The sequence below is a fragment of the Vulpes lagopus genome, chromosome 7 (assembly GCF_018345385.1).
Source record: "Vulpes lagopus strain Blue_001 chromosome 7, ASM1834538v1, whole genome shotgun sequence".
NCBI classification, from domain to species: domain Eukaryota; kingdom Metazoa; phylum Chordata; class Mammalia; order Carnivora; family Canidae; genus Vulpes; species Vulpes lagopus.
The window spans coordinates 10,119,560-10,190,327 of NC_054830.1; the positions used below are offsets into that span (position 1 = coordinate 10,119,560).

The 70,768-nt window shown below is 42.2% G+C and overlaps 2 protein-coding genes across 3 annotated transcripts in view; one reads left to right on the forward strand and one right to left on the reverse strand.

Moving 5' to 3' along the window:
* Positions 1-729: 729 nt before the first annotated feature.
* ADGRE3 (adhesion G protein-coupled receptor E3) lies at positions 730-40,769 on the reverse strand. Of its 2 annotated transcripts, XM_041760771.1 has the most exons (16): positions 40,669-40,769; positions 35,011-35,061; positions 33,564-33,683; positions 29,801-29,956; positions 28,321-28,391; positions 24,238-24,424; positions 21,180-21,296; positions 15,219-15,403; positions 12,768-12,935; positions 7,987-8,184; positions 7,475-7,710; positions 6,935-7,001; positions 6,646-6,737; positions 4,787-4,955; positions 3,370-3,465; positions 730-1,619 (listed from the first exon to the last, which is right to left on the reverse strand). In XM_041760771.1, the coding sequence occupies exons 1-16, from the start codon at positions 40,691-40,693 to the stop codon at positions 1,611-1,613; spliced, it is 1,947 nt and encodes a 648-aa protein (XP_041616705.1). In that variant the 5' UTR covers positions 40,694-40,769; the 3' UTR covers positions 730-1,610. The 2 variants fall into 2 exon arrangements, with proteins under 2 accessions (XP_041616705.1, XP_041616706.1); XM_041760772.1 differs by lacking the exons at positions 730-1,619; positions 3,370-3,465 and having other exon boundaries at positions 4,820-4,955; positions 6,931-7,001.
* Positions 40,770-58,741: 17,972 nt separating this feature from the next.
* Positions 58,742-70,768, forward strand: part of ZNF333 (zinc finger protein 333) — a 22,603-nt gene continuing 10,576 nt past the window's right edge. The window contains 5 exon segments of the mRNA XM_041760774.1: positions 58,742-59,122; positions 65,859-65,903; positions 65,906-65,940; positions 67,881-67,997; positions 69,187-69,274. Coding sequence (XP_041616708.1) covers positions 59,092-59,122; positions 65,859-65,903; positions 65,906-65,940; positions 67,881-67,997; positions 69,187-69,274 — 316 coding nt within the window. The 5' untranslated portion in view covers positions 58,742-59,091.

The following is a 70,768-nucleotide window of genomic DNA, read 5'->3' on the forward strand; positions in this document are numbered from 1 at the left end:
GATCATGAGATTGAGCCTGGATAAGAAAGGAGGTAAAACTGAAGGCTTGGGAGAGGTTGATGGTCAGAAGGACTGAATGAGTTTATTTTTTTTTAAATTTATTTATTTATTTATGATAGTCACACAGAGAGAGAGAGAGAGAGAGAGAGAGAGGCAGAGACACAGGCAGAGGGAGAAGCAGGCTCCATGCACCGGGAGCCCGACGTGGGACTCGATCCGGGGTCCCCAGGATCGCGCCCTGGGCCAAAGGCAGGCGCTAAACCGCTGCACCACCCAGGGATCCCCTGAATGAGTTTAAAGAGCAAGGTCAGAATGAATGAGTGTAAAAATGTGAGGAAAGGCCTTGAAAGGGGCTTCCTTCTTCTTCTTCTTCTTCTTTTTTTTTTGTATTTTATTTTCTTTCTTTTTAAAAATAAATTTATTATTTATTGGTGTTCAATTTGCCAACATATAGAATAACACCCAGTGCTCATCCCGTCAAGTGCCCCCCTCAGTGCCCGTCACCCAATCACCCCCACCCCCCGCCCACCTCCCCTTCCACCACCCCTAGTTCGTTTCCCAGATTTAGGGGTCTTTCATGTTCTGTCTCCCTTTCTGATATTTCCCACTCATTTTTTTCTCCTTTCAAGGGGCTTCCTTCTTAACAAAACATCAAAAGAGTATTTGCAATGGCCATGATTTGGGCATCCAGGGACAAGCATTGGCTGAACACATCATAGTGAAGGGAAATCCAACGCAACATACATTTATTGAGAGCCAAATATGCAGAACAAACATTTCAGGAAATAAAGCCTAAATCTTTTCTATCCAGCTGTAATAATTTCCCTCATCTTCAGCTTTGTTCTTCACCAAACCAACCAGATTCATGGGCATGACTTTCCAAGTGGAGTCGAATGTTCTAGTTTGAATATTTTCTCTTCACCTGCTCTGGAAAAACATCCCCCCACAAAAGATGTTTAGGTTGAAGGTAGATGTAAGGATGTAAAGATGTAACAAAATAAACTACCACCACCAACAAAACAGAGATAAAAAGCAGAAGTAGATTAAAGGCAGAGAGTGTTGCTGAAGTGGTAGGTTCTTTGCCTACTCAATACCATTTGCCAAGTAGTCAAATAACAAAACAGTATTTGATGGCAAACAGGTAATTTATTCAACGGCCAGAAAACAGAGAAGGGGAGTTCATGTTCGAAAGGCACCTTCTCTCCGATTAGGTCTCATTGTCAGGGTTTTATGGGGTTAAGGTAATTACGGGACTGGTAAGCAAGCTGACCTGGGGTCAAGGTGTTTCAAGAGAAGAAGAGAAGGCTTCTAGGAATCAGAATGCCACCTCTTTTCCTTCTTAAAATGGGGCACAGTGGGATCTGTCATGTTGCTGGTAGGTGTGTTTTTTATTATTGCAGTTAGAGGGTAATAGTCTCGAGGTCATCTGGAGAGTTAACAATGGTGTCTGATTAAACAGGTCGAAAACTGGGTTATTGTGGTTAGTTCAGAGCTTGTTAGTAAGTCCCTGGTGACAGGAGCTCCATTCAGCGGGCAAGTATGACATGATCTCCTAGCATTTGGAATCCTAGGTAAGGTGTGGCCTTCTTCAGCTTATATGAGAAGACTTCTCAAAATTCCTAGATGAAGAATTAAAAAAAAATTCAGACACAGTATCCTGCTCCAGAATTTAAGTTGGTTTGTATCTATGAAGAAAAGCTAAACTCTAAGGCCCATGGAGGCAGACTGTGCTGGTCTTGTTCCTTTTGTATGTCCATTGCTCACCACAGTATCTTGACACATTGTAGAACTCAACAAATATCATTTTTTACATACAAGTTAGCGTTTGGTTTAAATTCCCAAGCCCCACAAGAAAACCAATACCTCCTATGGGAGCCCAAGAGGACAGAGATTCCTGGCCTCGTTATGAGTCATGGTATGCAAAAAGCCCAAAGCTGTCATTTCCTTTCTACTATTGATGGTTCATTCACACAACTCCCTGCCCAGTCAAACATGATTTTTTATACAAACAATATTGCCTGGTTACACAACTGGCCTTTCAATGCCAGCAAGTTTCTAGGGAACAGAGCTAGAAATTTAACCCAAGGGCAAATTTGTCCATGGAGAGTGAAAGAATTTTGGTGTTTTCTTTTTTTCTCTTTTCTTTCTTTTAGCTTTTAAATCATATCCTGTGCCTAGAAAAATACAAACCTAACATTATTTTAATTAAAGTCAATGTATTTCTTACAGGGAGCTAATATATTTATATATATTCCCCTTTCAAAGATACAATTATGGGATGTGTGGGTGGCTCAGTGGTTGAGCGTCTGCCTTTGGCTCAGGTTGTGATCCTGGGGTCCTGGGATCAAGTCCCACATCGGGGTCTCCACAGGGAGCCTGCCTCTCTCTCTGCCTGTGTCTCTGCCTCTCTTTGTCTCTCATGAGTGAGTAAATAAAATCTTAAAAAAAAAAAAAGGATACGATCATCTTATTCAACTTCCACAATGTTAAGTACTACTAATAAAAAGTTTCCTTATAAAAAAAAAAAGTTTCCTTATATACGTCATGGGAAACAAGTTACTGGAATGCCAGAAACTTTGGGAATTATTTTGGATTATCTAGGAAGTCTTTCAAAGGTCACAGTCAGTAGCCAGCACCTTTTATAAGTTTACTCTTACTGGAAATGATTAACCTAATATTTATACATCTTGTTTCTGATCACTTGCAATGTCCTAAGCCTTTTTCCCTAGTCCTGTTTTCCTTTTGGCCCCTTTTGAAAGATTTAGTGAATTTTCCTTTCTGTCCTCCAAAATAGGGATAGATTTTTTTTTTTTTTTAGTGATTCAGTATTTCCAATGCTGAGAATATCACATATTAGCTCAAGAAAAATAGAAGACAATGTGTTAGAAATTTCTCAATTTTGTTTATTTTAAAAACAACACATTCTAAGGCTCCTTGGCTAGCAGATGTGGTAGTGTACACACGGGAGTAAACAAAGGAAACTGGGAAAATTTTTATGGATTATGAATTTTGGAGCCCGTCTTGCTTAACTAGGGGCATGCCTTCTTTTTTTAAAAAATATTTTATTTATTTATTCATATGAGATGCAGAGAGAGGCAGAGACATAGGCAAAGGAAGAAACAGGCTCCCTGCAATGAGCCTGATGATGTGGGACTTGATCCCAGGAACCTAGAACATAGCTTTAGCACTATCAATGATCAGGGAAGAGTCACTGAGGAACAATATAGTGAGAATGGGAAATGCAAGCCAGGTCATCAGGAAAAGAGCTCTTTGCCATTCTCTCTGGGCAAGCAAGCTCATACTAAGATGAGGAGAGGGGGTTTGGGTGTTGCGGGGGCAAGCATTAGAATAAGTCACAAATCCTCTTACTTGACTAGGCTTTGAGTCAGTGCCAAATCTGGTGGAAAGTGTGTAAGTCCCAGACTCAGATTTAGGTGTTATGATCTCTCCAAACCACTTTCGGACCTGAAACATCAAAGAAAATACTGGAATTGTTTTTATTAACATTGGTGAAGAGAAAAGCCAGTGAATCAGGAAGAGAATAAAGACATTATTGAAAAACTTTCTGTACAACATGTGGCATATCTTTAAAATGTAATACTATTTACTGAGCCTTAAAAAGGAAGGAAATTCTGACACAGGCTACAACATGGATGAACCTTGAAGACATTATGCAGAGTGAAAGAAGCCAGGCACAAAAGGACAAATCCTGTCCACATATATGAGATCCCTATGATAGTCAAATTAGTTGAGCCAGAAATTAGAATAGTGGTTACCAGGGACTTAGCAGTGGAGAATGGGTAGAAGAATGGAAATGTGGATAGACCATGTGACAAAACAAATATAGCACAACAGTAATTGAAGTGATTGGCATATATGTGCTCATTGCATAATTCATTTAACCTTTTTGGTATGCTTGAAAATGTCCATAGTAACATGTCGGGAAAAATTAACTTATTATGTAATGCTGTCATAGAGCTATTAACACATATTAGTATGGAGACTATACATCACATGGAACTGTGTTTAAGAATTCGTGTGTTTAAGTGGTGTGGCAGATTGCATTACAGCTTTCAATGATTCATTCCTCTGTTAGTAAGTATGTCATGGTATGCAAGAAGCCCAAAGCTGTCATTTCCCTTCTACTATTAGTTTCATGGTGGGTGGAGGGTTATCCTCCCTTGACTTCAGGCTTGGACATATGACTTTCCTTGGCCAATGGAATATCAGTGGAAGGGATGCAAGGAGGACCACAAGGCTTGAAATGGCCTCGCCCAGTAGGGCTTATCTTTTTGTGATTTTGCCACTATCACGAGAGAACATATCCTAGGTTTCTGTCCCATTTTTGCCAAGCCTGAGAATGAGTCACAAGGAGCAGACCTGAACATGATCTGATGATCTGGATCCTGGAACCAAGCTGAGCTGAACCCAGACAAGATCAGCTGAACCTCAATCAACCTTCAGACTTGAAAATGAGAAAAGTAAATATTTGTGTTTAGGCTACTGAGATTTTTGAGGTTGTTTGTTACTCAGCAGTATCTGACTATTACAAATGGAAAAGCTGAAGAAAAAATATTTCCTTGAAGTAGCAATTGTTTGCTTTCTGAAAGCTTGATGCATCTTACAATCGATAACATCTTAAAGAAGAGAAAACATGGATAGTGTTTACACATGGCTCACATCTCATATGAAAATTTAGAGAACATAGGTTTAAATGTTTCCTTAAAGTACATACCTCCAAATATTTCTTGACTTTATGACAATAACAAAAGGGGTTGTTGTTTACCTGCTGGCTGAGGAGGCAGTACACCAGGAAGATGAAGACACCCTGCAGGCTGTTGATGATGGTGAAGAGGTAAGTCATGACGTGGGCAGCTGGACCCACCTGCAGGATGCCTAGGCTCCACGTGCAGCCCAAGATGAAGAGCTGAGCTGTTGCCTTGAATGTCAGCATCCTGAGGGGTCATTCACAATGATGTGAAAAGGCTAATAGTGGACATAGACACCCTATCATGTAGTTGTTAATGGCAGGGACTCGAGCTAGACTGGCTGGGTTTAAATCCAAGGCAGAACTAACCAGCTGGTGACTTTGGGCAAATCAGTTTGCCTTTCTGTAACTCAGTTTCCTAATCTTTATAATAGCCCTATTTCACAGGTTTGCTGTCAAGATTAAATGGGATTTTGACATATGTAAAGTGTTTTGGACAGTATGTAGAACAAAATTAGTACACACATAAAGCATTCTAAAACCAGGTGCTCTTTATCTCTATTATACCACTTATAGATGAAGTGTCATATAATTTATTATTCAGACAGGGAGGCTTTTGAGACAGAAGTGCTAATTTATAATTACAATGAGCATAAATGGACTATCCCAGGCAAACTAGGATGTAAGGTCACCTTACTTATGTATCTATGTATCCCTAATTAGAAAACGTAGTAATACATAAGTGAGAAAAACTAGTTGGGGAACAATTTGCATAGTGTGGCGCTATTGTGTGCATGTCCATCTGTTCTAGAGAAAATTCACAGCCCAGAAAAAGGTTTGGGGAAAATTTTAAACTGTATTATCATACAGTTACCTCTGGCTTTCTTGAGAAGTGGAAGTAGCAAAGCAAGAGGGGAGCTAGCTGCTTTCAGATTTTACTTGATATATTTTAAAAACTTTGAAAAAATATTTAACAAATGCACTATTTTTGTGATTACAGTGAAATCAACAACAAATTACATGTTCACATAAAATGGATGCTGCTCATCGTCCAAAATGTTTCGAAATAGTATCATACAAAATGTATTTTAATCCAAATCCTAGGGCAGCCCGGGTGGCATAGCGGTTTAGCGCCGCCTTCAGCCCAGGGTGTGATCCTGGAGACCCAGGTCGAGTCCCACGTCGGGCTCCCTGCATGGAGCCTGCTTCTCCCTCTGCCTGTGTCTCTGCCTCTCTCTCTCTCTCTGTGTCTTTCATGAATAAACAAATAAAATCTTAAAAAAAAGAGTAAAACTCAAAAAAAAAATCCAAATCTTACCCACAGCTATTACATATCATGTCATGTAGCAGAAATTGTTGGCTTTTTCCCCTCCCATTCTCTTCTTCTTCATTTTAGTGTTGGATCCTTCCTTTTTTGAATTTTATCAAGGACACATGGCTACCCAGTTAGAGACTACATTTCCCGATAGTAGAAGGTAGATGTCACTGTGTGATCAAGGTCTAGCCCTTGAGATCTGGGCAAATGGGGAACATGCAGCTCAACTTCTTTCCATGGATGCGATACTGGCAAAGAAACACCCTGGGAAATGTGGAGCAATAAAATAGAAAGGACTCGAGTCTCTGGATTACTTTGTGGAGCAGAGCTTCCCCATCGGTCCTGGTTTATTCACCTCTGGACTGTGACAGGCAAATGAAATAAACTTCTATTTCACTCCTTTTTGGGGCTCTTTTGTCACCGAAGCTTAGTCTGTAGTACAGCTAATACTGTATAATAATGCCTCTCATTAACGGTGACACTGGGAGATGGCAGTTGGCTTTGCTAGGTCCTGGAGCTTGGTTGTGGGGTGTATTTGTGTGTGGATATACAAGAGGAACCAGTGAGACTAAGTACAGAAAAAGGGGAGTGCGGTCAGAAAATACCATTTACCCCACCTTACCTTATATTCTGGATGGTTGACACGTCACTATTGAGAGAGGAAAGTTTCTTTTTTAAAATCCAAAGGATCAGGAGAAAAATAACTAAATTCACCTGCAGGAATGACATGGATCATGCAGAATGCAAGTTAAAATAATGCACTGTGTTTGCTATAAACTGCACACAATTCGTACCTCCCTGCATGTAGGATTGAATGGGTAGTAGGTGGGGAAGTCAATTCCATAGAACTGACAAAAATGTGTGCCTGGTGCTTCTTTGGTTGGTAATACTGGAGCCACATACTCACTCACACAGATAATGGCACAGACAGGGCCCAGGAAACTCCAGATGAATCCCTTGTCCAGGTTGAGCCAGCAGCTGGGAACAATGGGAAAAGGGGCCAAAAGAGAGATCAGAGAAGAACATGAAATAAATACCTTTTCCTAACACTTTTTCAACATCTGAAAAGGTCAACCGGTGACAACAAAGGCTTCGATTCTTTACTATCATGTGTTAATGCTATGCTAAACATTTTACGATTGTAGTCACACCATGGTGAGGGTGGGGCCATGGGGACAACTGTTATTCCCATTTCACTAATGGGGTGGCCAAGACTTGAGGACTTGAGGTCCCATATTATGGGAAGGAAGAAGCTGGGACCTAATCACAAAATTCCCTCTTTCCAGAACCTTCCATACTCTTACCATCACCTTTCTCTGTCTCACCAGGAAAGAGGTTAGAGCTATTACAGCCAAGGGAAAAGGAGAGTGAGTTTAACACGGATATTCCAATCATTATCGTTAACACTGCCCTTAAAACTATCCACAGCACAGGGTGAGAGTTGAGCTCACTAATTAGATGTTCCATAAAGGTGAGGCCAGGACGCAGCAGAAATGGCCACAATTATAGCCGGGACTCCATAGCCCACAGGGAACATGAGCTTCTTCATGAACTTGTTCACACTGGAGTAGTTGACCACTGTCAGGTTGCGTGCAGTGAGGAAGAGGTGCAGACCCTCCAGCAGCATCCAGGTGAAGGAGGCCAGGTAGAGATAGTGTAAGGCACCTGCGATGATGGCACACAGCACCTGGGGGAGGAGAAAGGTGCCACCAGGAGTGATTGTCAGAGAGGAGGGTGGCCCCAGGACCTGTTCCATACCTTGCCATTGGAGAGAGCTCATGTATATGGTTGAGTTGTCAGGGGAGGATTTGTCTTCTAGTTCATTAGTCAATGTGGAATAGGCTACTCTTCAAAATAACCCTGGGACCCAAGATTATTTTATTAAGATATCAATGCAGCACAGTTCCATGAACTGAGCATCCTCTGTGGCAGGGCTGGGGCTACTTTGAGACCGTGTCAATACCTTGATCTTGGTCTTGTCAATGGCCGTGAGGAAGAGCAGGTGGGCCAGGAAGAGGCAGATCGAGAGCTGCAGGTGGAGGGAGGTGCTGGTGTTCTGGATGGCTTTGCACAGCAGGAAGGTGAGGGCTGCCAGGAGGAGACACAGCAGAGAGGTGCTCAGCCCCACATAGGTGATCACATCCAGCACAGGATCCTTCTCCTGGGACCCAGCAAAAAGGACATTATGGTCAGTTTCCAAGATTAATCCTCCCCCCCCTTGGAATGGGAGCTTCCCAAACACAGGCATGACTCCGCATGATAGAGAGTATAAGTGTCGGTCAGACTAAGTACTTTTTTCCCAGCTGTATTGAGGGATACCTAATATGCAAAATATTGCACATATTGAATACACACATTTTGATGTTTTTATTTTATTTATTTAGTTTTTTAAAAGATTTTATTTATTCATGAGAGACACAGAGAGATAGAGGCAGAGACACAGGCAGAGGGAGAAGCAGGCTCCATGCAGGGAGCACGATGCAGGACTCGATTCCGGGACTCCAGGATCATACCCTGGGCTGAAGGCAGACACTCAACTGCTGAGCCACCCAGGTATCCCCATTTTGATGCTTTTAGACATAGGCACATATATATGATGCCATCATCACAATCAAAGTAATAAACATATCCATCACTTGTAAGATCTTGTGTCCTCTTGCTTTCTTTTATGAGATGTATTCTCTTAAGTTTTTAAGTGCACTATACTGTATTAACTATAGGCTTACGTTGTATGTCAGATTCACATTGAAATGAATGAATATGCTAGGCTAAGTCTTGCCACCAAGAGATGTAGGAAATCCTGTGTAGCAGAGGCTATTAACCTCTTCACACTCATTGGTACCTGTCCTTTGGCTGCTTTCTATGAAATCCAGGGACCCTACCTGAGAGTATTTCTCCTGTTTGGACATACCAGAAGGAGTCAGTACCAGGATGTCAATGCTCCTTGAAAGCTGCCCTCAAGCAATAAAAGTTACAGCACTGATGGATATATACCCCAACTCCCTCATCTTTATGTGGGAAGGGTCTGAAATGCATGTTCTAGGATATCTCCCAGAAGTACTCAATGGGATTGAATCTCAGTTGTCCATGGAGTAACTTTCTCTTTAACACATCCTTTACTGGATGCCTTCTTTTTTTCTATCTTATTTCCCTATTGTTCTACTCGTGTCTTGGAGTTATCTCCCAGAGAAACTACTTGCCCTCAAATTTTTGTCTCAGAATCTGCTTGCAGGAGATCTCAAACTAAGACATTTGTATAATTCAGCTCTTGATGGCTCATCTCCTTAAAGACAGGAGCCAGGAATCTGATGAGCCACACAGACTTAGTAAGACCCATCAGTAGGAAATGACAGTTGCCATCTCTTACAATGATATGGGGATTTTCACTTGTTTCAATGTCACTTTATAGAACTTTTTAATCATTTACTTTTTAAAAAAATATTTTATTTACTTGAGAGAGAGAAAGCATATGAGAGAGAGAGAGAGAGAGAGAGAGCAAGCAGGGGGAGAAACAGGCAGAGAGAGAAGCAGGCTCCTCATCGAGCAGGGAGCCTCATGTAGGGCTCGATCCCAGGACCCTGGGATCATGACCTGAGCCAAAGGCAGACGCTTAACCAATTGAGCCACCCAGGTACCTCATTCCTTTGCCTTTTTAACCTTAAAAAATTGTGAAATAGAACACATACAGAAAAGAGCATACACATACATGTATCACATGTTTAAAAATTATTAAATGGTTGGTGAGATCATTAGTCTGTAGAGATTCTCCCAGAAGCTCTTTCTAATTGCAAAACACCTTCTCCTCCAGAGGTAACCATGATCCTTTTATGATAAGCAATTCCTGCTTATCTTTATAGTTTTACCACTTAAGTATGCAACCCCTGAGAATATGGTTTAGTTGTGTCTGTTTTTAAACTTTGTACAGATGGAAATATACTCTGTTCCACACAGTCACTCAGAAATCTATGATAACATAAGCTTCACCATCTGGTAGCTACACTCTCTGGAGTATGTTGCTTCTTTGTTACCCTGGAGGATCCCACATGGGATTTTCTCTTCTTTTCTTTTCTTTTCTTTTCTTTTCTTTTCTTTTCTTTTCTTTTCTTTTCTTTTCTTCTTTTCTTTTCTTTTTTCTTTTCTTTTCTTTTCTCTTTTCTTTTCTCTTCTCTTCTTTTCTTTTCTTCTTTTCTTTTCTTTACTTTTCATCTTATTGTTTCAGTTTTTCTTTTATTTTAAATTTTTTTATTGCGGTTCAATTTGCCAACATATGGCATAACACCCAGTGCTCATCCCATCAATTGCCCCCTCAGTGCCCGTCACCCAGTCACCCCCACCCCCCGCCCACCTCCCCTTCCACCACCCTTAGTTCGGTTCCCAGAGTTAGGAGTCTCTCATGTTCTGTTTCCCTTTCTGATATTTCCCAGTCATTTTTTCCTCCTTTTCCCTTTATTCCTTTTCACTATTTTTTTATATTCCCCAAATGAATGAGACCATATAATGTTTGTCCTTCTCCGACTGACTTATTTCACTCAGCATAATACCCTCCAGGTCCCTCCACGTCGAAGCAAATGGTGGGTATTTGTTGTTTCTAATGGCTGAGTAATATTCATTGTATACATAGACCACATCTTCTTTATCCATTCATCTTTCGATGGACACTGAGGCTCCTTCCACAGTTTGGCTATTGTGGACATTGCTGCTATAAACATCGGGGTGCAGGTGTCTCATGGGATTTTCTATACTTCATCCCAGAAAAGCAACACTGCTTTTTTTTTTTCTTTTCAAATTCTAGTAGTTGACATTCAGTGCAATATTAATTTCTGGGGTAGAATTAAGTGATTCATTACTTACATATAACACCCAGTGCTCCTACTGGGGATTTACCCCAAAGATACAGATGCAGTGAAAAGCTGAGACACCTGCAGGTGTCTTATTTTGACATTTCATATAAGTGGAATCATACAACGGGTAGCCCTTTGTGTCTGACTTCTTCTTCTCCTTTAACACATACAGAAAAGAGCATACACATACATGTATCACATGTTTAAAAATTATTAAATGGTTGGTGAGATCATTAGTCTGTAGAGATTCTCCCAGAAGCTCTTTCTAATTGCAAAACACCTTCTCCTCCAGAGGTAACCATGATCCTTTTATGATAAGCAATTCCTGCTTATCTTTATAGTTTTACCACTTAAGTATGCAACCCCTGAGAATATGGTTTAGTTGTGTCTGTTTTTAAACTTTGTACAGATGGAAATATACTCTGTTCCACACAGTCACTCAGAAATCTATGATAACATAAGCTTCACCATCTGGTAGCTACACTCTCTGGAGTATGTTGCTTCTTTGTTACCCTGGAGGATCCCACATGGGATTTTCTCTTCTTTTCTTTTCTTTTCTTTTCTTTTCTTTTCTTTTCTTTTCTTTTCTTTTCTTTTCTTCTTTTCTTTTCTTTTTTCTTTTCTTTTCTTTTCTCTTTTCTTTTCTTTTCTCTTCTCTTCTTTTCTTTTCTTCTTTTCTTTTCTTTACTTTTCATCTTATTGTTTCAGTTTTTCTTTTATTTTAAATTTTTTTATTGCGGTTCAATTTGCCAACATATGGCATAACACCCAGTGCTCATCCCATCAATTGCCCCCTCAGTGCCCGTCACCCAGTCACCCCCCACCCCCCGCCCACCTCCCCTTCCACCACCCTTAGTTCGGTTCCCAGAGTTAGGAGTCTCTCATGTTCTGTTTCCCTTTCTGATATTTCCCAGTCATTTTTTCCTCCTTTTCCCTTTATTCCTTTTCACTATTTTTTTATATTCCCCAAATGAATGAGACCATATAATGTTTGTCCTTCTCCGACTGACTTATTTCACTCAGCATAATACCCTCCAGGTCCCTCCACGTCGAAGCAAATGGTGGGTATTTGTTGTTTCTAATGGCTGAGTAATATTCATTGTATACATAGACCACATCTTCTTTATCCATTCATCTTTCGATGGACACTGAGGCTCCTTCCACAGTTTGGCTATTGTGGACATTGCTGCTATAAACATCGGGGTGCAGGTGTCTCATGGGATTTTCTATACTTCATCCCAGAAAAGCAACACTGCTTTTTTTTTTTCTTTTCAAATTCTAGTAGTTGACATTCAGTGCAATATTAATTTCTGGGGTAGAATTAAGTGATTCATTACTTACATATAACACCCAGTGCTCCTACTGGGGATTTACCCCAAAGATACAGATGCAGTGAAAAGCTGAGACACCTGCAGGTGTCTTATTTTGACATTTCATATAAGTGGAATCATACAACGGGTAGCCCTTTGTGTCTGACTTCTTCTTCTCCTTTTTTTAAAAAAGATTTTTAATTTATTTATTCATAAGAGATGCACAGAGAGAGGCAGAGACATAGGCAGAGGGAGAAGCAGTCTTCTTGCAGGGAGCCCAATGTGGGACTTGATCCTAGGACTCTGGAATCACGACCTGAGCCAAAGGCAGACGCTCAACCACTGAGCTACCTAGGTGCTCCTGTGTCTGACTTATTTCATTCAGTGTGTTGTTTTCAAGGTTCACCTCTGTTGCAGCACTACTGACTCAATATTCAGATTGTAGCTCAAATGCTGTCTTTCTATGTAAAGCAGCATGCTTTCAGCACTCACTCACTCTGGTCACTTGTGTTTTTTCCCCATTTTTAAAAGAGTACATATCTAGTAGGAGCTCATACTTAATTAGCTGGAGGAATTAAATGTATACATTGTACCTGTTTGGTTAAGGCCATGAGGACAGCAAAACTGGACAGGTGGGTGCAGTTGCATATGGTGTGACTTTCATTCGCTTGTATCAGGAAACAGCCATCCCTGGACCACCGGCTGTGCTCCCCTGTGCTTTTCCAGTACACGCAGATGGCCTTTTCACTACTGGTCTTCATCTGAAAGTAGAAGGGCCTTATTATGTTCTTCCTCAGGAGGGACAACCCTTAGAGTGTCAGTCTACACTGGGGTGGCCATCAAAGAGACACACGGCTTAGAAGTGACTCAGATGATTTCTATTTTGAGTGAAGAGGATGGCTGCCAGCCAGGACACCTGCTCCCATAGTCCCAGCTCTGTTAGGGTACCATAAAACAAGATCATGGCTCTTTGGGAGCCAGAATTTTATAGGATGCCATTGGTTTCAGGGCTTTATCCCCCACTGTGGAAGTCAGACAAAAATAAAATAAAAAATAAAAGAAGGTCTGTGACTCATACAGAGTTTTTTCCTAAACACTCTCTAAAGCAAATTTCCCTGATTTCTTCACACCAATTCTGTCCCTCACCCCTTACAACACAAAAACTGCTCATGCAAGGAAAGGGGAAGCTTAGGAAAGAAATGGAGAGAGAGAGAGAGAGAGAGAGAGGGAGAGAGAGAATAGAATTATCCTTCAACCTCTTCTTTTTGTCCTAAGGGTTTCCAGAGCAACACTTCATGGGGCCAAGGAGAGAAGTCAGACTCTCCTGTTGGAGGGCTGTATCTCCTCTGATAATCCACAAGACCATCTCCAGATTTCTTGCACCACTCCCAGTCCCCCATGCCATATATGAAAAGTTTCATACTTCAGTTTTATGCATCAAATAGAGAAAACCTACATTTCCCATTCCTCCCATTCTTATTTTCTTTAAAATTAAAAATAATTTTATTTATTTTTCCCAGCTTTATTGAGATACAACTGACATATAAACTATGTAAGTGTAAGGTAGACAACACAAGTTTTTGACATATGCATATATTGCAAAACAGTTAATTAATACCCATCACCTCATGTAGTTACGGTTCTTATTTTGTGGTGAGAACTTAAAATCTACTCTCTAGCAATTTTCAAGTATGCAATGTAGTACTGTCAACCAGAGCCACCATGCTGTACATTATATCCCTAGAACTTATTCTACCTGTGACTGGAAGTTTGTACCTTTGGTCTCCTGCACTTATTTCTCCTATCCCTCACCCTTGGTAACCAAAAACACATTTTCTGTATCTGTGATTTTGGCTTTTTAAGATTCTACTTATAAGTAAGACCATACAGTATCTCTTTCTCTGTCTTATTTTACTTAGCATAATGCCATCAAAATTCATCAATGTTGTTGCAAATGGCAGGATATCTTTCAACTCTTGCTTTCATGAAAGAGCTGAAATGTGAGGGAACAGATTAATTTTATTATGTCTGTGTCTGGCTACAGACCCTCCTGCCTTTAAGAGTTTGGGCAGAGAAGGGGAAAGGGGAATGGATTAAAGAAAAATTTTTTCCAATCAAGTTATGTAGTGTTAATAATTAATGCCAGGCTTTTGTGTAGGAATGAATATAATGTCTCAGTTCAAATTTCACAGGCATAAATTTGGAGGGAACTTCAACTAAAATAATCCCATGCACTAGAATTATGCTGCCCAAGAGAAATATCATGTGAACTACTTGTGTAATTTGAAATTTTCTGCTAGCCACATTAAAAAACTAAATAAATAGTTCAAATTAATTTTAATAATATATTTTATTTAACCCCCTATATTCAAAACAGTATCTTTTAGTATGTCTATATATCAATATATGCAATCGATATTAAAATTATTTTTAAAAAAAGATTTTATTTTCTCAAAGATTTTATTTATTTGAGAGAAAGAGAGAGAGAAACTGAGCACGAGAGAGAGAGAGAGAGAGAGAGAGAGAGAGCAAGCAAGTGAGCAGGGGGGTAGGGGCATAAAGAGCAAGAGAAGCAGACTCCTTGCTGAACAGAGAACCTGATGTGGGGCTTGATCCCAGGACCCTGTGATCATGACCTGAGCTGAAGGCAGATGCTTAACTGACTGAACCAACTGGGCACCCAAAAAAGATTTTATTTTATTTAAGTAATCTCTACACCCGACATGGAGCTCAAACCCACAACCCTGAGATCAAGAGGTGTGCACCCAGGAGCCCCTTGAAAATTATTAATGAGATATTTTGCATGCTTTTTTTTTTCTTATGAGGGCTTCAAAATCTGGAAATATCAAGTCTAAATCCAGAAATACTAAGTCTTCAAAATCTCAATTCAGATACACCACGTTTCAAATGCTCAATTGCTACACGAGGTTCCTGGCTACCGTACTGGACAGCACAGTCCAGAGGCACTGACTGGGGAGCGTATACACTTTGTTCAGTCTATCTCCAAGAAAGCTAAGCACGTTCAAGTGGCAGCTCTGACCCACCTTCATCTGCTGAAAACTCAGAATCACAGACTTGGAGAGCGATGTATTCCTTGGGGATCTAATAGCAGCACTCACTACCTGAGAGTTCAGGTAAACCTGCTCTTTCTCATTTGCCTCTTCAAAGAACGTTTCATTTGTGATGTTTCCAAGAGAAGAATAAGAAATAAAGGCAATTGCACTGGGACCTGAGAAAACAGAAAAATGGAGGTCTTTAATAGTGCCACCATTCTTCCCCACACCTACCATCCTCACACACCTATACATACACACAGGTATATATGGATGTGCATATTCACCTATGTGAGGGTCAAATTATTATTATTATTTTTTAAAGACTTTATTTATCTATTCATTGAGACAGAGAGAGGCAGAGACACAGGCAGAGAGAGAGAAGCAGGCACCATGCAGAGAGCTCGACATGGGACTTGATCCAGGATCACGCCCTGGGCTGCAGGCGGCGCTAAACCGTTGCTCCACTGGGGCTGCCAGTGAGGGTCAAATAGAGATTCTCACTGTCTCTCCCTTTTTCATTTCTGAGACACACATTGTGTTTGTGGCCTTGAACCCTTTTTTTATATTGAATGGGATAAAACTTGGGGTAAGAGGAGAACTGGACAAACCGAGAGGTTAAGCTGATTTGCATAAGAAAGAACATGACTGTAGCCTTAGGAGAAAATGCTGTAAAGTCAAATGGGAGAAGGGCCAAGAAGAGGCAGATGGAATTTTCAGGGGGGAGGAGAGGAAGGTCAGTGGTGAAGAGGAAGCTTAGGGAGTTAGGTAAGTCTTCCATGATGTCATTCCACTTCCTCTGCTGCCTCCTGAAGAGACTTCCGGAAAGGCAGACTTATTTTTCAAGACTTTTAGAAGTGGTTTTGCATTCCTTTCAGATGAAGCATAATGTTGAGACTGGACTCAAGGAAATCCATTAACAGGTTACATGTATGTGTATCTCTTTGTATGTATTATGAATGTAATCATCTCCTCCCATATGTTATATACGTAAACTAGATCTAGAAATAAATAATGTATATAGAAATCATAATATGCTAATACTTCTATCTATTTATTTATTCAACTTTTTTTTTTTTTTTTTTTTTTTATGGAATGCCTGCTCTGGTCCAGACACTATTCTGGGTGTACAGTGAGGGACAAAGAAGCCATTTCTGCTCTTATAGATCTTACTTTCTGATGCAGGAGAGAGACAAACAAATATAAATAAATCAGTAAAAGTATATGTCAGAGAACAATCAGTCCTAGGGAGAAAATTAAGTGAGGTTAGGGGACAGAGGGACTTGTCAGATGCTATTTCAGACAGATTTCAGATAGCAGAGTGAAGGGAGGGAGGGCCACGTGGGTATCCAACAGAAGAGTGCTCTACTCTAGGTAGATCTGAAATAACAGGGACAAAGTTCCAGAGACATGAATGTGCCCAGCTGGTTTAGGGAACAGGGAGGAGGCTAGTGTGGCTGAAGGGTGGTGTGTGTGTGTGTGTGTGTGTGTGTGTACGCCAGAGTGAGAAGAGGTGAGGGCTGGGGATGTGATGGGGGCAGATCCTGCAGGGCCTTATAAGCCTTGAGCAGGACTTTTGCAAGTGGAAAGCCATTGAAAGATGTCAAGCAAAGGAATGCTGTAATTTAACATATTTTATCATTTTTATTTTGGGGAGTGGGCAGAAGGAGGGGGAGAGAGAATCTTAAGCAGGCTCCACATCCAGCTCAGAGCCCAAAACAAGGCTCTATCTCACAATCCTGAGATCCTGATCTGGGCTGAAATCAAGAGTTGGACGTTCAACTAACTTAGCCACCCATGCCGTCCCAGGTCAACATACTTCAATAGACTAAAATATATGCATATGGGATATATTTATATCATGTATTTATAATTTTATCATATATTAGAGGAACATTAACATGACATATATCAGTAGGATATTGTTATATGCCAAATTGTATCCCCCCCAAATCAAGTTGAAGTCAACTCACAGAACTTGAGAATGTGACTGTGTTTGAAGACAGGGCCTTTAATAGGGCCAGAGGAGAAAGGGCCTGACTTTGTTGCTATGATGGAAGTGGGCAGTCATGGGAGGCCTCATGAAGGAGGTGAAAGTTGACCTGCATTGAAGAGTAAAGAAGAGGGATGCCTGGGTGGCTAAACCACTTGCCTTCAGCCCAGGGCATGATCCTGGAGACCTGGGATTGAGTCCCACATCAGACTCCCTGTCTGGAACCTGTTTATCCCTCTGCCTGTGTCTCTGCCTCTTTCTCTCTGTGTCTCTCATGAATAAATAAATAAAATAAATAAATAAAATATTGAAAAAAAAAAGAGTAAAGAAGAAATGTGGACACAAGAAAAGAGACCAGCGATGTGTACCTGTCCCACGTGAAGACACAGGGAGAAGATGGCCATCTGCCAAGGAGAGAGACCTTGGAAGAAACCAACTCTACCAATGCCTTGATCTCAAGCTTCTAGCCTCCAGAAATATGTATATTTGTAGTTAGTTTGAATATGTGGGTTATAGGGCTATAGTATGGGTTATTGGATTATAAGATGTTATGACCATATTCTCGCATCAGTAAGTTTTCTTTGTTCTTTGTAGCTGCCAACAAGTCCACACTACAGAGGCCATATATGTGAAGCAGTTAGGATTGTAGGGACAGGAAATAGGTTAATAGGTTTCTAGATTAAAATCCCAGTTTTATCACTGTCTAGCCTATGCAGCCCATCCTATTGGAATAAATTCCTCGGTAGGTTTCTCTAATCAGGCTTCTGTGGTCTTGTCTGATGGATCAGAAGCAATTCATTTCTGTTTCTCCAAGTTAATGACAGTTTCCATTTGTCAAAATGAAACAGTGGTGGGTGGTTGGAAAAGATGGGCAGGTGATATGTCCATCTGCTCTCGTACTTAGAAATAGCTTATTTCTGGGCTGAAGTATTCGGGCTAAGAGCAAAATCACAAGCAGAAAAGAGAAGAGTGGCTGTAGGTGTCCACAGTCAACCTCCATGACCTGGGTTTTGTTCTCTGAGATGTTTTACAGGGAGGAGGTGTCATGGGTTATATGGATTATATGTCATGGGTTAATATCTTGGGTTACCTAGGACAGTTTTGGTTCACCTCTGGTGGGTGTCTGGGTACAATTAGATAGCACTTCCTTTCAGTCTTAAAGTTGTTACTGTTTGAAGGTCAATTATAAGGGTGCTCTACGTGAACAGTTCTTAACTGGAGGTGGGTGGGTGGGGGGCTCCATTCTGCCCCCTCTGGGGACACTGGGCAATATCTGGAGGCATTTTTGGTTGTCACATTGAGTGTGCACTTCTGGTGTCTAGTGAATAAGGGCCAGGGATGCTGCTCAACATCCTACATAGCACAGGATGGCCCACATGACAAAAAAGGATCCTGCCCTAGATGGGATGTGAATGATAGAGAAACATCCCTCTTTGAGTTTGTCACACCTTGGTCGATGGATTCCTTTCTTTCATTAGGAATGTTGAGACCTCCACCTAAATGTGGATTTAATTCAGTGAATCTTCATCACTGTTCTGTAGGTAATGAACCCATAATGGTGACTCTAGAGAGACATAATTCACGATTGTCATCCTTATGGGGATTCCAGCATGGTGGGGGAGACAAGGTATGGCAATCAAGACAATGCAACATGTTAGATCCAGGATAACGTAGGTTCAAGGGCCTGGGGGAGTGTAGAGGAGGGAGGGCCTGACTCTGGTGCTATGGTAGGAGTGAGCAGTCCTGGGAGGAGGTGAAGGCTGAACTGTGTTGAAGAGTAATAGTTCACCCAATGGTGTGGTGGTTGGCATTCCTAGCAGAGGAACAGCCAATGCAAATGCTTGGAAGTGAGACTATAGGGCCCATGGTGGGGGAGGGTAAATAGTCCTTCACTGGGCACTTCTGTGCCAGGTGCCTCTTCAGGCACATGTAATCACATTACGATGTCTGTAATTTTCTTAAAACAAGTCAGCATAGGCAGTTCGTATGGGTTGAGTTGTGTCCTCTCTGAACTCATATGTGAAATCCTAATCCCCAGTAGCCCGAGAATGTGACTGAAGAGCAAGCCAGGCTGTGGATGTGTTTTGTTTGGCCCACAGTGTGAAGTCTTGCACACTCTCTACAAGTTGTGAGTTTCAGAAAAAAACTTTTGGTAACAAGGCAAGTGTGAACTTGTGTGGTTGGAGGTTGGCTTCCATCCTCCACCTAGCCCATTCTCAAATGAGGCAAGTTCAAGTTCTTATCTTCTTGGGGAAGGAGAGGAAGTGATAGGAACTAATTGTTTCATGACACTTCCTCAGTTCAGCACGTGTTTAGTTGTCCACGTTCTGTTGCCTTTACTCAGGGACTTTCACTGATGGTATAGATCTGCTGTATCCCACGTTTACAGGATTGGATTATAAGACCTCATTTATCATGCCTTAATAGTTATAACAATATGGCAGCTATCGTAAGACCAAATTTAAAAACGGAAGGTATTCACGCAAACAACTAAATTTTTGGTTTCTTTTGAAAAATCAGAAAGTCTGGCAACAGTGGAACAATTGATAGTAACAATCCATTCCTTTGAACACAGGCTGTAGCAAATGTTGTAGGCACCCTGACTTTATTCCCTTGGCAGTCTTGTGTTCCTTATATGCTGATGGATTCTACTGCAAGCAACTGCAACTCTCTGCCTAGGAGCATTCCTGGTAGCAGTAAATGTGTTTGATTTGTACACAAGGTAGAGTGGCAGGGCCTGGGAGTTAACCCCTGTAGAAGGGCCACTGATGGGTCAGAGAAGCTCTCTCTCCTTGAATGGGAGACCTCAGCAGACTGAATCACAGTTACCACCAGCAGTGACCTGCTCACTACCATAATAATATCTGTATTGGCTCTCCTCTCTTCTCTGTTTCATTTCCTCTCTTCCTTACTGGAATGGTTGCTTTTATGTGTCAATGTGGTTCGGTCATGCTATTCAGATATTGGGTCAAACATGAGTCTGGGTGTTGCTGTAAAGGAATTTTTTAGATAAGAAGAACATTTAAATCAATGGCTTCGAGTAAAACAGATTACTCTCCATTACACCCACTCTCCACATGGGTGGGCCTCTTCGGATCACTTGAAGGCCTCATGAAAAAGGCTGAGTTCTCCCAAATAAAAGCAAATTCTGCCTCTAGCCTGTCTTTGATCTGCAGCTACAACATCAACTCTTCCTTGGGTCTCCAGCCTACTGGCTAGATTTTAGACTTACTACCTTCCACAAACACAGGAGCTAATTTCTTTTTTTCCTTTTTTTTTTTTTTTAAGATCTTTAATTTATCCATTTGAGAGAGAGACAGACAGACAGACAGAGAGCACAAGCAGGGGGAGAGGCAGAGGGAGAGGGAGAAGCAGACTCCCCACTGAGTTTGGAGCCCGATGTGTGGCTCGATTCCAGGACCCAGAGATCATGACCTGAGCTGAACGCAGATGCTTAACCATCTGAGTGTCCCTGCAGGAGCTAATTTCTTTCTTTCTTTTTCTTTTTTTTTTGAAGGAGCTAATTTATTAAAATCTCCCTCTCTGTTTCTCTTTCTCTCCATCCTCCACCCCCCACACCAGATTGATTTCTGTTTCTCTGGAGAAGTCTGACAGATACACCTACTGATGCTTCCTGGAATTACCTCCCAAATAAACTTACACTTCTCTCAGGGACTGCATTTCCATGAACCCCAGTTGAGACCTGGACAGAACAGCCCCCAAATTGGAAAGAAGTATCTTCCATGCTGAAGACTAGAAAGCCTCCACTTTGGGGAGTTTTTTTTTCCCTAAGGAAAAGACTCAGTTGACACAGTCTTAGGATAACAAACTCATTAGGAAGGAGCTTATTGGGGACTCTCATTATCAGTATCAATGTATGATGGGGACTCTCATTATCAGTATCTGTATGATACTGATCTATGTGTCTTAGAGGTTCTGAATACAGCCACCATGTGTACCTTGTATGTTTTCCTGCACGATGTCATCACAGTGGATATCCACTGAGTTCATGTGGGTGTTCAAGCTGAAGATCTGTTCTTCAGAGCAATTGTCTGTAACAACTCGAGTTTCAATAGCTGGTGAGAAAAGCAACAGGCAAGTTTACCTTTAATATAAGCTTTAAAAACATGTATAGCAACATAAACAAGTTACGTTTACTGAATGTCTAGGATGTGCCAGGCACTGTACATTGTCTTATAACCCAGAGAGGGACCCTTATCCAAACGAGGAAACTGAAATTCAGAAATTAAGTAAAACCTTAACTCCTGGAATACAAGTTCTTAACTAACATTCTTTAGTAACCATCTTTGTTTTTTTAGAAAAAGATTTTATTTATTTACTTATCTAGAGAGAGAGCATGAGCAGGTGGAGGGGCAGAGGGAGAGGGAGATAACCTTAAGCAGGTCCCATGCTCAGCATGGAACTTGATGTGGGGCTTGATCTCAGGAGCCTGAGATCATGACCTGAGCTGAAATCAAGAATTGTAGGCTCAACTGACTGAGCCACTCTGGCGCCCCCTCTAGCAACCATCTTTCTGGCAACAACTCTGTTTCTAGAAATTTATTCTCAGAAAATAATCATGGGCGGGAGGATAGATTTAGCTACAAGGAAGTTCACAACAGCATAGATGATAGTGTGAAAAATAGGAAATGACCTAAATGTTCAACAGGAGGAATTGATTCAATAATTGATGGCTTGTCTCTATAATGGGGAACCATGCTTCCATGAAAATGAAGTCACAGGGGAATTGCCATCAAGAAACAAACTAATGAAAATATTTAACTTAAATATTAGCAGATGGTCAGAGGCTGGCTCTGGGTTTGAAATTGTTGAAACTAGGTGACGGGTACAGTTGGGTTCCTCCTGTGTCTCCCCGTTCACAGATGAGGGGAATGAAACCCAGTGAAATGAAGGCACTGGTCTCCCCCATCAGTTGGGACCTGGCCAAGTCAGGAATGCTGAGAGCTATTATAATCTGACGAATAGCTTAATTTTGAATGAAATGAACGCATGAATAAAATGAATGAATGAATAAATTAATGAATGAGTCTCAATTCCAGTTGCCTAAGAAGGTTAGGCACTAGATTTTGTTTAATATTTAAAAAGTTATTATTATTTTAATAGAGCATAAACTATCTTATCTTGCAAATTGGTAAAACAAAATGGTTAGTTAGTCATACATAAATCCTTAGATATCTTCAGGCAGAATAAAACACAGCAAACGGTATTTCTGGAAGCGAATATGGTGATGTATATCAGAGTCTATATAAAAGGTGTCTTTTCTCCTTGACCTAACAATTCTTATTCTATGAATTTATCCTAAGAAAATACCAAACAAATATGCACGACAGATTTTCAATGGTCTTTTTATCACAGGGTTTGGCAAAACCCCACATTTCCCAGAATAGGGAATAAATACAATGTAAATAAATTATATACAATGCAATTTGATAAACCATTGAAGACAATAATGTAGGCAACGAGGATGTATATAATTTACATGGAAAGATGTTAGTGATGTAATGAGTGAAAACTGTATGTTACAATGTCACATACACAGCCAATATGCATCTTCCTCAGACATGCACCTATGTGGTTATAAGATTGGAAGACAGCAGGTTTGGCTAGTCTAAACTTAATTTTGTTTATATGTTTTTTTCCTATTTAAAAAAAAATTAATACTTGGCTTTGCTATGACATTTTATTTATTCTTATTTTTTTAAAAAAGATTTTGTTTATTTATTCATAGAGACACACAAACACAGAGAGAAGCAGAGACACAGGCAGAGGGAGAAGCAGGCCCCATGCAGGGAGCCCGATGTGGGACTCGATCCCGTGTCTCCAGGATCACACCCCAGGCTGCAGGCAGCACCAAACCGCTGCGCCTCGGGGGCTGCCCTATTTATTGTTATTTTTTTAAAATAGAGAAATGATTACTACGGTCAAGCTATTTAACATATCATCTCCTCAGGTGGCTACATTACGAATATGTATGACAAGTATGATGAAAGTATTTTTATTTAAAAGATATGTAGTGGGCAGCCTGGGTGCCTCAGCGGTTTGGCGCCTGCCTGCCTGCCTTCGGTCGGGGGTGTGATCCTGGGGACCTGGGATCCAGTCCCACATTGGGCTCCCTGCATGGAACCTGCTTCTCCCTCTGCCTGTGTCTCTGCCTCTCTCGCTGAGTCGCTCATGAATAAATAAATAAAATCTTAAAAAAATGTGTAGTAAGATATTCCTTCTGGGATGGAACAAGTAGCATCATTATGACATGTGCCCGTAGGTATTAGGCATTGGATTAAAAAAAAAAAAACCCAAGACTACTTTTTTTTTAATTAATTTTTTAAAATTTTTATTTATTTATGATAGTCACAGAGAGAGAGAGAGAGAGGCAGAGACATAGGCAGATGGAGAAGCAGGCTCCATGCACCGGGAGCCCGACCTGGGATTCGATCCCGGGTCTCCAGGATCGCGCCCTGGGCCAAAGGCAGGCGCTAAACCGCTGCGCCACCCAGGGATCCCCCCAAGACTACTTTTAAGCAAAAATCCCAGACTCAGGATTGGAAACCATTGGCGATCTTCTCTCTCTCTCTCTCTCTTTCTCTCTTTCTCTCTTTCTCTTTTTCTCTTTCTCTCTCTCTCTTTCTTTCACAGCTCTACAGAGGTGTGATGAATGTGCAATAAATTGCACATAATACAGTGTACAATTTGATGAGCCTTACTGAACGTATATACCCATATATATAGTATATACCTGTGAAACCAACACCATAATCAAGGTACTGAACATGTCTCTCATTCCCAGCAGTCTCCTCAAATTTTCTCATGCTTTTTTACTCCTGCTTCCCTACCCCCTCCACCACACCCTCCAGCCCCTGGGGCATCATAGATTACCTTGCATTTTCTACAAGTCTATATAAGTGGACTCAAACAGGACATTTATTTTTCTAATTGTGTAACCCAGATTCCAGCTTGTAACTAGCCCCCTGTGTGTATCAGGCCATATTCTCTTCTTACCCATAATACTGTTGTGGATTTTCTGGATTTTTTGCTCCGGGAATTTCAAGGCAATTTGTAGAGCCTCAGATTCCGTATCTTGGAGAACAGTCGTGGCCCAAGATGCGACTTCTCCCTTCTCTCCCATTCCCGGTAGAGTGGTGTAATTAGTGAGAAATGACTTGAATGTCTCAACAACACGTTGCAGCTTTGAAGATACAAAGAATAAGAAAAAAAATTCCAATCTGATTAATCCCACACCCTGAGGGAAAGTAGAAAGCATGAGAATGCAGCTTCTGGAGCCAGAGGACCCAGTTTCAATCCTGACTCCACCACCGACTGGCTGTGTGAACTTGGAAAAATCACTCAATGTTCTGTGCCTCGGTTTCCCCATGTTAGAATGGGGACAATAAAAGAATCTCATAGAGTTTTTTGGAAGATTAAATGAATTAAGAGATGCTACCTTTTTAGAACAGTGTCTGTGCCAGGTAAGCACCAGATGAGAGTTAGTTATTATGAACATCTTTTACCAACAGAGGAGTGGTAAGGTTGCCAGAAATGAACCAGTGTTTCTCCATTAGGGTAATTTTGAGCCTCCAGGGACATTTGGTAATGTCTGGAGATATTTGGATTGTCTCTATTGAGGTGATGCTACTGGTATCTAGTGGGTGGGGGCCAGGGATTGCTGCTCAATACCCTGTAATCCACAGGACAGCCCTCTTCCCAGGAAAGTGACCCAGGCTAAGATATCAATGGTGCCAAAGCTGAGAAAATGTGAAGTAGAGTTATAGCTCAAAAGGCATTCTAACTGGCCTTTTTTTTTTTTTAACAAATATTTTATTTATTTAAGAGAGAAAAAAAGGGAAAGCACAAGCAGGGAGATGGGGAGAGGGAGAGAGAGAAGCAAATTCCCCACTGAGCAGGGAGCCTGATGTGGGGCTCTATCCCAGGACCCTGGGTTCATGACCTGGCTGAAGACAGATGCTTAACCAACTGCACCACCCAGGTGTCCCCTAACTGGCCTTTTAATTTTAATTTTATTCTTTAAAAAGATTTTATTATATTTGTGAGAGACACAGAGAGAAGGCAGAGAGACATAGGCAGAGGGAGAAGCAGGCTCCTTGCAGGGAGCCCGATGTGGGACTCGATCCTAGAACTCTGAGATCACCCTGGGCCAAAGGCAGACGCTCAACCGCTGAGCCACCCAGGTGTCCCACTAATTGGCTTTTTTAAATCAAGAAATTTATCTATGAAGTAAAGCAAAGAGATGAGCCACAGGGTGAGAAGAATGAAGAGCCAAGGTGAAGTTTTATAAATATAAGTGTAATAGAACTGTAATATAGGTGATTTGGAAGACAATTTTTATGTGAATCCCTGTATCCTTGCACTTAAACAAGGACTGGCAGCATCAGCATCACCTGGCAGTCCTTTTGGAATGCAGTCTCTTGGTGGGCTGAACCCAAATCTGTACTGTAACACATTCCCTAGGGGATTTGTGGGTACAGACACCTCAGAGGTATTGCAGGTTTGGTTTCAGACCACTGCAATAAAGTAAGTATCATGGTAAAGCTATTCAAATAAAGTTTTTGGTTTCCCAGTATATATAAAAGTTTTGTTTACGCTATACTGTAGTCTATTAAGTGTGCAACGGCATTCTATCTAAAAAATGTACAAAATTAAAAAAAAAAGATTTTATTTATTTATTCACGAGAGACACACAGAGAGATAGAGGCAGAGACACAGGCAGAAGGAGAAGCAGGCCTCATGCAGGGAGCCCGATGTGGGACTCGATTCCGGGTCTCCAGGATCATGCCCTGGGCTGAAGGCCGCGCTAAACCACTGAGCCACCAGGGCTGCCCAAATATGTACAAATGTTATATCTCCTAGTGCTCATCACGACAGTGCATTTCACCCATTAGCACCAGATGATGTGTGGGAGTGTTGAATCATTATATTGTACACCTAAAACTAATATAACACTATGTTAGCTAACGAATCAAAATAAAAACAGCTAATCAATCAATCAATCAATCAATCAAAATAAACAATGTGTAAACCTTAAAAAATACGTTATTGCTAAAATATGCTAATCATCACCTGAGCTTTAAGCGAGTCATAATCATTGATCACAGATCACCATAATTAATATAATAATAACAAAAAAGTTTGAAATACTGTGAGAATTCACAAAATGTGACACAGAGACTTGAAGCAAGCAAAAGCTGTTGGAAAAATAGCACCAATCAATTTGTTCCATGCAGGGTTCCCCAAAACTTCAACTGAAGGGACGAGCCCATTCTGCTAGACTCTAGGTTCTTAGAGACATGGGTCATGCTCTGTTAACATTCAGAGTCAGTTTACAGGTGCTAAGTGAATACTACCTAATAGGCACTTCCTTTCTTTTTTTTTAAACTTAATTTAAATTTATTTAAATTCAATTAATTAAAATATAGTGTATCATTAGTTTCAGAGGTAGAATTTAGTGATTCATTAGTTGCATACAACACCCAGTGCTCATTACATCAAGTGCCCTCCTTAATGCCCATCACCCAGTTACTCATCCCCCCCTTCCCACCAGCAACCCTCAGTTTGTTTCCTATGATTAAGAGTCTCTTATTTGTCTCCCTCTCTGACTTCATCTTGTTCTATTTTCCTCTATGCTTCTCTGTTTAAACAGGCACTTTCTTGATCTGTCTCTTGTAACTGCCTACAATAACCATTCCTCTCCCCCTTCCTTTTACTGATTGAATGAATTCCTCAAATTTTATCTGGACCATGTTCTCCATCTACAGACCACATTGTTACAGCTTCCCTTGCAGCTAGTTTTGGCCATGGTACCTTCAACTTCTGGGTGGTTGCTTTAAGAGATCTCCAAGCAAATTATCACAATTTAATTAGCATATGATGGAGTGAGTAGATGTATCCCTTTTCTCCACTCTCCCCTCTTCACCTTGTACTCCAGACAAATTGCCCTGGACTCATTTCCTCTCTACCCACTGGTACAAAAGCCACATTGTGACAACCCAGTTTTGGCCATGGCATCGAGTACAAGATGCCAGGGGATGGTGGAGCAGCGTTTGTGAAGAATGTGAGTACCCTTAATGACCTCATGAGCACAATCCTTTCACCAGCCTGGACTGTTAACTCAGAAAGTAACAGAGATCCATCTTTTTAAAGCAGTTTGATATTTGGGTCTCTTTGTTGCAGCAGTTCAGCATACCTTTTTTAAAAAAATATTATTTATTCATGAGAGACACAGGCAGGGTGATGGGCACTGAAGGGGGCACTTGGCGGGATGAGCACTGGGTGTTATGCTAAATGTTGGCAAATTGAACTCCAATAAAAAAATTAAAAAAAAAAAGAAGAGAGACACAGGCAGAGAGAGAAGCAGGCTTCATGCGGGAGCCCAATGTGGGACTTGATCCTGGGACTCCAGGATCATGCCCTGAGCTGAAGGCAGATGCTCAACCCCTGAGCCACCCAGGTGTCCCTCAGCATACCTTGATATAGTTTCACTTAGTCTGTCTTTCTTGGTCTGGGTTAGATCCTATCTGTAGGGGGCAATATACATACATGCAAACATCCATGTGGACATATGCTATCTCTACCATGAGATATTTAGCAATATACATATAGTGATAAATGTGATATATTTGTATACTTCACAGTTATACATAATATAAATTATACATAATTTATACATACTATAAATTATTTATAACATTGTACTATTGTATTATAATTGATTATATTATAAATAAAACTATTTTAAAAAAAATTATTTATTTATTCATGAGAGACAGAGAGAGAGAGGCAGAGACACAGAGGGAGAAGCAGGCTCCACACAGGGAGCCCACTGCGGGACTTGATCCTGAGTCTCCAGGGCCACACCCTGGGCTGAAGACAGGAACCAAATCACCAAGCCACCCGGGCTGCCCTATAAATAAACTATTAAAGTATGTCACATACCATAACATGTAATATATAATATATACAACATATCACACCTATATGATACATATATAATATACAAAGTATAGTAGACATATAATATATAGTATCCACATCCACTTGCTAATTTTGGGATTTGTAAACATTTGTTACCTGGCTGGGTTCAGGGGCTGGGCTTCTGCTCACATTCTTCATGCCTTCGGTTGTTGTTGAGGAAGTGGTTTCTGCAAAAGACATCAAAGGAAGTTACTGCTGGAACTGAGAATAAAAGGGTGGAGAAGTGGACAGGAAGGTGACTAACTTTGCATCTAGAAGGTCTGAACTCATACTTTTTTAAATTAAAAAAATTTTATTCATTAATTTTAAAATTCCAGTGTCATTAGCATACAACATTATATTAGTTTCAGGTGTCCAATATAGTAATTTAACAATTCTGTACATTACATTTCTGCACATGAACATACATTTTCTGTACATGATCATCAGTGATCATCAGGATAAGTGTACTCTTTATCTTCATCACCTATTCCATCCATTCCCCCCTGCCCTCAACCTCCCTTCTGGCAACTGCTGGTTTGTTCTCTATAAGAGTCTGGATCTTGTTTGTCTCCTTTTTTTCTTTTGAACTCATATTCTTGTTCACTGGTAAGGTTGTGCTCTTTAGAGCGTCTCCCAGCTGTATCTCCATATTTCTTGTGCATAGATTTCCCTGTCTATATGGTTTCCATGAAAGTGCTAGTGCTTATACAAGATGGTGCTTCTTGGACACAAATCCAAGGGTGGGCACATAACTCAAACTGTACTAAACACATAGCTCAAACTGGACTAATTGGTACATTTCCAAAGAATTTACAATTAGGTACAAAAGAGAGTCAGTTGATCTCTCTTTGGGTGATTGAGTCACTAACAATGGTAAAATTTGGACGTGTTGGTGGCCATATTTCCTGTCCTGTGGACTAAGAAGGCAGAGAAGGCCAGTTTGCACTGAAAAAAAAGAAAGAAAAAAAAGTAGACCCAAGGAGCTTCAGATACTAGGGTGTCTTGATAGTGTGGAGTCCCCATTTCAGTTCATTTAGGAAGCTCAGCTGTATTCTTGTTCTTGAGTTCCAAGACATATCCACGCATTCTTATCATAAACTCATCTTTTCTGGGGATCCCTGGGTGGCGCAGCGGTTTAGCACCTGCCTTTGGCCCAGGGCGTGATCTTGGAGACCCAGGATCGAATTCCACATCGGGCTCCCAGTGCATGGAGCCTGCTTCTCCCTCTGCCTATGTCTCTGCCTCTCTCTCTCTCTCTCTCTCTCTCTCTCTCTGTGACTATCATAAAAAAAAAAGAACTCATCTTTTCTGCTTAAGTTATCCTGAGTTAGCTCTTCTTTGCAATTGAAAGAATCCTGTCTCAGTTGGCGCCTTGTCATCCCCATTTCCAAAGTCCTCTTGTCTTGTCCTTCTTTCCCTTTTTCTCTTCTTTCCATCATCCATTTACCTCCAGAAAGTGGAAACACATACTAGCCTCACCTCATGCATATGTGTGAATGCACACGCCTGTGCACCCACCCCCAACATCTTTTCTGGCATTAGACTCAATGAAAATTAAGAAAGGAGACAGACAAGAAGACAAGAATTTCCTTACTTTGGCAAGTGTTTTCATTGGAATTCTGGAATTGTGTGTCCCCAGAGAGGAGTTTGTATCCAGGATTACAGAGACAGTGGAAACCTCCGTCGACATTCTGACATACAGCATTTGTTCCACAATATATATTAATGGGTGGCTTACATTCATCAATATCTGGAACACAGAAGAAGAATTTGGCCATTAATTGGACAAAGATTTATGGAACATCTGATATGTGCCAGAGGCTATACCCTTTCTACTCAATCTGTCCTGGTTTTCCAGAACAACTCAGTTAAAGTAGTGGGTTGTCTTTGTTTTTCCCTTTCCTCATTGACTTTGGTTGGATTCTCTGAGAAGCAGACATTGAGACATGAATTCATGTTCAAGTACCTTATGTAGGAGGTGATCTTAGAAAACACTGGAAAGGAAGCGGTGAAATGAGACAGGGAAAGCCAGATAGAGAGTAAAGAGAGAAGTTTTCATTGTGGCAAATGGGACTTGATTCCCCTGGGACCCTCTGGGAGACAGAGGAGGGCACAGGCTGCAGAGTGACTCCTCAAGGGGTGAGGGGGCTAGGGTATTTACCTGTCAAATTTTTTAAAGTTTTTATTTAAATTGTAGTTAGTTAATATATAGTGTAATATCAGTTTTGGGAGTAGAATTTAGTGATTCATCACTTATATACAACACTCAGTGCTCATTACAACAAATGTCCTCCTTAATCCCCATCACCCATCTAGGCCATTCTCCACCCACATCCCCTCCAGCAACCCTCAGTTTGTTCTCTATAGTTAAGAGTCTCTTATGGCTTGTCTCTTTTTCTCTCCCTTCCCCTATGTTCATCTGTTTCATTTTTAAAATTCCATATATGAGTGAAATCATATGGTGTTTGTCTTTCTCTGACTGACTTATTTTGCTTAGCATAATATACTCTAGGTCCATATACATCATTGTAAATGGCAAGATTTCATTTTTTTTAAAGTTTTTTTATTTATTTACTCATGAGACACACACACACACACACACACACACAGAGAGAGAGAGAGAGAGAGAGAGAGGCAGAGACATAGGCAGAGGCAGAAGCAGGCTCCATGCAGGGAGCCTGATGTGGGACTCGATCTTGGGACTCCGGGATCATGCCATAAGGCAAAGGCAGATGCTCAACCAATGAGCCACCCAGGCATCCCAAGATTTCATTCTTTTTGATAGCTGAGTTATACTTCATTATCTCACTTTCTCTAAACACATCTTTTTAAAAAGACTTCATTTATTTATTTGACAGAGAGAGAGAACACAAGCAGGGGGAGTGGGATAGGGAGAAGCAGTTTCCTTGATGAGCAGGGAGCCTGAAGCAGGACTTGATCCCAAGACCCTGGGACCATGACCTGAGCTGAAGGTAGATGCTTAACCAACTGAGCCACCCAGCGCCCCTAAACACATCTTTATCCGTTCACAGTCGATGGACGTTTGGGCTCTTTCCATAATTTGGCTATTGTTGATAATGCTTTTATCTGCCAAATCTTATCATTTATCAGCAGAGAAGTGTTTGCAGGGATAGTTACTGGTACTTCCACCTGTCCTGAGCATGAACTGAGTGGTCTCCAGTAGCCAGAGAGAGCCTTAGACTTAGTATGCAAAAGAATGGCAAGTGCTGAGGGCATAAAAGTGGGAAACTGACTGTATATGCTGTTATGAACTGAATGTTTGTATGTTCCCCCAGTTCAACATGTTGAAAACCTAACTTCCAGTGTGGCTGTATTTGGAAATGAGGCCTCTAAGGATGTAACTGAGGTTGAATGAGGTCCTAATAATGGGGCCTGGATCTGTTAGAATTAGTATCTGTAGAAGAAGTGACACAAGAGCTTCTCCACCTGCCTGACCACTGTGTGCACATAGTGAGGAAAGACCATGTGAAGATAAAGCAAGAAGACATCTTCGAGTCAGGAATAGAGGCCTCCCCAGAAAGTGGAACTGCCAAAACCTTCACCATGGGTTTCCCAGCCTCAGAACTGTAAGAAAATAAATTTCTGTTGTTTAAGCCACCTGGTCTGTGGTGTTTTGTCAAAGCCACCCGAGCAGAGTAATACACTTGCTAGATTAACTAATTGAGTTAGGATGTCTGGATTAAGTCAATGTGTCTCCAGTCCCAAGGCTTACTGTACCCCCTTTGCAAATGTCAGGTAGGTAGTAAAGATGTGTGATTTTCCCATCTGGTATGGCAAACATGAAATCGGGAATTTTCAGACCATGATATAGTAGAGCAGTTGCTCTCAGTTGCCCACTCAACAACTATTCTCTTTTGAGGAGGCCAGACATGGCAATTTTGTTCCCAATTCCTAGGCGATCTCTCCGCCAGCCTCTCCTCCAGCTTTCACTCCACACCCTTTGCCAATGAAATGTAAGGCTGATCTTCTTGGGGCTTCTGCAAGGAACCTAAGCCCAAGACAAAAATCACTACAAAGGAATGAGACTCAGACTGCTGTTGGAATTCCCATCTGCATCCCCGTGAGCTTGAAGATACTTCTCTGATCGCTGGGATATTCACTGATGGATCCCTCCGAGAAGAGGACAGAATGAAAATGTTCTCCCACTGAGGCAGGATAGAACCTACTCCTTAGAGCCAAAGAAATGAGAGACAGTGCATTCATCGAGTGAGAGACATTAGCTGTGCGGGCAGGTTTGAAGAGAGCATGTAGGAAAGTGCTCCAAACAAACAATGAATTAACAAATATGAAACCAGGAACTACAGAACACTCAACATCAGGGGAGATGAAGGGAAGAGGAAGCAGGGGTGAGCAGTGAACCTTGAGATAAAGTTAAATTCATGAGATGTGGCAGGGGAGATGGGGAGGGGGTGAAATAACAGTATTTTACAGATCTCATCTTTTTATTAGGAGAGGGGAAGTGAGGGTGAAATGAAGCATCCTTTTTTTTAAACGCCAGTATAATGAACATACAGTGTTAGATTAGTTCTAGATGTGCAATATGGTGATTCAACAATTCTTTTTTTTTTTAAAGATTTTATTTTATTTTTTATTTATGAGAGAGAGAGAGGCAGAGATACAGGCAGAGGGAGAAGCAGGCTCCATGCAGGCAGCCTGATGCGGGACTTGATCCAGGGACTCCAGGATCCCACCCTGGGCTGAAGGCAGGCGCTAAACCACTGAGCCACCCAGGGGTCCCTGCGATTCAACAATTCTATATGTTACTCAGTGCTCATCACGGTGAGGGCATTCTCATCCCCTTCACCTGAAATGATGGGGGAAAACAAGGCATCTTGGAAGGGGAAATAATTGATGAGTTAAAAAAAATAGTAGTAGAGAAACACATGTTTCATTATGAAGTTAAGAGAAGGTAACCAGGGGTGGAAGGGATGGAAAAATATATTATAAAGTATATTAGAACTTCAAAATATATAAAGGGAAATTCTGGGGCATCAGGGAGGGGGTGCTCAGTCAGTTAAGTTTATGACTTTTGGTTTCAGCTCAGGTCATGATCTCAGGTCATGAGATGGAGCCCCTTATTTGGCTCTGTGCTGGGCATGGAGCCTGCTTGGGATTCTCTCTCTCTCTCTCCCCTTCCATCACCCTCCACTCTTACTCATTCTCTCTTAAAAAACATTTAAGGGGAAATGCTGATTTTGTATAAGTGTTTCTTTCTTCATGAGGGTGGACTTGGTAGACTTTTTAGCAGTACACATTATTGGCATTTGTTTCCTCATGATCTCTATGGTGTTTCCTTTCCACTCCCGGCTCCAGGTGGTTTGAAAATTATCCCTTACCTTCACATGTGTTCAAGGGGAATGTGAAGAATTCCTTCCCAGACCTAGAAACGTATCCATGGTCGCAGGTACACTGAGTGCCATTGACACAGTAAGCATGTTGGGGGCAGGTACAGGAAGCTGCAGGAAGAAGGAGGGGTAGGTCAAACATCCCTGAGGTTAAAGGATGTCCCATTATCATTTGGCTTTGCCTGTGACCAGGCCCTCTAGAGGATGAAGCTGCCTATACCCTTTTTCACTTGTGAGATTTCAGTACATTAAAAAATGAGAGATACCAAACCCAAGTTACAGAAAAAAAAAAAAAAAGATTCATTTGCATGATAAAGGTCTTAAATTAATTTTAACACAAAAATTTCAACGTGATATAATTGTGATATTCTCTGGAAGAATTTATACAAGATGGAATGAATTGGTTAAGACCCTGGGGTTGATTCTGATTCTGCTACTTACCAACTGTGTGTCTTTGTAAAAGTGTCTTAACCTCTCTGTGCCTCAATACCCTCATCTGTAGACTGAGTAAGTGAATTGATACATATAAAATGTGTTGGGCAGTGCTTGGCACATAATAAGTATTAGTTAGGGTTATAAAAATTTGAATTTGTAGGGATCCACAGGAGATATATTCTGATATATACATTTTATCTTTGTAACACTATGTATAACTTCATTTGGACAGAGAGACATTAAAGATCTTAACTTGAGCCCCCTTGGTAATGAGTGGAGCTAAGAAAGTATATCGAGCTTTGGGTCTAGTGGAGAAATCTGGGAACTGTGCAGTGTTCACAGGGAGTGGGGGCTGGGAATGTGATGGGGGCCACAGTGCACAGTCTGGTTACTCAGGAGGCATCCCCTGGAGGTTGGCTAGAAAGGAAGAATCTCAGGACCTACCCTAAACCTGCTGAATCAGAATCTAGTGAGAGATCCAAGGGATTAAAGTTAGTCTGAAATCATCACATTCTTTTTTTTTTTTTTGGTGCCTCACTTATGATCAGAATGAAATGGTTACCATAATGTTGTCTTTACCCACCAGAATGTTCACTTAGTGAGACTTTGTATGTTTTAGCCACTATTCCATTCCTACATTGGGCATATTGTGGTTACTGAAAACAGATGAACAGACAAAGGAAAATAAAATAAAATTATACATTAAGAGGTGCCTGCCTGGCTCAGTTGGAAGAGCATGTGACTCTTAAGCTTGGGCTTGTGAGTTTGAGCCTGATGTCGGGTGTAGAGATTACTTAAATTAATGAAACTTAAACAAATGCATTAAAATTTGATGAAATGATGAATTAAAAAAGAATGACAGGAGCAAGCATCCCTAAATTCTGCTCCCAGAACAAGCCCCTTTGTTCTAGTCCATTGGAGAATGTGAGTTATCCCAGGTACATCCTTGGTCTACACCCTTCTTGGTCTCTGGCTGTGGAGAAGTCAGGCACTGAGCACTTACCTTTGGTCTTATGAATGATGACTTCTGATAAACTCAGCAGAAAGAAGAGTCCTGGAACAGGGAAGCAGAAAGGAGACACATGAAATAAATGAGGAAAGATTCCAGGAAATTCTCCAAGGGCTGTTCATCAGTTATTCACAGCTGCATAAAAACTGTCACGAAATATAGTGGTTTAAAAGAGCAATGGTCATTTTCTTATCTCTTATGGTTTCTGTGGTTTGGGAATCTGGGAAAGGCTCAGCTGGGTGATTCTGGCTTAAGGTTTCTTGTACAGCTGCAGTTAGGTAGTTCTGGGGCTAGAGCAGCTGGGAACTGGCTGTGCACTGTCAACCCTTCCCATAGCCTCAGACTCAAGGAGTTTGGCCTGCTCCCAACATGGTAAATCTCAGCTTGCATGGCAGTTCAGAGCTCTAAGTAGAAGTGGTCCAGCCAATAAGGCTACGTCTCCCCTTAGGATCCAGCCCTGGAAGCCATGCAATTCATCTTTCACCACATTTTCTTGGTTACAAGCAAATTACAAGTCCACTCAGATTCAAGTGGATAAGAATCATTCTTTCTTTTGAGGGAAGGTTGGCAAGATTCTAAAGCACTTCTTGGAAGGGAAGTATGGTTTTGGCCAGCTTGGGAAATATAGGCTGATTTACTGTGGTTGATAAAGTGCTCTTTTCTCTTCCCCAAACCTTTTCAACTGCTCGTGAGGTCAGCAGCCATGTTCCTCCTTCTACAAAGACCCAAAGCTCCTGGATAGATGAGTTGCTTCTCTTTCTCTTTCCTGAGAAATCCGACACCACTCTGCTAGTTCTCTCCTCACCTTTTTTTCATTCCCTTATTACATACTAATGTCTAGATCTATTTGCCATTTGCAAGGACAATATTGACAGCTGGAATGGTGCAGGAATTGACCAATCAGAGAGGACACCGGAGATCCTTCTCTGCTGTTGCAGCAGATGTTATTTTAGCTACTGAATTGTGGGGTGGGTGGGGTCCCAGGGCAGGGTCTGGGTTGGCAGGAATGTGGTGGGAGCTGGTTCTTAGCAATGATTATTTATAAATGGTGTGAGGATATTTCAAGATGAACAACCAACTGGTGGCTCTTCTAGTGTGCACTGGTTGAAATTTAGCTCTGGTGGCCAGTCATCTTATTTGCAACTTTGGTTACCCCTTGAGAAAGTGGGTCCTGCAGATAAATGGATAAAGAAAATGTGATATATATATATATATATATATATATATATATATATATACACACACACACAATGAAATATTACTTGGCCTTAAAAAATAAGAAAATTTTGACATTTGTGGCAATAGGTATGAAACTAGAGGACATTATTCTGAGTGAGATAAACCAAACACAGAAGAAAAAATACTGCATCATTTCACTTACATGAAATATCTAAAGTAGTCAAACTCGTGGAAGCAGAGAACAGATTAGTAGTCAGTAGGGGCTAGGGGAAGAGGGAAATGGGAAATTACTTTTCTTTTTAAAATTATTATTATTATTTTTGTATATTTTTTATTGGAGTTAGATTTGCCAACATATAGTATAACACCCTGGGAAATTACTTTTCAATAGGTATAAAGTTTTTGTTATACAAGGTGAATAAGTTCTGGAGATCTGCCATAAAACCTAGTACCAATAGTTAACAATACGGTGTTGTGCACTTCAAGATATGTTAAAAGAATAGATCTTGTGTTATATGTTCTCACCAAACACATACACACACAGAGGGGGCTGGGCAAAATACAAAGACCAGCCTCTACAACATCTAAGGGGAAATAAACTCTTACTGAATGCCAGGCATTGTTCTTCTAAGCACCATCACATGAACTTAATTCAGCTTTGCAACAACTTTAGGAGGTGAGTGCTATTAGCATGATCCTGGTTGTGCAGATTAAGAAACAGAGGCACAGAGGGCTAAGGCATTTGCTCCATTTCCCAGAGCTTGTCAGTGGCAGAGCTGAGACTAAACTCAGGTGCTGGGTTCCTGCTGATAATCTACCCCCCAACCCATGACCTCTCTTGCAGAAATCCCACACATGCCCAGTGCATGGGGCTGCTGTTGAGATTGGCATGTTTCTAGTGACAGCTGACTTGAGGAAAAGGTGCCTTTTCTTCCAGGAGTGGTGTTCCCCAGATGTGACAGTCCAGTAGGAGATGGAATATATTACCTGGTTATTTGGGGATCTAGACCAATGCAAGATTTGGGAGACAAAGCCCTATGGGCTAGCAGTGATCCTTTAAGAGTGGGAGGGAGGGCAATGCCAGTTCTTTTTGGGTTTCCCGGTATAAGTTTCTGATTGCTGACAAATTCCCATGAATTTAGTGGCTTAAAAACAACAGAAATTTATTCCCATAATGTTCTGTAGGCCAGGCATCCAAAGTTAGTCTCACTGGGCTGACATTAAGATATCAGTGGGATGGGGATCCCTGGGTGGTTAGTGGTTTGGCTCCTGCCTTTGGCCCAGGGAGTGATCCTGGAGTCCTGGGATCAAGTCCTGGGATCGAGTCCCGCATCAGGCTCCCTGCATGGAGGGAGCTTTTCTCTCTGCCTCTCTTTCTCTCTCTCTCTCTCTCTCTCTCTCTCTCTCTGTGTGTGCGTCTCCCATGAATAAATAAATAAAATCTAAAAAAAAAAAAGATATCAGTGGGACTGCTTCCTTTTGGAAACTCTAGAGTAGAATCCATTTCCTTCCACTCCCAACTGTCAGAAGTGACCCACATTCCATGCTCATGGTCTCCTCTTTCATCCTCATAGCCAGTAGCACCTTCCTTTCTGGTCTCCTGCCTCCCTTTTGTAAGGACCTTCATGAGTATAATGGGCCTGCTTGTATAATCCAGGATAATCTCCCCATCTCAAGATCCTTAGCTTAATCCATATCTATAAAGTCCCTTTGACCACGTGAAGTTGCTCAGGACATGCCACCCCAAAATATGCCACTTTGGTGTGTTGCTTATTTGGAGTAGAAGGCACTTGAGAAACAGCACGTGTTGGAAGGGTTTTCTGACCTATCTTTTCCTACTTAAAATCAGGCTATAAAATTTCCCCTGAGAAAGGTGCCGTCCCTGTGCCAGGAAGGAAAGAATGTCCTTATCACCAGAGACTGGGCATGAACACTGAAATGGATCTGTACACTCTGGAATAGCTCTTGTCTTCCTCTAGTTACCCTGTGGACAGACCCCCTAGTACTTTCTTGCAATTCGCCATCCCTAGCCCAAATCCCTTTCTTTGTTTTGTCATTTCACAAAGTCATCATTTCTTTGTCCAAAAGGCACAAAAACTTTGTGCTCTGGCCACTTCCCTGGGTCTTCATTCCCTTGTGAAGGCTTTCATTTACATGCTTCAATTTAATAATACTTGTCTGCTTCTCTCCTATTAATTTGTCTTTTGTCAGCACAATTCTGATTTTCAACCAGAGACCCTAAGAGGGTAGAGGTGAAGTGTTTTCTCCCCTATGCAATTATGCTAACATATTCACAGGTTCCAGGGGATTAGGACATTGACATCTTTGGAGGGCTGTTATTCTTATTCATCCTTTCATGCTCCCTTCTTTCATCAGAGAAGGTGCCAGTTGTGATCAGATACTGTATGCAACTGCATTCATGGAGCATTATGAATATTTTTGATTGTTCAGTGAAAATATTCTCAGCTGAGCTGTAAATTGCTTAATGGCAGGGCCCTGGCATATTTTCCAATGAATTTAAATTTCCCTTCCACTACTTTTGTATAATAATTAATTTGCAGAAGCTGCAGTAACACTACACCTGCCCAAATGATGACTATAGCTCACAGAGCCAGTTGGTAAAACATATAGATTGAAAAGCATTTCCTAGTTCCTAAAGTTCAAGCAGTCTGGGCACTACCAGGTTTCCTCAAGGCTAGTCTTCAAGTCCAGCCAGCAACCCTGTGCTCAATAATACGTACATGTGTCTTAAATTAGGGTTTCCCAAGAGTCATGAGCATTGCTTGCATCTAAGAGTCCTAAGAAACTTTAGAAATCATCCACTGACTCATTTTGTTCATGAGGAAACAGGTCCCTGGAGGTCAAGTGGCTTGGACTCTATTTGTGCAAATTGTTTAATTTGTTTCCTTATATGAAACATGGCCACAGAATTACCTACTACCTGGGGTTAAGGGTGATGACATAAATAAGGGCATGCATGAAGCACAATGTATGGCAGCAATCACTCCATAAATGCTAGCTGTCTCTGTTACCATTTTTTTTTCTGTTACCATTTTATTTGCACTAGAATCCTATTCTTATTTTTGACCAGAGGCTCATTCGGTTACACTGCCTGTTGCATCCAGTGATGTGGGCAGAGGGTACACAGGTAACTGAATTCACAAATAATCCATCCCAGAAGTGTCCAGGACTCTGCCTCCAGTTGGCAAAAGCAGGAAACATCTTGTTTGGGCTTCTCTCTGGTTTTTTTTTTTTTTTTTTTTTTTTTTTACATTTTATTTAAGCTTTATTGAGATCTATAAAAAATTGCACACTGTCTCACTTAAATTTGATTTCATAGATATATATCAGACACCTCTTATATATAAGATATGGAAGGCACTGCAAATGTGAGAGCACATGGCATTTACCTTCAAGAAGCTTATATTGTTTTGATAGACTTCATGATCTACCACCTGCCTCTACTGAACAGCTCTGAGACGTTAAACAAATCTTATAATCTCTCTGTAATGCTATTTTGCATCTGTCATGCGAAGGTGTTGTGCAATAATGAAGGTAAAACAATTTTAGGCTAAAGTATGCGTTCAGTAAATGTAAGGTCGATATTGTGGCTATTGATATTGTTATTTGATATGAAGCCAGAAAGATGGTTGGGGCTCCCGGGTTGGGGAACCATCTGCACAGAGGTGGCAACTGAAGCCAAAGGATCAGGAGTTTTCTCTAGGGATGCCTGGGTGGTTCAGCAATTGAGCATCTGCCTTTGGCTTAGGGCGTGATCCTGGAGTCCGGGATCAAGTCCTGCATCGGGCTCTTTGCGGGGAGCCTGCTTCTCCCTCTGCCTGTGTCTCTGCTTCTCTCTCTCTCTCTCTGTCTATTATGAATACATAAATAAAATCTTTAAAAACAAAAGAGTTTCCTCTAGGAAAGGGAGCAGAAAAAGAGAAAACTCAAGCAGAATCCTGTGGAAAGAGCATTATGGCAAAGATCTGGAGCCAGGCAGCTTAGGTTTGAATCCTGACTCTGCCATTTACAAGCTGTGTGACTTTGAGCAGGTAGTACAATCTCTGTGTGCCCCAGTTTTCTCATCCCTAAGATGAGGATAATATTAATATTCTTGGTACAGTACGGAGGAAAAGGAGGGGAAGGAAAGAATGGCAAGAGAGGTAGAGAAAAGTCAGGGCAGTGCTAAGTCACAGAATTATCAAGGAGAAGGGGATGTCAATTAGAAAACAAAGCCTTCGAAGATGAATATGAACAACTCCTTGGATTGGACCATCAGGAAAATTTTTAGGGATATTTGACAGTACAGTTTGAACAGGGTGGTGAGGAAGGAAACCATAATCCCAGGGGAAAAAGAGAATGTTTAAAGTGGAGCAGAAGAAAAAGGCTAAGGAAAAGACAGGTAATTGTTGAACCCAGTAGCTTCTGATAGGGGGTAGGTTAAGATACAGTCATTCCCAAGGTTACACATACCTGGAAGGAATGATGGCCCTCCCATTCCTGCATTCAGAATACCCTTGCTGGCCAGCTCTTGAAGTTCTTTGTTGCTTTATCCAGACCACTTATCCTATCTCAACGAAATCTTATGAGAATTGATATACATAGGTTAGCTGACTAAGGAAATTTCTATCAGAAAAGGGAACTCATTCTTATCTTTCACCATCAAACCCATGGTTCTGCTTTTTTACTTGTTTATTTTCTACAGTTGTTTTCATATGCTTCTTTGGTGGCAGGTTTTCATAGCTACTATTGATTGCCTTTGGGGTGAGAGAACCGATTGACCCTAGGAAAGTAATGGTTTTTAGTCATAGATCATTGTCTGAGGAATGGGAAGTGACTTTGGGGTCAAAATAAAGCTTAAATAACCCTGTGGTTTTGAGCTGGGTAAGCCAGAACTTAGGGTATCTCTGTTGGTATCTAAAGTTACTGGAGGAGTCATTTTTCACAAATGTTATCATTTTTACCCGCTTAGTGGATGGTACTCAACAGATCTGGCTAGAGTCTCAAAGTAAACTCAGTAGACAGTGATAAATTATTTGGTTATTTGGGGCAATCCAAACCAATTGCAGGGTTTGGGATAAAAACTAAGTCCTTCCCTCCTTCAACAAATATATTTTTAAAATATTTTATTTATTTATTCATGAGAGACACAGAGAGAAAGAGAGAGAGGCAGAGACACAGGCAGAGGGAGAAGCAGGCCCCATGCAGGCTGCCCGACGCGGGACGTGGTCCCGGGTCTCCAGGATCATGCCCTGGGCCGAAGGCAGCACTAAACCGCTGAGCCACCTGGGCTGCCCCAACAAATATTTTTTAAGACAAATATTATTACGTGACAGGATCTGTGCTACAACACCAGAACAAAGTTAACATTCTATATAGAACTACAGAGAAAGGGCACTTGGAGGAAAAGCAGGGTTTTATTTTATTTTATTTTATTTATTTATTCATGAGAGACACAGAGAGATAGAGAGAGGCAGAGACATAGGCAGAGGGAGAAGCAGGCTCCATGCAGGGAGCCCGATGTGGAACTTGATCCCGGGACTCCAGGATCACACCCTGGGCCAAAGGCAGATGCTCAACTGCTGGGCATCTACAACATCTAAGGGGAAATAAGCTCCTGGCGTCCGGGAAAAGCAGGTTTTTGGGTGAGAGATGGCATTAGGTTTTGGATAAGTTGATTTTGAGGTACTGTGATTTCAATATTCATTACATATATGGCCTAGTTCACAAAAGAGAGGCTTTTCCCCCCAGTCCCCAGGTGGTAATTGTAGCCATGGTACTAGATGAAATCATGTAAGAAGAGATAGTAGAGTGAGAAGAGAGCCCTGAGTAAGTAGTTTAAACAACAGGGAATAGAGGGGACAGGACAAGAGTGGCTAGACAGATGGGGGGAAATGAGTAGAGTATGGTGTCATGGAAGGAAAGGAAAGAGATCAGACTGAATTAAGACTGAAAAATATTCAAAGGACAGAGCAGTCAGGAGGTTGTTGTATTCTTATCAAAAAAAGTTACAGTGGTGAGGGTGATGATGATAAAGATGACAATGATGAAGGCAGTGGAGATGGTGGTGGTGATGGTGAAAATAATGTTGGTGGTGAAGATAGTAGAGGTGGTTGTACAGGTAATGGTGGTGGTGGGGACAGTTGTGCTGGTTGTGCTGGTGGTGATAATGAAGGCAGTGACGGTAGTGGTGATGATGATGTAGTAAAAATGGTGGACACGATGGCAGTGGTGAGGTGGTGGAGGTGATGATGGTGGTAATAATAGTGGTGAAGGTGGTGGAGGTGGCAGTGGTGATAGTGGTAGTGATGATGATGATGGTAGTGGAAGTCAAAATAGAGTTGGTTGAGGGAAAATGAAAAGTGAAGAAGGGGAGATAGTAAGTATAGTCAACTCCAGAGACTGTTGGAGGAAAGTGTGTGATCAAGGAAAAAGAACAAATGGATTTCCTCAGGTGGTTGGAGCATGGTGGAATTTGCTGGCTCTTTGGGTTGTCAAGATCACAAGTCCTGCATAATAAGTTTGTTAGGCTCTCAACGTCTCACCATCCCCTGTGGCCCAGCAGTCCTGCAATGAGACTTCCGGTTCTTTCTCCCTGTTGTTCCTCTGGGAGTGTGGTTATAGTTGGAGGCAAGAGTTGATTAGGAAAGACAGGTGGTGCCACCTAATGGCCAGGCCTATGCTATTGCAGAGTGTCAGTTCTAGACCCAGACCACCTGGGTTCAAATCTTAGCTCTGCCACTTTAGTTGTGTGACTTTGGGAAAGTCACTCAACTTCTCTGCTCTCAGACATCTCTGATCTGGGATAACTTCAATAGTCTTCTAATTGGTTGTCCTTCCATCTAATTCTTCACTCTGCAGCGGGGAGACCTTTCTGAAATATGAATCTGAGCCCATCCCATGCCTGCCTCACAGTCCCATGGATACTTTGCTGGCTAAATGTGCTTAGCAGGCTCATAAAGCCCACCTGATCTGGCCCCAGTGCACCTTTCCGGACTCAGCTTTCTTTCTTTCTTTCTTTTCTTTTTTTTTTTTTTTAAGATTTTATTTATTTATTCATGAGAGACACAGAGAGAGAAGCAGAGACACAGGCAGAGGTAGAAGCAGGCTCCATACAGGGAGCCGGATGTGGGACTAGATCCTGGGACTCCAGGATCATGCCCTGGGCCAAAGGGAGGCGCTCAACCACTGAGCCACCCAGGTGTCCCCAGACTCGTCTTTCACTCTTCTCTCTTAGGCTGCCCACATGACCTGCTGGCTCTCTATTACTGTCACATTGCTTCATAGAGCAGGTAAGTATAAACCAGAGTGTCCCTAGCCTTTTACTTATGATAGAAAATGAGATTATAATGCTTTTTTGTAATGACTTTACAGCATGAAACTTCAGGGGATTTCTTGCTGAAAATCAGACCTTTTGAAAGTGTCCTCTTAGTTCTTTCTTTTTTTAAAAAATATTTTATTTATTTATTCATGGGAGACACACAGAGAGAGGCAGAGACATAGGCAGAGGAAGAAGCAGGCTCCCTGAGGGGAGCCCGATGTGGACTCAATCCCAGAACCCCTCCCTCCCTCCTTTTCTTTCTCAAACTCTCTCTCTCACATCCTCCACCCACTTTGCTTAGTTATTTCTATTAATTGTACCCACCACCTTCTAATATATAAGACAACTTGCTTATTTACTTCATTAATTTTGTTTGCTCTCTGCCCTATTGGAATGCCAGCTCCACAGGGCAAGGCATTTGGTTTGGTTTATTCATTGCTGTAGACCCTGTGCCCCGTACAGGGTCTGGCACATAGTAGATTCTCATTAAGTACTGATTTCATAAATGAATGGACTCAAAGATCTGGTTGGAGGGTAGTTATCAGTTACTCTCAGAAGTGGCTGCCCTTGGTGACTTCAAGTTCCTAACTCTCCCGACTAGCTCTCTAGAGGTATCCTGGTGGAGGGGGGCCAGCAGGTTGGCTCTTAACAGCGGGAATCTCCAGGCACCTACATACTTCAGAGTCCAAGCTCGACCTCCACACTCTAATCCCAGAAAGCACTGATATAGGCACAAGGGATAAAAAAAAAGTGAACAAAACAGACAAAAATCCCCATTCTCATAAAGTCTTTTTTTTTGCACATGCTGTTCCCTGTAGCTGGAGTTCCCCTTCTCCCTCTAATAACTAGTCCCCCTCCCAGTTCCTCAAGACCCAGAAGCATTTCCTCCCAGAAAACCCCTCACAATAGTCCTAAAGTTAGCCTATACTAATTGATAGAAAAGCCTTCATAGTATGGCTGTCTTAGACCAGTTGCCTGGAAGGAGATCCTGAAGTAGGAATTGGGATGCACATGATGTGTTGGGGGGACAATAGGGGTCAGATGCACATATTTTGTTGGCACAGGATAGGGCCTGGGATGAACATGAGTTTTTGAAGGAGGATGTGCTCAGAAGAAGTGTATTAAGGAAACAGGCAGAGGAAGGAGCTAAATTGGGAGGTGGTCTCCGCAGGAGTCTAGCCTCAGCTTAGTTCCTCAGGGGAGGTCTGGAGTGTGAACTGTGGAGCCCATCCATCTGGAGGCAAGGCCTTTCATATCCTGGGCCAGTCAATCACTGGCTGTGGGCTGCCTCTTGGGATGCAGTGGGGACAGAACCTGACAGGCACAGTGATGGATGGGATCTGGGCAGAGCACCAGAAGCGCCCACTACAGTGCTCAAACCTTTCTCTGGGTTATATATACCTACTACCTCAAACATCGCTATGCAGAATATGAATGTCACTTTCTCTTTATTTTAAAGTGCTCAAAATAACACTGATTTCCCATTGTATCATTACGTGATAAAACTGGGAGAGAGCAGATTTCACATGATTCTTTAAAAGAATTTTTTTCTTTTGGGTGTAGTTCACACACAATGATACATTAGTTTCAGGGATGTATAACATAGTGATTGAACAAGTTTATACATTATCCACATGATTCTTAATACTTTAAAGTCTCAAGGATTATGATGGCAGACAGTTTGTCAGTTAGGATTAATTCATGCAAGCGTTGGTGTAGATTTCTATAGAGGATGCTTTTGTTGCCTCACCCAGATTCTATTTTCCTGGCCTCTTTCATAAAACCATTTTCATGAAAGTATATTTATTTATTTAAAAGTTTTATTTAGGGATCCCTGGGTGGCGCAGCGGTTTGGCGCCTGCCTTTGGCCCAGGGCGCGATCCTGGAGACCCGGGATCGAATCCCACGTCGGGCTCCCGGTGCATGGAGCCTGCTTCTCCCTCTGCCTGTGTCTCTGCCTCTCTCTCTCTCTCTGTGTGACTATAATAAATAAATAAAAATTAAAAAAAAATTAAAAAAAAAATAAAAGTTTTATTTATTTACTTGAGAGATATATATAGAGAGGGCAAGTGAGCATGCAACAAGGGAGGGGCAGTGGGAGAGACAAAGAGGGAGAACAGCAGGCTCCCTGCTGAGCACAGAGCCTGGACATGGGGCTCCATCCCAGGACCTCTAGGTCCTGACCTGAGCTAAAATCAAGAGTTGGCCACTATCCGACAGAGCCACTTAGGCACCACTAAAGTGTATTAAAAAAAAACAACCGAATATTGTTAATCCTGTGAATGTATTTCTTTCCCTAAAGAAAAAATTGATTTTTATGTTTCCATACCCCAGCTATTTTGGTTTGGCTGTTATTACTCATATGTGCCCCTTTCTCCAGAGAATTGCCTTCAATTGAACTGAAGCTGCTCTAGAAGTTATGACCCTCATCCCTAGGAGGCATCTTGTAGCCAATATTGTTCTGAGGTGGGGATACCGAAGGTCAGCCCCTTGTTTCTAAGGGGAGCACCTATGGGGTATCACTCATGCTCCAGGGCTCCCTGTGGGGTCAGGGTGATATTTGAATGCAGCTCAACTGTTGTCTTTGGTCAATTCCTTCATCTGCCTTATCTTGCTTGCCTTATTCTCTCTCTTGAGAGCAGTTTCCAGTGAATCACAATCCTTGGGAGCCTGACCTAACAATCCCTCCCTTATTATGTCACCAAAATAACATTTGAAAAAATAGTTCAAGTTTCCTCTTTCTGATGTTGCTTTGAAACAAGATTGAAAAATTATATCATGATGAGGCACAAGCAAGATCCCTCAGCAATATAATTTTATTGACAACGACGATGATGAAAATGTTGGTGAAATCCTATTTGGACCTAGATACAGTGAAGTTAATTAGTCTTTATACCATACTGCCACCTTCCGGGAAAACTAAGGAATAAGAAATTTGAGGTAGCTTCAAATGCTTGGTTTATAAAGCAAGATTGAGAATGAAGATTTAAATCCTTAGATTTAAATCCTTAGGGGAGGAGGGTGGGGGGTGGGGGTGACTGGGTGGCGGGCACTGAGGGGGGCACTTGACGGGATGAGCACTGGGTGTTATTCTGTATGTTGGTAAATTGAACACCAATAAAAATAAATTTATTATATAAAAAAAGAACAATATATTGAAGACATCTTTGAGATACAAGAAAAAAAAATAAATCCTTAGGGTATAAAGAGCCGAGACAAATCCTACAGAGATATTTACTAACCGGTACTTTTTTTTTTTTTTTACATTACCTTAATGTAATGTAAAAATGTAATTATATTCTTTTTTAAAATTAGTTTCTGAAATATACTATTATATTCTTATTCATTTGGGAATTCAGGTCCAAAGATACTTATTGAATTAATAAGTTAAATTTAGTAATAGGTGCATGGAACCTGGTATTCACATTTATTAGTTCATCCATCCTTCCATCATCCATCCATCCATCCATCCATCCATCCATCCATCCCATCTATCCATTCACCCATCCTTCCATCATCCATCCATCCCTTCCAACCATCTTCCCATCATCCATCCACCCATTCACCCATCCATCCATCCATCCATCCATCCATCCATCCATCCATCCATCCAACAAATGTTTAAGAGATACCATCTCTGTGTTTGGTGATTTCATGTCAAATTGATTAATTGTACTAAATCTTAATTTTCTCTCATTTAAAATCCTGCCAATTCCTTTACTCTCCAGTGGAAAAAAAACACATCCATGGCACTAACAAAATTTGATTTTCTTTCCTTTATTTGTTAAAAAATACATTTTTATGGAAATAGTTCTAGGAAATAAAATCATAGAATTGGTGCAGGGCAAGTTTGGGAATAGATAAATGCCATGGGAGAAAAATAAAGATGTTGCTGCATAATTAACTCATGACATTGACATATTTTAAGTAGCTACCATAAAATATATTGTGAAATTATTTCTGTATCATTCAACATTGTTTTACCACCTCAATTTTAATGATTTCACCATATTGCATTAAATAGAATTACTTATTCAATCCCTTACTGATGTACATGTAAGCTGCTTCCAGGCTTACCTTATAGCAAAAAATGCTACAATGAACAGCCTTATGTGTTTTGACACTAAGATCCTGTGTAAATATTTCTTTAGGAAAATTCACTAGAACTGAGTAGAAAGGTAAGCATATCTGAATTTATGATTGGTTTGTCCCAATGGTACTTTAAAAAGATTTATGACTTATATCCTCCTGCTTTGATTGCCTCTTCTTCACCTCTTTGCTGAGGGAGGGATTCCTTCCTGACAGTTGAGGCGACAGTCTAACAAATGACATCTGACACCAGACAGATGAGATCGACAGCAGTTTATTCGCCACATACGTTCATAGATCAGGGGAGGAGGATGGCACATGCCGCATGGGGCCCCATAGGGTTGCACTTGGGAATAGAGTGAATAGCCAGGAGCCGTGAGAAGCAGGCTTTGTAGTAACAAGAGGAAGAGGTGCCTCCTGGTTCTCCACGATGAGAAGATGTGATTGGCTTGTCTGCATCATTCTGCAGGCTGGCAGGGCGCTGGGGCCTACTACTCAGGAATGAGCAGCAATTGTGCCTGGTCCCCATGATACAGAGGGTTGTTTGGCGAGCGGATCTTTTCCATAGGAGCAGAGTGGGGAGGCAAAATCATGGTTAGGTCATTTAAGACCATCTCAGTTTCCAGCAGGTATCAAGGCAGCACATAATACTGGACTTTAATTTTTGGCCTTATAACTCCCCCAGTACAGTAGTCTACTCTTTTATTATTATTAAAATTTTAAAACTTTAAAAAATTTTAATTTAAATTCAATTTGCCAGCATATAGTATAACATCCAGGGCTCACCCATCAAGTGCCCTACTTAGTGCCTGTCACCCAGTGTCCCTATCCCCCCACTCACCCCCCCTTCTGCAACCCTAAGTTTCCCAGAGTTAGGAACCTCTCATGGTTTGTCTCCCTCTCTAATTTATTTTTCCCACTCAGTTCCCCTCCTTTTCCTTATAATCGTTTTCACTATTTCTTATATTCCCTGTATGAGTGAAACCATATGATTATTGTCCTTTTTGATTGACTTATTTCACACAGCATAATACCCTCCAGTTCCATTCACATCGAAGCAAATGGTGGGTATTCATCCTTTCTGATGGCTGAGTAATATACCAGTGTATACATATACCACATCTTTTTTTAAAATAAATTTATTTATTTATTTTCATAAATTATTTTTATTTTTTTGAGCTTGAACTTCTTTTATTTTTTAATAAATTTATTTTTTATTGCTGTTCAATTTGCCAACATATAGAATAACATCCAGTGCTCATCCCGTCAAGTGCCCACCTCAGTGCCCATCACCCAGTCACCCCCACTCCCCGCCCACCTCCCCTTCCACCACCCCTAGTTCGTTTCCCAGAGTTAGGAGTCTCTCATGTTCTGTCTCTCTTTCTGATATTTCCCACTTATTTTTTCTCCTTTCCCCTTTATTCCCTTTCACTATTTTTTATATTCCCCAAATGAATGAGACCATATAATGTTTGTCCTTCTCCGATTGACTTATTTCACTCAGCATAATACATCTTTCGATGGACACCGAGGCTCCTTCCACAGTTTGGTTATTGTGGACATTGCTGCTATAAACATCGGGGTGCAGGTGTTCCGGCGTTTCATTGCATCTGTATCTTTGGGGTAAATCCCCAGCAGTGCAATTGCTGGGTCATAGGGCAGATGTATTTTTAACTCTTTGAGGAACGTCCACACAGTTTTCCAGAGTGGCTGTACCAATTCACATTCCCACCAACAGTGCAGGAGGCTTCCCCTTTCTCCACATCCTCTCCAACATTTGTGGTTTCCTGCCTTGTTAATTTTCCCCATTCTCACGGTTGTGAGGTGATATCTCATTGTGGTTTTGATTTGTATTTCCCTGATGGCAAGTGATGCAGAGCATTTTCTCATGTGCTTGTTGGCCATGTCTATGTCTTCCTCTGTGAGATTTCTATTCATGTCTTTTGCCCATTTCATGATTGGATTGTTTCTTTGCTGTTGAGTTTAATAAATTCTTTATAGATCTTGGATCCTAGCTCTTTATCTGATAGGTCATTTGCAAATATCTTCTCCCATTCTGTAGGTTGTCTTTTAGTTTTGTTGACTGTTTCTTTTGCTGTGCAAAAGCTTCTTACCTTGATGAAGTCCCAATAGTTCATTTTTGCTTTTGTTTCTCTTGCCTTCATGGATGTATCTTGTAAGAAGTTGCTGTGGCCGAGTTCAAAAAGGGTGTTGCCTGTGTTCTCCTCTAGGATTTTGATGGAATCTTGTCTCACATTAAGATGTTTCATCCATTTTGAGTTTATCTTTGTGTATGGTGTAAGAGAATGGTCCAGTTTCATTCTTCTGCATGTGGATGTCCAATTTTCCCAGCACCATTTATTGAAGAGACTCTTTTTTCCAGTGGATCGTTTCCTCCTTTGTCGAATATTAGTTTACTATAAAGTTGAGGGTCCAATTCTGGATTCTCTATTCTGTTCTATTGATCAATGTGTCTGTTTTTGCGCCAGTACCACACTGTCTTGATGACCACAGCTTTGTAGTACAACCTGAAATCTGGCAAGGTGATGCCCCCAGATGTGGTTTTCTTTATTCCCCTGGCTATTCAGGGTCTTTTCTGATTCCATACAAATATTAAGTTGATTTGTTCCAACTCTCTGAAGGAAGTCCATGGTATTTTGATAGGGATTGCATTAAATGTGTAAATTGCCCTGGCAGCATTGACATTTTCACAATATTAATTCTTCCAATCCATGAGCATGGAATATTTTTCCATCTCTTTGCGTCTTCCTCAATTTTTTTCAGAAGTGCTCTGTAGTTTTTAGGGTACAGATCCTTTACCTCTTTGGTTAGGTTTATTCCTAGGTATCTTATGCTTTTGGGTGCAATTGTAAATGGGATTGACTCCTTCATTTCTCTTTCTTCAGTCTCATTGTTAGTGTATAGAAATGCCACTGACTTCTGGACATTGATTTTGTATCCTGTTACACTGCCGAATTGCTGTATGGGTTCTAGCAATCTTGGGGTGGAGTCTTTTGGGTTTTCTATGTAGAGTATCACGTCATCTGCAAAGAGGGAGAGTTTGACTTCTTCTTTGCCAATTTGAATGCCATTTATTTATTTATTTATTTATTTATTTATTTATTTATTTATTTTTGTTGCCTAATTACTGAGGCTAGGACTTCTAGTACTATGTTGAATAGCAGTGGTGAGAGTGGAGTGGACATCCCTGTCTTGTTCCTGATCTTAGCGGAAAGGCTCCCAGTGTTTACCCATTGAGAATGATATTTGCTGTGGGCTTTTTGTAGATGGCTTTTATTTATTTATTTATTTATTTTCGTAGATGGCTTTTAATTTTTTTTTTATTATTTATTTTATGATAGTCATACAGAGAGAGAGAGAGAGAGGCAGAGACACAGGCAGAGGGAGAAGCAGGCTCCATGCACCGGGAGCCCGACGTGGGATTCGATCCCGGGTCTCCAGGATCGCGCCCTGGGCCAAAAGCAGGCGCCAAACCGCTGCGCCACCCAGGGATCCCCCGTAGATGGCTTTTAAAATGCTGAGGAATGTTCCCTCTATCCCTACACTCTGAAGAGTTGTGATCAGGAATGGATGCTGTATTTTGTCAAATGCTTTCTCTGCATCTTTTGAGAGAATCATATGGATCTTGTTTTTTCTCTTGCTAATATGATGAATCACATTGATTGCTTTATGAGTGTTGAACCAGCCTTGCATCCTGGGGATAAATCCCACTTCGTCATGGTGAATAATCTTCTTGATGTATTGTTGGATCCTATTGGCTAGTATCTTGTTGAGAATTTTTGCATCCATGTTCATCAGGGATAGTGGTCTTTAATTCTCCTTTTTCGTGGGGTCTTTTTTAAAAAATATTTTATTTATTTATTCATGAGAGACACAGAGAGAGAGAGAGAGTCAGAGACACAGGCAGAGGGAGAAGCAGGCTCCATGCAGGGAGCCCGGCGCGGGACTCGATCCCCGGTCTCCAGGATCATGCCCGGGCCAAGGGTGGAGCTAAACCGCTGAGCCACCGGGGCTGCCCTTTTGTGGGGTCTTTGTCTGGTTTTGGAATTAAGGTGATGCTGGTATCATGATGACACTAAATTCATATCTTTCAATAGTAACTCTGAACGTGAAAGGGCTTAATGACCTCATCAAAAGGCGCATGGTTTCAGATTGGATAAAAAAGCAGGACCCATCTATTTGCTGTCTACAAGAGACTCATTTTAGACAGAAGGACACCTACAGCCTGAAATAAAAAAGGTTAGAGAACCATGTACCATTCAAATGGTCCTCAAAAGAAAGCTGGGATAGCCATCCTTATATGAGATAAACTAAAGTTTATCCTAAAGACTGTTAAGAGATGAAGAGGGACACTATATCATACTTAAAGGGTCTATCCAACAAGAGGACCTAACAATCATCAATATTTATGCCCCAAATGTGGGAGCTGTCACGTATATCAATCAATTAATAACCAAAGTTAAGACATACTTAGGTAATAATACACTTATACTTGGTGACTTGAATGTAGTGTTTTCCACAATCAACAGATCTTCTAAGCACAACATCTTCAAAGAAAGAAGAGCTTTAAATGATACACTGGACCAGATGGATTTCACAGATATTTACAGAACTTTACATCGAAATGCAACTGAATACACATTCTTCTCAAGTGCACATGTAACTTTCTCCAGAATAGACCACATACTGGGTCACAAATAGACCACATTCTGGGTCACAAATCAAGTCTTAACTGATACCAAAAGATTGGGATTGTCCCCTGCATATTTTCAGACCATAATGCTTTGAAATTAGAACTAAATCACAAGAAGTTTGGAAGGATTTCAAACATGTGGAGGTTAAGGACCATCCTGCCAAAGGATGAAAGGGTCAACCAGGAAATTAGAGAAGAATTGAAAAGATTCATGGAAACTAATGAGAATGAAGATACAACCATTTAAAATCTTTGAGATACAGCAAAAGCAGTCCTGAGGGGGAAATACATCGCAATACAAGCAGCCATCCAAAAACTGGAAAGAACTCAAATACAAAAGCTAACCTTGCAACTAAAGGAGCTGGAGAAAAAAACAGCAAATAGATCCTACACCCATCAGAAGAGAGTTAATAAGGATTTGAGCAGAAATCAATGAAATGGAGACCAGAAGAATTGTGGAACAGATCAACAATACCAGGAGTTGGTTCTTTGAAAGAATTAATAAGATAGATAAACCATTAGCCAGCCTTATTAAAAAGAAGAGAGAAAAGACTTAAATTAATAAAATCATGAATGAGAAAGGAGAGATCACCACCAACACCAAGGAAATAGAAACGTTTTTAAAAACATATTATGAGCAGCTATACGCCAATAAATTAGGCAATGTAGAAGAAATGGACGCATTTCTGGAAAACCACAAACTACCAAAACATGAACAGGAAGAAATAGAAAACCTGAACGGGCCAATAACCGGGGAGGAAATTGAAGCAGTCATCAAAAACCTCGCAAGACACAAAAGTCCAGGGCCAGATGGCTTCCCTGGGGAATTATATCAAATGTTTATTTTTTTTTAAGATTTTATTTATTTATTCATGAGAGACACACAGAGAGAGGCAGAGACATAGGCAGAGGGAGAAGCAGGTTCCCTGCGGGGACCCCAATGAGGGACTCGATCTCAGGGCCCCGGTCTATCAAATGTTTAAAGAAGAAACCGTACCTATTCTACTAAAGCTGTTTGGAAAGATAGAAAGAGATCGAACACTTCCAAACTTGTTCTATGAGGCCAGCATCACCTTAATTCCAAAACCAGACAACGACCCCACCAAATAGTTATTGTTGTTCATCTCTTACTATGCCTGATTATGAATGAAACTTTATTATAGGTATGTATATATAGGAAAACACATGATATATATTATGTATATATAGGGTTCAGTATTCTCAATGGGTTCAGGCTTCCACTGGGGGTCTGGGACATGTCCTTTGCAGATAAGAGGGGACTACTGAATAGAGTCAAGTCTAAATAAGAAAACAATAAATAATGCAAAAGCTCACCTTCCAGAAACAACCAGGATTAATGCTGGTAAGCAGCCTTCCATCATCTATCCCTGTCTGCATATATATGCAGAGGGAAGGATGGCAGACCAGATCAGCTGTAGAGAATATTTGTCATACTTTGAGTGGCTAGTTCCTCTCATTACCGTCTATGCTTCTTATTCTAGAAGTCAGATCCCCCCTTTCCTTCCTCTCCTGTAGCAAAGGTCCAGACTCTACAAAGCAAATGCAACATCACTTGGATCCCAATCCAGCAATGCAGAGAGCAAGAATTTCATGGGAGGGTGGCAGCAGACACACAAGGTTTCCCAAGGACACCAGTGCCAGGCAATCAAGAACCCAGGGTTGGCCATATCAGTTTACAGGCTATGGTGCCTATGCATGTGGGAAATTGCATTAATGCAATGACAGCCTCCAGCTGCATCTCTGGGCAAGCCATCCTGGACGTCACAGAATAGATGGGCTCACTGACCAAACTGAACTGCTTAAGTCACATAGTTTAGTAAACTAATTAAAACACAGTGAGAGGTGGGTCTGGGTGGCTCATTTGGTTAAGCATTCGACTCTTGATTTCGGATTAGGGCATGATTTCAGGGTCATGAGACAGAGCCCTGCACCAGGTCCCATGCTGGGTGTGAAGTGTGCTGGATTTTCTTCCTTCTGCCTCCCTTTCTGCTCCTCCCCCGCTCACTCTTATGCTCTTTCTCTCAAAACAAAAACAAAAACACACAGTGAGAAACAAGAGGAGAGATGAAATAAATTAGCACACTTAGGGTGTGAGTAGACAGATCGTGCTGAATCTTAGGGTATAGAATGTTTGTAGGTCTTGTTTCTTCTTTCCCTCTGCCATGTCAGGCTTCTCTGCTGATGATGTGATTGTGAGGACAATGCTGAGGCTTGAGCAAGTGATCCCCAGACAGAATGACCAATGACATATACTTGCTGTACTGGAGAGATGCAGGGGACAGTACGTCTCACCACAGCTGTAGCTTGCTGAGTAGTCTGCTGAGTGGCCATGGGGTTTTCTGGGCACAAGACATGTGGATTCAAATTGGTGTTACTGATGGATGGCTGAATGAAGACAGCACAAACACTGAACGCTTTGTGTGCTTTGTATATATGTAGTGAATCAGAATATCAAGTACCTCTTGACCTTCTCCTTTCTAACACACATGATCTACTTAGTTGCTTTTACTTAAGGTGTCTTATGGATTTTACCTATTTTTTTGTAAGTTACTTGGTTGCTAGCAACCTATCTATACGTAACACATCTGATGAGTTTCATGTGTCCTATTTGTACTCTTGATTTCTTTTTTTAAATAAAGATTTTATTTATTTATAAGAGACAGAGAGAGAGAGAGACAGGCAGAAGGAGAAGCAGGCTCCATGCAGGGAGCTAGACGTGGGACTCCATCCCGGGTCTCCAGGATCATGCCCTGGGCCGAAGGCGGCGCCAAACCCCTGAGCCACCGGGGCTGCCCCGTATTCTTGATTTCTATAGCAGATATGGTCTCAAATATACAAATGAATATCACAGTGTCCAGCAGTACCGATGGGGTCTTCTCTACATTATTTCTGAAGTTTCATTTAGGGCTTTAATTCTGTTTCCATAAACTCCTGGTCTCTGAGCTACTGATATCCATTACTAAATTCATATTTAGCACGAAGTATTTGGAATGGGTTTCTATTTTTGGAATTAAGAACCCACACGGAAATAGAAACTAGTACCAGAAGTGGTTGTAGGCCACAGATCTTCAACGAAATGGTAATCTGAGATTGGTCAGTGGGGTCTGGTGAGGGCCCTACAGGCAGAGAAAATCCCATTAATGTTAAGGGGTGGGGAGTCAGTAGCTGTGAAACAGTTAAATAATGACCTCTGGTCATTTGGAGGGAGTGGCCACTGAAAGTGTGGGGGCAAGTGGCCACTGGCATTGAAGAGCAAGAAGCATGTGATGAATTTGAGAACTGCTGGATCAGTTGGTTCCTTCTGTATGTAACAGGGAGCTTAAAAGCATGGCAAGTTCAAAGTTCTAATGTTTTCTTTTCTTTTTTAAGATTTTATTTATTTATTTATAGAGACACAGAGAGAGAATGAGAGGCAGAGACACAGGCAGAGGGAGAAGCAGGCTCCATGCAGGGAGCCCAACATGGGACTCGATCCAGGGTCTCCAGGAGGCGCTAAACCGCTGTGCCACCGGGGCTGCCCAAGTTCAAAGTTCTAAAATATTTGCTCAAGCCACTGCCAGGGAATCAGATACTTTGTATTTCTTTACTAAAATAATCTTATTTCTTATAGCCTCAAGTTTGAAATTACTCTAAAACTAACCTCAAAATTTATTTTGCAGAAAGCAGAATTACGGCTTCAGAAAAATTCAAATTTTTGAATTCCAAATTTTGATAATATGCACATTTGGGAGATTCCATGGTGTCTTAAAAATAATTCTGGGAACAAGGGGAACTTTTTCTTTCTTTTTTTTTTTTTTAAAGATTTTATTTATTTATTCATGTGACACAGAGAGAGAGAGGCAGAGACATAGGCAGGGGGAGAAGCAGGCTCCATGCAGGGAGCCTGATGTGGGACTTGATCCTGGGACTCTGGGACTACGCCCTGAGCGAAAGGCTGAGCCACCCAGGCGTTCCCAAAGGGAACTCTTTTTTTTTTTTTTTAATTCTTACTGTAATGTTTCTTTTTTTTTTAAATAATAAATTTATTTTTTATTGGTGTTCAATTTGCCAACATACAGAACAACACCCAGTGCTCATCCCGTCAAGTGCCACCCCCCCAGGGCCCGCGAGCCATTCACCCCCAGCCCCCACCCTCCTCCCCTTCCACCACCCCCAGTTCGCTTCCCAGAGTTAGGAGTCTTTATGTTCTGTCTCCCCCAAAGGGAACTCTTAAACATACGTTTATATTTGTATTTTCAAAAAGATGAAACCAGAATAGTTGGGAAAAAAGGGAATCTTTAGAGAATAGAGAAGTGCTTTAAGAAATTAAAATTGTGGCAGCCAATATAAAAATTCAATAGAAGGATCAGATATAAAGTGGTAACAATCTGCAAGAAAGGAGACCAAAAACATAAAAAGTTTATGGAATTTTGGAAAGAAAGAGACAAACAACAACAACAAAACCAAACAGAAAGAAGGCTATTATTCTTAAATAATAATATAAAACAATTTCTTAGAGCTGAAAGACAAAAGTTTCTATATTAAACAAGCCTACTGAGTAGATCACAGTAAAATTCTGGAACATAGAATATGAAGAAATTATTTGTGAATGATGTAAAATAGAGATTTAATAACTTAATCCTTTAGCCAATGGTCCCAATAGCTTCCCTTCCCCATTGACTTGAAATACTAACACATACTGAATGCCCGTATATGCCGGAGTCTGCTTTTGAGCTGTTTTGTCTCTTGGATCTATTTGTCTATGTTTGTGACAGTAACACACACATACCCTTAATGTCTAGCCATACATAACACATTACTCAGTGATCCCAGAATGTGTATTTCCCCTATACTACTGTGTTCTTGCTTACACTGTGCCTACTTGCAACATTTCCTATAACCATTCCCTATGGCTTGATATTCATCCTTCCAGACCCACTTTCAACCATACCAAATTTCTTGATTTCTCCTCCATATCTCCTTATCTTTTTTTTTTTAATTTTTAGATTTTTAAAAATTTTTTATTCTACTAACATAGCACATACTACGATGTGTTGAGTTAGTTTTACTGGAGTAGCTTAGCATCATCTCTCTCTCCATAACTCCCCTCCAATTCTCCACTTGGAATGCCCCTGCAGGAAGGCACTTTGCAATCCTAGCACTTAGCATGTAGTAATCAACTGATGCCGAATCCGTATCTATTGAAGAAAATAATACACACACGTACTTGATATATAAAGAATATCAGGCAGCTGGTTACAGTGGTTATTTCTGGGAAAATTCAGAGACGGATTGAGACACCCCTCCCCCCATTTGAACTTCCATGTGTGCGTATTATCTATACTATATAACAAAAACATTAGTTTTAGTTTTTTAAAAAAGATTTATTTATTTATTTGAGAGAGAGAGCGCGCACTTAAGGGCGAGTCGGGGGAGGTACAGAGGGAGAGAATCTTTCAAGCCGACTCCACGCTGATTGTGGAACCCCACTGGGGGAGGTGTGGGGGGGGTGTAGGGAGGGGTTGGATCCCTTGACCCATGAGATCATGACCTGAGCCAAAACCAAGAGCCAGGTCTAACCCACTGAGCCACCCAAGCGCCCTCACATTAGCTTAAAAAAAAAAAAAGTCAGATTTTCTCTTGTCTTGAACATTTTTTCGCATCTTACTTTTACTGAGAAAGTAAGTTGTAGAAGACATAAAATATATACTCCTATTTTTAGAAGAAATTAGCCTGAAAAACAAATCTTACCTACCGATATGTTTTTGTAAGGGTATGGACTGAACCAAAGGATCAAAGCAGAGGTGGGCGTAGGTAAGTTAAACAGTGAGCATCCGGGGATCCCTGGGTGGCCCAGCGGTTCAGCGCCTGCCTTCGGCCGAGGGCGTGATCCTGGAGTCCGAGGATCGAGTCCCGCGTCCGGCTCCCTGCATGGAGCCTGCTTCTCCCTCTGCCTGTCTGTCTATCATAAATAATAAATAAATAAATTAATTAAATAAAATAAATAAAATCTTTAAAAAAATAGTGAGCGAGATCCCACCCCATCCCCGTCCAGTCCCCGCCCACCAGCCTAAGCCCCGCCCCCGGCCCCGTCCGTCGGGCAGATGCCCGCCTCTACCCGCCTCTCTCCAGTCCGACCCCATCTCAGAGCCTAACCTCACCCCTCGGGGAAGGAGATTAGGGTTTATCCTCCGAGGCTGGATGATAATGAAAGGGTCGTCAACATTTCCGTCACTGCTTGAACCTCCTCTGACCCCGAAAGCCGAGCCCCGGCCACTTCCGCTCCCGGCGACCCCCGAGGCCGGAAGCGGAAGTGCGCGGCGGCGGCGGACGGCGGCGGGTGTGCAGGGCGGCGCGGCGCGCTGCGGTGGGAGTGTCTCCGGCCGGATCTGCAGGTGCGGCCCTGCCCCTCGGGAAGGCGGGGAGGGCCCTGCGGGCTTCGGGAGGGGCCGGAGGGCCCAGGACCGCCGCGCGGGCTGCGGCCCCTCCTCCCCGCGGTGTTCCCCGGGCCGGGATGGGGCCCGCGGTGCTCGGCCTCCCAACCGTCACCCCCGACCCTCGGCCCGGCCCCTTGCCCTCAGGTACCCGCTGTCCGGGCTGGCAGGACTGTCGCCCATCCCTCGAAAGGGAAATCACGGAGTGCAGTCCAGGTCCCGCAGCTCGGGAGTGTGGTGCCACGGCCCGGCCAGCTTTCACCCGTCCTCCCGGATTTGTCCCGTATGCAAGGGAGCTGCTTACTAGGAACTCACGTTTTATTTCGTAGGAACGTTTCATGTCTTCTGGCTCTGCAACTCGAAAGTTAGGTGTGAGTCTGCATGTGCCGTTTGGTGTGAGTGACTTGTCAAGTGAATTCCTTCCTTTCTCCTTTCCTTTTTCTTTTAGATTATTTATTTATTTATTTATTTATAGAGACACAGAGAGAGAGAGAGAGAGAGAGAGAGAGAGAGAGGCAGAGACACAGGCAGAGGGAGAAGCAGGCTCCATGCAGGGAGCCTGATACAGGACTCAATCCCAGGTCTCCAGGATCACACCCTGGGCCAAAGGCGGCCCTAAACCGCTGAGCCACCCGGGCTGCCTCCTTTCCTTTCCTTTCCTTTCCTTTCCTTTCCTTTCCTTTCCTTTCCTTTCCTTCCCTTTCCTCCTTTCCCCTTTCCCCTTTCCCCTTTCCCCTTTCCCCTTTCCCCTCTTTTTCTCTTTCTCCCTCCCGCCCTCCCTCCCTCCCTGCCTCCCTCCCTTCCTTCCTTCCTTTCTTCACGGGAGAGAAGCAGGTTCCCTGCGGTGAGCCTAATGCGGGCCTCTATCACAGGACCTGGGATCACTCACTGAGTGGAAGGCAGAGGCTCAAGCGCTGGGCTACCCAAGGGTCCCTGTCAAGTGAATTTAAAAAATGGCCTGTACCCTTTATCAAGAGATGAATTAGATGACAAGAATTTTTTTGTGTTTTGTTTTGTTTTGGTGACTGATGGTTTGTAGTCCCTTAGCTTGTAGCCTGTTACCTGAGCTTTCCTTTCATTTTTCCTTTTCCTTCCTTCCTTCCATTTAAAAGAGCTTTTATTTATTTATTTATTTATTAAGATTTTATTTATTTATTCATAGAGAGAGAGAGAGAGAGAGAGAGAGGCAGAGACACAGGCCGAGGGAGAAGCAGGCTCCATGTAGGGAGCCTGTCGTGGGACTTGATCCTGGGTCTCCAGGATCCCACCCTGGGCCGAAGGCGGCACTAAACCACTGAGTCACCCGGGCTGCCCGAAAAAGAGCTTTTAATTTGTCTGTGAGCATCAGTGTTTTTCACTGCAAGATGAGAGTATCTTAAGAAAAGCTATTTCCCAGTTATGTCACAAGTCTTACCATCAAGGAAAAGGAATATTATTTAGTTCTTCTCATGGAAGCTCCTGCCTTGGTCACCCCAAGCCTGTGGATGAATCACCACCAGGCTTAAAAACATATGGGACTTCAGGAAAAAAAGGTGATCTAGCTTTGTTAGTACTAGGATGTGAAATTGAGTTGGCCATAAATAGGATGTCTTTTTTAAATAATAGGGCTAAAACTAACTTTTGAGAAATGAAGAAAAGAAGTCTGGAAGAAAAGTAGACATCAGATTCCAGTTTTACAAGTGAGGTGTTTGTTTTCAAAAAGAGCACAGGTTCTTTCCTGCCTTTTTAGAAAGACTTAACATTGTTTCTTTCTTTTTTTAAAAATTTAAATTCAATTTGCCAACATATAGTACAACACCCAGTGCTGATTACATCACATGGCCTCCTTAATGCCCGTCACTCCCTTACTTTATTTCCCCACCCATCTCCCCTCCAGCAACTCTGTTTGTTTTCCAGAGCCAAGCCTCTCCTGGTTTGTCTTCCTCATTGATTTTTCCCCATTTGGTTTCCCTTCCTTCCCTTATGGTCCCTTTTACTATTTCTTATATTCCACATGAGTGAAACCATATGATGATGGTCTCTCTCTGATTGAGTTATTTCACTCAGCATAGTACCCTCCAGTTCTATCCACATCGACCTAAATGTAGGTGTTCGTCCTCTCTGATGGCTGAGTAATATTCCATTGTATATATAGACCACATCTTCTTTGTCCGTTCATCCGTCAAAGGACATTGTGGCTCCTTCCACAGTTTGGTTATTGTGGACATTGCTGCTGTGAACACTGGGGTGCTGGGGTCCCGTCATTTCTCTACATTTTATCTTTTGGGTAAATACCCAGTAGTACAATTGCTGGATCATAAAGTACTCTAATTTTGACTTCTTGAGGAACCTCCACACTGTTTTTCAGAGTGGCTGCACCAGGCTGCATTCCCACCACTAAGTGGGTTAGTTCCCCTTTCTCCATATCTTCGTCGACATTTGTTGTTTACTGTCTTGCTAATTTTAGCCATTCTCACCAGTGTATAGTGGTATCTCATTGTGGTTTTGATTTGTAGTTCCTTGGTGACATTCTATGGAGCATTTTTTCATGTACCTGTTGGCCATGTGTAGGTCTCTTTGGATAAATGTCTGTTCATGTCTTCTGCCCATTTCTTGCCTGGATTGTTGGTTTCTTGGGTGTTTTTTAAAAAAATTTAATACATATATTATTGTTTATATATTTAATATATGCATACACACACATATATTATTGAAGTTCGATTTGCTAATATATAGTATAACACCCAGTGATGAGTTTGATAAGTTCTTTATAGATCTTAGATACTAGCCCTTTATTTGATATAGTATTTGCAAATATCTTTAGGTTATCTTTTAGTTTTGTTGATTTTAACATTGTTTTTCAAAGACATCTGTCTAGTGTTGATTTATCTTATATGAAGTCCCATTTTAATCTTTGATTTTGTGCTATTACATTTGTTGTTTTGTGTGTCTGTGCAGCTGAGTTCCTTCTTAGGCTGTCTCTGCTGTATTGTTCTTGGAGAGTGTGGATTGTTTGGCACATTTCCATTGGGGATGCCCTTTATGAACTGGGCCTTGTACAGAGGGGAGACAATGTGACTGAAATAGATATAATATTTGCCTCTGTGGAGGTTTTATTCTGCCTTAAATTAATGGCGATCAGGGTGATACGGAAACATGGAACAGGAGAACATGGGGAGGAGGTCAGGAAAAACCTCTTAAAAGGGACAAATGTTTGAATCCCCCAAATGAGCTGCATATAGCTAGACAAGGGTTCAGACTCTGGAGTAAGAGTAGGGAGGAGATTTGAGAGAACATTCCAGATGTACAGTCTCTCAGCAAGACAAGGCCTGGCGTGTTCAGGAGTTGAGAAAAGAGGGACAGCTAAAGTAGAGAAAACAAAGTGGTGGATTGGATGAGCCAGGTTGGAGAGGTGTGCAGGGCCCTAAAAGCTGTGGTAAACTCTGGACCTGTTCTAAGGCCACTGAATCAGTTTTTTAAACTTAATTTTTTTTTTAGAAGGAAGTTCCACACCCAGGGTGGACCCCAACATGGAGCTTGAACTCATGACACAGAGATCAAGACCTGAGCTGAGATTGAGAGTCAGACACTTAACTGACTGAGCCACCCAAGTGCCCTACCACCGAATCAGTTTTATTATTTTATTTTATTTTGTTTTATTTTATTTTATTTTATTTTATTTTATTTTATTTTATTTTATTTTATTTTATTTTATTTTATTTTTATTTTTTAAAGATTTTATTTATTTATTCATGATAGAGAGAGACAGAGACAGGCAGAGACACAGGCAGAGGGAGAAGCAGGCTCCATGCCGGGAGCCTGACACAGGTCTCGATCCCAGGACTTCAGGATTGCACCCTGGGCCAAAGCCAGGCGCCAAACCGCTGAACCACCCAGGGATTCCGCCCAAATCAGTTTTAAGTAGGGGAATGACATGATTTTGTTTGTGATTTAGACAAAACACCTGGCCTGGATTGAGCATGACATTTAGGATGGACAAGAAGGTATGGAGAGTCCATATATGTTAGTACTGGGAATTGAAATTTAATTGGCCATAAATGGGGTGTCTGGAGAATCCATATGTGAGCTAGAATTAATTCAGGACTCATGGTGGTAGTTGGGGCCTGATGATGATTGTGGGATTGGCCAAGTTGGCATGTTTGAGAGGCATGTAGGAGGTGCAGTTGAGAGAATTTGGTTGATGGTTTATGTATTCTATCACATGTTACAGAGCAGGGATTGGCAAACTATGCCAAATCTGACCCAGTGCTGGTTTCCATAAAAAATGTTTTATTGGGACACATTTGTTTACATGTTGTCTGTGGCTGTTTTTGTGCTACAATCACAGTTAAATTGCTGGTTTAGAGGCCATTTGGACCACAAATCCTAAGATATTAACTATCTGGTCTTTTAAAGAAAAATTTGCCAACCCCTCATTTGTAAAGTACTTAGTATGTATCAAGTGCTATGCTAGTGGCAGGATTTGGAGTCTTGATAAAGGTGGACAGAGGTTTGTATTTTGGGAATGTACATTATAGTTGGAAGGGGAGAGGCAAAATCACCTAAATAAATAAATTAGAAATCACACCTTGATAAGAGGCAGTGGAGGAAAAGTAGAGGCTGTTAGAGGTATTTTGAGAGAATATAAGAGGAGAAATAATCTTTTTATTACATGAGAGGAACTATGAGAAATGATCATTGGCTGTGGTCTGGAAGTTGGCTCTGGGCCCAGTATGTTGCTTATTGGGAAAGATTCTGTATAAGGGTTTTCGCTGGGCTGCCCTGCTAGAGCCCATGGGAGTGGAAATACCAGAGGGGCCAAACCTCTGTGCAGTGGCTGCTTCCCTGCTTCCCACCCCCCTTCACCCTCTTCCCTTCCCCTTCTTCTTCTTCTTCTTCTTCTTTCTTCTTTCTTCTTTCTTCTTTCTTCTTTCTTCTTTCTTCTTCTTCTTCTTTCTTCTTCTTCTTTCTTCTTCCCCCCCTTCACCCTCTCCCCTTCCCCTTCTTCTTCTTTCTTCTTTCTTCTTCTTCTTCTTCTTCTTTCTTCTTCTTCTTCTTCTTCTTCTTCTTCTTTTTTTTTTTTTTTACCTCGGGCTCTTTTATGTATTTTAATTATTATTTTTTTAAAGATTTATTTATTTATTTATTCATGAGAGAGACAGAGAGAAAGAGACAGAGACATAGGCAGAGGGAGAAGCAGTTTCCATGCAGGGAACCCGATGTGGGACTCGATCCCAGGTCTCCAGGATCACGCCCTGGGCTGAAGGCAGCGCTAAACCGCTGAGCCACCCAGGCTGCCTACCTTGGCCTCTTTTATTGTAGGGAGGACACTTAATGAGACCTTAAATCATGGCGTTGGTGTCATGGTGAGGGGACTGGAGGAGTCGGGATCATTGTGGGGAGGGGAGAATGATTATGTGCTCTGGGCCCTGTTCCCTCTCTCCTCGCTCCCCCACCAAACTGAGGAAAGAAAGGGGAGGGGAAGTGTAGAGCACCTTCCGCCTTGCCCCAGGGAAGGTGACCTCTTTCAGTGCCTGACCTCTGGAGGTGGATTGGGAGGAGGGTCCCCACAGTGACCCTAGGGCTCTGTACCTAATTCTGGAGTCTGACTGCAGAATGGGGGCTCATTTAGGGTTGGCAGCAGCAGAGTTCTGCATCAGGACCATCCCTTGTGAGGCCTACCAAAATACACTCATCTGTATAAATTTAAATTAACTAAAATTCAGTTAAATTAAAAACTCCCATTTCTTTGTTGCCTGACCCACATTTCTCAAGTGCTCAATAGCTACACATGTTGGTGGCTGCCTTTTTGGAAAGCACAGACATATAACATTCCCATCATCACAGAGAGCTCTGTAAGATAGCCTGATGTGGGACTCGAACCCGGGTCTCCAGGATCACACCCTGGGTTGAAGGCTGTGCTAAACCACTGAGCCACCCAGGGCTGCCCTCTTCTTCTTCTTTTTTTTTTTTTAATTGAGATATTCACATACTATAGAATCCACTCTCTAAACATACGGTTCACTGGTTTTCAGTATATTCACAAAGTTGTGTTGCCATTACCAGTCACCCCCCTTCCCCATCTGCTTTCTCTCTCTATGGATTTGCCTGTTCTGAATACTTCATATAAAGAGAATCATACAACATGTGGCCTTTGGTCTCTGTCTTCTTTCATTAGTGGGATGTTTTCGAGGTTCATCCACATTGTAGTGCGTGTCAGAGCTTTATTCCTTTTAATGGCTGTATACTTTTCCAGCATATGAGTAGATCACATTTTTTCTGTTCATCTGTGGATAGACATTTGGTTTGTTTCTACTTTTTGGCTCTTGTGAATAGTGCAGTGAACATCCATGTACCAGATTTTATCTGGATATGTTTTTAGTTCTCTTGGGTTGACACTTAGGAGTGGAGTGGCTGGCTCATTTACTTTTTGGGGAACCACCAAACTGCTTTCTCAGACAGGTGCAGGCACCATTTTACATTCCCACTGGCGGTAGATGAGGGTTCCTCTTGCTGCACATCATAACTCACACTTATTGTCCAGTTCCTCTTGAAATTGAACATTTCTTTGTGTGTTCTTTGTCTAATTGCTTCTTGTTTCTTTGATACGGCAATCTTTCCAGTGACATCTGTCTTAATCCACATAAGACATAGTTTCTCTCTCTCTCTCTTTTTTTTTTTTTTTACAGCAATTCCCCTTCTCTCCCACAAGTAGCAGGTTTTTTTAAAAAATTTTTTTATTGGAGTTCAATTTGCCAACATATAGCATAACACCAAGTGCTCATCCCGCCAAGTGACCCCCTCATTGCCCATCACCCAGTCACCCCAACCCCCTGCCCACTTCCCCTTTCACTACCCCTTCTTCATTTCCCAGAGTTAGGAAGACATAGTTTCTCATTTCCACCCTCCACACTCCTGTCAGCCAGATTCCTCACACAGCTATGCTCTTCAGAGTTTTTTTTTGCTCTTGATGTCTTCTTCCCTTTTAGTACTGTCCCAAGTTTAGGGTAAATATTTAAAAAAGAGTATTTTAAAACAATAAATAAATAAACAAATAAATAACTTGGTAAATTTCATATCACTATTTCTGAAAGAACTTCGTTCCCTCCCCTCCAATTCATTTTAGACTGGGAATCTCAACTTAAATCCAAAGCATCTACTCCTGTGCAGGATATTTAGAGGAAGATTCATCCCATGATCTGCAAATGGTAAGATTTATGGGGGATTATCCTTGTTCCTTCCCTTAGGAGAAGCTGAGGAATTTGGGAGTTGGAAACACACACCAGAGCTGGGGAGACATTTGGGACATTGGCTCAAGACATTCCCATATGGTCTGAGGGGAGTGGCTATGACATGTGAATTTGGGCAAACCCTGTTGTCTGTCTCTCAAAATCCTTTCTTCCTCGAGCGTTGCCTCAAGTAAACATTGCTGTTGGTGTGAGTCAGACATAGATACTGTGTGGTATGATTTACCTGTCAGCAGTCATGGGACTCTTCTGCCTGTTGGATTAGCCCCATGGAAGTCACAAAATGGTAGAAAACTCTCCACATCCTTGAACCGTAAACCTGCCTAAGCAAGGCACACCTCTGAATATACTGGAAGTGTGCCTCAACGGGACGGGGAACAGCCTTGGGTGCTCTACGGTGTTGGTGAGGTTTTTGTTGTCACGCACACCTTGCCAGGAGAGATGATTCAGCCGCTCCCAGAATGGCTTCAGCAGGAACTCTAACCTAGACCTGACAAGAGATCTTTGGGAGAGAGGGCCACCCTGATTATAAAGGACATGGGAGAGCTGTCATGTATCTCTCCCCATTTAGGAGACAAGTCGAGATCCCACACTGGAAATAAGCCCTTTTCAAAGTGTGGAAAAGCCTTTAGGGCCAGCTGGCATGTTCTGGTGTACCAGGGAGCACACTGAGCCCCACTACCCCCACTTTGGCCCTGAGTTTCTGCCTCCTCTAACTATAGGTCTTTTGCAAGGTTCGGGTTCCTGTTCTGGGGGATTTCAAAGGTGAGGGTTAGGGTTTGGAGAGAAGGACATCCAGAGTCCGGTTTCACCCTCAAGCTGGGCCTGTTTGTCCCAGAACCAGTGAAATCCCTGGGCTCCCTCAATCTGTGGCCCTCCACCTCTGTCATGGATGGTGTCAGTCTCAAGGTGTCAGAGATACCAGCCCGGTGGATGGGGTGGCAGAGCCTGGATGGTGGAGGCCTGTTTCAGTGCTTTGCTCTGAGCATGTGGAGCCTCAGCCCTGCACAGCCTGGTGTGGGCTGCAGGGCAGCTCAAACCCTCATCCCTGCATGGCTTGCATCAGACCCCAGGGCAGCTGAGACCACTCCTCACTGCCCAGGTCTTCCTCACTGTTGGCTCACATTTTTGTTTAGGTGGAGAATATCCTCCAGCAGCTGCTTGGGAAAGGGTGCGTTGCTTTTGAGGCCCTGAGGCCTGAAAATACTGGAACTGCTGGATTGCAGGGGTCTTATGTGACAGTATCATTGCGGTAACCCCACACAGAGCAGCCTGTGCATCATTATAGAGCCCTTTGTTAATGCTTGTTTGGTGAAGGCACAAACACAGGTACTCCAGGCCCTCACTGCCTCCATGTCTTGATGAGCAGATGGGCCCCGGGAGGGAGTACAAGGCCCAGCCCCCTACCCCCATACCGTGTCCCCTCCACCCTGTTTCAGAGCAGGAAGAAATTGGCTTGTGTGAGCATTGGCTATAGCCAGAATTTAGAGGGTGGGCTGTGGATGGCCATGCAGATGTAAACAGCTCTGGTCAATAGTTTGGTCCTCTGATGGCTGCCAAATGGACAAACACAGAACAATGTTCATATTCAGAACCGAGGGCTCTTAGCCTTTCTTCAGTAAAGCAAGTTGTAGCGCCTCTGAGGGCCTGTGGTCTAACCTCCAGCCAGGGCCCCCCAGAACCAGACAGGGTCGAGTCCAGCTCTGTGTCTGCAGCATGATGAGTCCTTGAGACCCCCAGTGGCTGGTTCCCACAGTGGAGTAGGGGGTAGTTACCAGGTCTGAAGCTGCCAGACCTGCATGCCACCTCCTGATGACACTACCCCAAAGCTGGGCCCTCAGGCCCAGAGAAGCCTCAGTGCTACCTCTGTCCTGCTCAGTCCCCTCTGTGCCTTCTCCTAGGGGCCAGGGCCGGACCTGAGGATGCAGATCAGACCCACAATTGAAGGCAGGGGGACACCTTCAATTCCAGAGGACCGACTGGCTCTCCAGGTGTCGCCTTGGTCTTCTGGATATATCGTAAGCCTGGAGGGATGTTTACTGTGAGGGCCCAGCTCCAACTAGAAAGGCTGGGTGTTCAGGATTTCTGCAAATGGGGTGGCAGGAGGAGAGGGAAAAATTTAGGATCAACTCTTGGGACCTGGGGACAGGCTGGAGGCCTAGGGTACTGAACAGGCCCCAGCACTTCTGTGTCCCTAGGGTGGTGGCAGGCCCAGTGCTGGCCAGGGGGAGGACCTAGCACCCAGAGCCATGGCCCTGCCTCCCCTGGTCCAGCCTTTTCTCCACCATTCCTGCCACCCTCACTCCTCACATGGCCTCGAAACCTGCAGCAGTTAGCAGTCCTATGATCCCAGGGCTGCGTGGAGAGTGTCCAGACTGGTGACTGAGCTCTTAGCTCAGGGTCCTATGTTTCCATCCTGAGGTGGAGAGAGAGGATCAGAGAAGGACACTTTGAGGAATGCTTTGAGTCCTCCCCACCCCACCCCAACCTGGGGAGAAGGGCTACTCCCACCTGCCTCTGTCCATCACCTGCCTAAAGGGACCTGCCACATTTTCCTCACATCCATCACCAAGTCCTGCAAACTTTTCCTCCCAAGTATAGCTTATGTCTGACTGCTCCTGCTGTCCCCACTGCCACCCTGCCCAGAGCCACTGTTAGTTCTCTGGGACCCCTGGAACTGCTCCCTACAGGCTCCCATTTCTACTGGACCCCACCCTGGACACAGAGTCTAAAGACATCTTAGAAATACAAGTCAGGTCAGACACCTTTTCCTGAAGGCTCAGCCACTAGTGGAGGAGCGTTCAGATTCTTTCTCCTACCACAGAGCTTCCTCCTGGGAATGACTTACTGACTGAGCCTCGTGTGTGCAGGTCCTCCTCCGTGTCCTCCTACCGCCCATCAGCCTGCTGGCCATCCATGTCCCTCTTTGCCTCCAGCCTTTTCCCCACTGCTGGAGGCTGCTCAGGGGTTGCCTCCCTCAACTTGAGCCCCCTCCCCACCCCATTTTGAAGTTGAAATTCTAGCACAGCGATTAGTTTTGTACTCATGAGTTGGTTTAGTCTGGACAGACTGTATTGGGCATGTCTCAATTTTCTCAGTGTGCTGCCCAGAGCAGGGTCAGTCTTGCAAATTCAGTCAGGGTGAATATAGCTGTGAGTGGATGCCATTGATTGTGTGACTCTGATCTGTTCCTGTCTCTCTGTCTAGGGGCTGAAGGCAGCCTTGCAGATTCAGAGGGTGGCCATGCCGGTGCCTCCGCTGGGTGTCCCTGAGCTGGGGATGGCTGGGGGTTCTGGTGAGTGAATGCCCAGTGGAATCGGTGGCCTGGGAGACCTGCCATGCTGTGTTGTGTTCGGGAACGTGCATCTCCCCCCTTCCTTTCCCTGTACCATAAGAAGAGAATATGTAAAGTCATATCACCATTCTTTATGCATTCAGGAGGAAGGGCAGTATTTCAGGATTGACGGCTAGGAATCTTTTCTGGTCTTTGGTCTTTCTGTTAAGAAAAAGCAGACCCCCCCTTCAGCTGTGGCAAAGTCCAGACCTCTTTGTGGGCAAGGTTAAATTCTCTGCAATTTTGTTGGTGCTGAAGGTGACTATTGAATTTACTGTAAATGACATATGTTTTAACTGAGCTTATAAAGAATGAGCTTATAAAGAATTTACTGTAAATGACATATGTTTTAACTGAGCTTTATAAAGAATGAGGTTAAAACAAGCCACCTGTCCTGAGCAGTGGGGGAAAATAATTAATTCTGGAGGAAAAAGATAACATCTTAGCTTTAATTTCAAGGCATTTATTTCCTTCTGTCTTGTCTTCTAGTGAGAGTAATATACTTTGTTTCTGAACAGTATCATCCAGTCTTGCATTTGGAATCTGTTTTATATGATTGACGGGAAGAATCTAATTCTTAAATTATGTGATGTGCTGCTTTTCTATGTCTTTTTGGTAAGCTTTCTGGGCAAGACTTTGACTTGAGGTACTGTTGAAGTACTTGGAGTACCCTGTGCTCTTTTTTTTTTTTTTTTTTTTTTTTAATAAATAGCTGTTATTTTTTTTTTTTAATTTTATTTATTTATGATAGGCACATAGTGAGAGAGAGAGAAGCAGAGACATAGGCAGAGGGAGAAGCAGGCTCCATGCACCGGGAGCCTGACGTGGGATTCGATCCTGGGTCTCCAGGATCGCGCCCCGGGCCAAAGGCAGGCGCCAAACCGCTGCGCCACCCAGGGATCCCTACCCTGTGCTCTTGAAGTACTCTTCCAAGTGCTCTAGTTGGCCACCCTATGGGCACTGGGAGACAATCTCAAATGAAACATTGACCTCTTCCCCGTGGAGCTCACAGTCTGCTTGGGTGGTCAGATTTTTCAACGAAGTCCAGAATACAATGGAAGTGTGTAACACAGGATTTTATCTGGGGGGCAGAGAGGAGTTTTGGGCAATTTGAAGTTAGACCATGGGTTCTTACCTGCAGCACTACTGACATGGAGGTCTTATCTCTCTGATGGGGCCATTCGGGGCATTGTAGGACATTTCGCAGTATCTTTGACCTCCTCCTACTAGACCCAGTAGTGCCTCCTGAATTCGTCCCCCAGGGCCGCCATACCAAAGGATCGCTCTGAGTGGCTCAACAGCAAAAGCTTGTTTTCTCACAGTTCTCGAGGCCAGAAGCCCAAGATCAAGGGATTGGCAGGGTTGGTTCTTCTCAGGGCTGTGATCTATTCCAGACATCCGTCCTTGGCTTGTAGATGGTTATCTTCTTGTGTTTTCTTTTTCTATATGTGTACA

Bases quoted from the DNA above. Each gene is read 5' to 3' on its own strand.
- ADGRE3 (XM_041760771.1), bottom strand. From the start codon at position 40,693: ATGGGAGGGCCATCATTCCTTCCAG. The intron at 15,404-21,179 runs GTACACATGGTG...CTGTTTTCTCAG, and splicing joins CGTGCAGGAAAACATACAAG to GTCCCAGTGCAATTGCCTTT. The intron at 12,936-15,218 runs GTGGGTCAGAGC...TTCTACTTTCAG, and splicing joins TGAGTTTTCAGCAGATGAAG to ATGAAGACCAGTAGTGAAAA.